General features: G+C 37.4%; 1 protein-coding gene across 1 annotated transcript; it reads right to left on the bottom strand.

The window, feature by feature from the left end:
- Positions 1-43,062: 43,062 nt before the first annotated feature.
- LOC145590913 (uncharacterized) lies at positions 43,063-46,824 on the bottom strand. The gene is made up of 4 exons (XM_081647303.1): positions 46,496-46,824; positions 46,222-46,311; positions 46,037-46,107; positions 43,063-43,559 (listed from the first exon to the last, which is right to left on the bottom strand). Exons 1-4 carry the CDS (start codon positions 46,790-46,792, stop codon positions 43,235-43,237), a joined length of 783 nt encoding a protein of 260 aa, XP_081503429.1. The 5' UTR covers positions 46,793-46,824; the 3' UTR covers positions 43,063-43,234.
- Positions 46,825-72,089: the final 25,265 nt, after the last annotated feature.

The raw sequence follows: 72,089 nt of genomic DNA, 5'->3' as shown, positions 1-72,089 counted from the left end.
AGCTTATTCTTTCGCCCTCTTTCTAAGCCTTGTTGTAGACACCTAAAAATGTCTCCCAAAAACCAAAACCGATGATGAACAACCTTTCACCGCCATTATTGGTCGGGTTGAGTATTTAACCTCTGGAGTGCTTAAATCCATATTCATTCCCAATACATTTCATAAACCAATCCAATTCTTAGCTCATTTCCCTAAACCATAACTTACTTTCCACTTTTCATGTCCACATCACAAAACCGATAGAAACTGATTTTTTTGGCCCTATAATTTTGATCCAATTATTATTTGGTTGGATAGGCCTTGAATTAATCTTTCCAACGATATATCGTAAGCCCAATTCCGATTTAAAACGAAGAAGATATGAGCAAAAAACTAAACTCGGCCCAAAACCGACACCCTTTAACTAAAACGACCATATCTTAAAATCTAAAAACGATTTTGACTTGATTCTAATTGGGTTGGAAAGTAGACTTGATAAGATTTCCAATTATATATTATATTCCTCATTCCGAGTTACGAATCAAAAGTTATCATAGTTTTAAAAACACGTAAAAAACTGGAATTACCGCGCAACAACTAAATTGCCGCGTTGCGGCAATTGCTGACGTGTCACGGTGCCTGGTACTATGACAAGGTATTCTGCACTGTGTCGCAGTACAGATACCGTGACACGGTGCTTTCCCGTGTCTATTCTGCGTTTTTTCTCACACGCTTATGAACCTGGACGCATTTTTAGGCAAGCTGTACATCGCGGCATGGTGTGCTGTACCGTGCCACGGTGGACTAGTACCGTGTCATGGTACACATACCGTTACACGGTGCTTTCACATGTCTTATCCGTGTTTTCTTTACGCGCTTTATGAATCTGGACGTTTTTTGGGCCGAATTGTGCACCGCGACATGGCGCTCTGTGCCGTGACACGGTGCCCAATTAGGGTTTTTTCTGCAGCTCTTATCTCTTCTAGGGTTCCGTGCACCCCCCTGCTCGTCTCCTCTATAAATACAAACCTCATTTCTGCAGTTTAGGAGGCAATTATCATTCTCTCTTCCTCTCTTCTACACCAAAAAAATCATTGTCTTTCTCCCTACACCAAAAATCATTCTCTTTCTCCCTACACCAAAATCAATCTCTTCTCCCTCTTTAAACCTAATTTCTAGCCTTTTGATCCCTATTCTTCAACCATACATCCCCTAAGCACTCCAAGGAGTCCATACTTGATCCGAGGTTCCGTCCTTAAACCAAGGTGTGGAAGGTATAATTAACTGAGGGTTTGGATCAAATCAACTCTACTTTTATTTAATTTAATTTCAATTTGATTAATATTTTTATTGAAGTTACTAACAATTTATTTATCATATAGCACTTTAAAGGAGCACGTGAAATGCGAGTAATTAATTAATTTAATTACTTATTTTATTTTAATATTGCTAGTATCATGATTAGGTTTATATTTGATTTGACTAACGTTATTATGGTTAAATTGCTTGCAATATTAATGTTTATTCTATTGTTATTATTGATCACCATATTGCATGTTTAAAGGGAATATGTAATTGAAAATCACGACTAATAAGATAATTTTGACAACCGGTTTAGGTTTCTTTTTAATCTTGTTATTTAATCAAGTGATCACAATATTTTAGAATTATATGTTACATTAATATTCGACGAATTTAGCATAATAATAGTTTGGAGCGAATTGAATCTTTATTTTCATGCCTTTGAGATCGCAGGAATACTTTTCACTATAAGAATCGAGTAGAGGCCAATACGGGCGAATGTGACTCCATGACTCACTTCGTACCATCATTCCCGATCCTCCTTTCATGGTTCCGAACCATATGGAGTTAGTAATCTCATGGATTATGAATGGGGTGTAACCTTCACGGGTCAATTGTTGTTGCCTTTCGTTGTCCCTTTATCGTGGTTGCCTTTTATGATCCGTGAACGGTTTACAAGTTCCTTAAAAACTTGTTGGTGGCTCCCTACTTTCCTTGTCCCTAATCGTATTATGTCAATTCCCACTTCCTATGAGTGTCAAGCATATTCACAACATGCTGACGTAGGCACGCTTCAAACGACGCTTACAATTTGGCGACTCCATTGGGGAGGATTCTTGGTTATTTAACGATTGAGTGATCGATATTTAATTAAGATGAGTGGATAAGACTTGAAAGATTCTTGAATCGTATTCCTGTGATTAAATTGGCATTTTTGCATTTTCATAGACGTTCTAACGTCGTTTTTAGGTTTGCCGGTAGGAAAAATTGAATAACCTGACTGCGAACGAAGAAAACAGAGGCACCAGTCAGATTTCCGGACAGCCGCGTCACGGCATGACTGCCGTGTCACGGTACAAAATGCCGTGACGCGGCATTCTGTATCGTGACATGAAAGGAATGATGTCCTTCGAACAAGTATATTATTCCGATAGAGGGTTCGGAATTATTAGAAAGCTAATTATTCAGTAAGGTCAAGTGATCGAAATGCCTGGGTGGAGGCCGCTTCTGATTAGTAATATTAATGAATAATTAATATTACAGCTTAATCTTGACTGAAGCCTTTGGGTCACACCCAAGAAACTAACGAACCGACGCGACGAATTAATTCGGAAGGAATTAATGAGTCGCCTGAGTAGTTAATATTTAGATGTCAGAAATTCGAGCTTGGAGCTTCGAAACCGAGCGTCGAAAGTCGAGTCGAAAATAATAAAAGACGAGACGAGAAAATTACTAATTAATCAACAAAATTACTAAAATACCCCTAGCATGGGAATGCCTCGAGAAAACCGAGTGATAGGGGCATATGGCCTAGCAAGGTGGCTAACAAGCGCACCAAGCCGAGCCTAGGCTGGCTGGTGCGTGCTAGTGCACCATGGATAGCTAGGCTGGGCGCAGCACGCTAGCACTAAGCGCGCATAGGCGTGCTTGCTAGTAGCCATGCCGCAGCAGCTAGCCACAAGGGCCAGTACGCATGGCGCGCCAACGCGCAACAGCATGGAGTGCTGTGCTGCGCCTTGCTAGCAGCAGGCCACGGCCAAGTAGCCAGCACATATGTGCGTGGCCTGCTAGGCCGATTGTGCGGCAGCAGCAAGCAGCCCACACTTGGGGTGCCTTGGTGCCCATGTGTGGGTGCCACGTGGCGTGCGTGGATTGGATGCTTGAGGCTTGAGGTGGCCGGCTATGGGAGAGGATTGGGGAGCAAGTTTGGTCCCCCCTTTTCCAAGTGGTCCTCACCTAACCTCTCTCATGAATATGCCGCTTGTTGATTTATTAGTAGCTTGATAATTAATTTTATTTTGATTTAAAAATAAAATGAAAAAAATCAATTCTCCCACATTGATGGAAGAGCAAATCTCACTCTTATTTTCCCTATAAATACCCAAGTTCAAGTATTGGGAAAATTGCTTGAGTTAGTGTTGAAAAAGGCATCACCATTGTGAAAACCTTTGAACACAATTAATTACTCGGGTTTTAGGTCGGGCTTAGCTAACTCCTAAGCATTGGACCATTTTCGATGCTCGGGTTGCGGGTGGACTTTGTTGGAGGTCCTCATGTGAGCGGGGATTAGAGCTTTCGAAGTAAGAGCTCTTTTAGTGAGCGAAGCACGCGCTAAAGGTATTAATCTCTTTCCTAATCTTGTTAATTAAGTTAATTATGCTTTATGGTTATAATTATTGTGAGTGTGGTCTTGGCTCGGGTTTTCTTCCGCGGTGAGTCGGACTCATCGAAACCCAACATGACGCGGTGCTTCCTGCTGTGTCGCGGCAGCCCTGAAATGTTTCCAGTGGCTTTATTTTCTTTATCACAGCCGGCTTCCTTCAATTTTTCTGAAAAACCGTATGTGTTTCCCTTTCCCCAATTCAAGTCTAGCATAGATTTCCCTTTCTGTAATTTGATAATTTTGTTAGCTTATTCACCATTTTCATCAATAAATTGAGAATTCTTTACATCTCGATCATTTTCACAAAAAAAAAAAAATAAATAAATCAATTTCCGAACCGAACACAAGGTACACCAATGATTTGAGGCACCTTTGCAATCCATTTTTTCCACTAACCATTCAAACATACACTCCATTTCTTCACAAACCATTTTAAGCCTCGTTTAACGTTTGACCTTCATTTCTTCAACCCACATTCACCTAACCCTGGAATGGGAAGGTGTGTATTCAGTATAACATTCAAAAAGCAAGTTAAAAAAAAGCAACAATAAAACAATGTCTAAGGGCAAGTGTTCCAATGTCTTTGATATGAACACGTCTCATATTGCGTCTCTCATCGAGTGCTTGGTACCGTGCCTGAGAAACATGAATCCTAAGTGAATTATGGACCGCATGATCCAAGATTGCCCACATTGATTGAAAATAATAAAAATTAAAAAAAAAAAAGCGAAAAAATAAAACTTGCAAAGTTCAAATTTAAAATACACAATTACACATCTTGGGGATTCTCTCGGGTCTTGAGCCTTTATCCTTTTCTTCTTTAAACCATCAGCTTAACCACATTACAACCCTAAAGACCTCTTAAGGTGTACAAACACTTGTGCAAAGTTCGGTTAGAGCTACGTTCGGCCTGATTCCTAACGGATACGTAGGCAACCTCACAATGAGGTGCAGCCACATTCATACTCACATTCATATCCACACATGATCGAGTCATTTCCAATGCTTATCCCTACCCATATAGAGCTAGATTTGGGGCTTGAACCCACGTCACTTAGCTTACCTAGTTTAAAGAGTCACCATCTCGACTCTTCTCACATCTCTTTCCATCACCATAGCCTTTGCAGCCTCACCTTAGTATCACTTTCACACACTTCTTTCACACATACATAGTCATATCATCCTTACCTTAGGAACCCTTTATCATGAAATCTTGTTCCCTACTGCGCATGCTTCATCATCTTTCAAGACAACATTCATCAGAGGAAACATTGTACACTTACATAGCTTCCTAACCTGAGCAATGTTCATTTCACGCATCACATAATGTGCTTAGAAACATTTATATATCAATGATTTGTAATCATACAAAGCATCTCGTGCTTAGCTCCTTGACCTAAGGAATGTTCATTATGCAATACTCAACAATCACTTCATCTATATACGTGCTTAGCTTCCAGACCTAAGTGGCGTTCAAGATCATTTCTTTACACCATATATGATTCTTAGCTCCATGACCTAAGTTCATTCATCTATTGTGTCACATGATGTAATTGTCCTTAGCCTCTTGGCCTACGAACATTCATCATGCATACATTATCTTCAAGATAAGCAATTCAATGCGACAAATAGAATATTCATGTGATTTACCTTACTCTTATCTATTTGCTCGACAAAGAAGTTTAAAACTTCTTCCCCTTTTTCATGTCTTTTCTTTTGGTGAAGTTCAAAAACTTTTGCAAAAATTTTCTCAACGAGGGAAGTTCGAAAACAAAACTTTTTCTTTCACGTCTTTCTTTTTCGGGAGAAAGTCAGTACCCTCCACTCACGACAAAAATGACGGAAATTTTTTGCTTTTGCATTTTCATTTCCTTGTGTCTGCACACATACTCAAATCATACACATACACACTAATAAGTCTATTTTATATAGTATTTTACCCCCGTCCCTTGGTCATAATTAGTAGTGCTTTTGGCTCTTTAGAGCCACTTTTATTACTAATATGTGTTTTCTAGTGTTTTCGTAGTTTTGGTTGAGTTTTATAGGGACTTGCACTCTTGGAGCATTTTCCCGGGATTTTATGAAGCGGCTACGAGCATTGGAGGAGCACGACCATCTTTCATAGCCCAAGATCGGTTAGAGTCATCGAACTGGTGATTAAGGGCTCAACTTATGAGAAGATGAGGCATTGGACCGAATGATTAAAGCTCCAAGGAGGATATTTGGTTTGGGCCGAGTTACAAGCCTAAACAAGGAGTCCAAGTAGCCCGAAGGGTCTCCGCCCGATGGCGCGCTCGATCGGGCGGTGTCTCGCCCGATCGGTCGCAAGAAGAGAAGCTTACGAAGGAAAAAAAGGCGGGCCCGATCGGGCGGTGCCTCGCCCGATCGAGCGCGTGTTTCTGAGGAGAAGTTTAAGCGTTGTTTAAGTTGTTTTAATTTAGGATTTTCAAGCTGAGTTTTAGATACGCTTTTGTTAAGCAAGTTTAGTATTCTTTTTTCTCCCTTCCCTTACTCTCTCTAACTTTTTTTTCTCTCTCTCTCTCTCCTCTTAAACTCTAGTATTACTAGAATGTGCACGTGCTAATGCACGTGTTATAATTAAAGATAGGATTAAAAATTGAGTATATAGATGCAGATAGTCTTTAATAAAACATAAAATAGTAACAACAATCAAAAAGAAAAAGCAAAAAAAAAAAGTGGTTAGTAGTGCTCCAATATTTTTTATAGAAGTGATTACCAAGTTATTAGTTACTAAAGAGTAATTTCCATGGATAATCTGAGAAGAGAACAAAATTCCATAAATATGCTACATGTTAATAAAATTATCGATGTATCTAGAGCTATCAAAGCTGACTCGACCCGAAAAACCGACCCGAACCCAGTCATTAAGCGATCCATTTGAACCCGAAAAAATGGTGACCGAACCTGATATGACCCGATCCAAAACCAACTCTAGCCCCTAGTAAATTCGAGAATTTGAGACCCGAACCAAACATCAACTGACACGACCTGAATATAACTCGTGAACCAAACCCGACCTGAGTCGAAATTGACCCAAACCCGTTTAAACCGTCAAACCCGAATGTAATCCAACCCATTACTAACCCACCTCGAATATAACCCGACTTGTTACAAAACCGTCCCGGATTTAAACATATGTGAGCATGTACTACTAACAGGCTACAACTCTAAAGAATAGCTAATGCAACATTATAACATACTTCGTATGAACTCCAACTGTCCAACATACATTCTGATTAAGGTACCGGTCAAACAAAATGGCACTTCAGTTAGGAGTATTATTTATAAAGAAAAGCCTCAGTAATATCTAATCTTCATTACCAACATGTAAAGATAGAGAAAAAGGATATACATATACTTTTTTTTCCATAATACTATCAACAGGGACCTACAATATCAACTTACAGACATCAAAAAATCAACCCATGATTAAGTTTTCTTGCATCAAACTTCATGCTATTTACACATGAAATACTAATAGCACTCCAATGGTGCAGGGGAATAAGAGATAGTCGCCAACTCGTCAATCTGAAGAGCAAGTAAATTGCATATCAGATCAATTCATATAATATGACCATACAACAGATACACACAATATAAATCAATTAGCATACAAACAAAGTTTTATAAATAAGTTGTTCAGTTCACATATCATATAGTTTATCTCTATGACCATCTGTCGTAGTACTATCATGCAGCATATTAATAGAAAACCAATTACAGTATTTATCTTTGCTTTTCCTTTTCTTATTGCCACCAAAAGTAGATTGCCTCTCCATCTCCATGAAAACTCTTCTGTTTCTCCAACAACCCACGAAAACTACTGTTTCTCTATTATACCGTGTTGAAACTCCCATTTTTCTCCATAGTTTTGCCGGAACTCTCAGGTTTCTCACCAACATGTCGAAAGCTTAACCCGTCTCAGATCATACTTGATTGTTTCTCCATTTTTTTAACTCCCAAATTCCCAACTTTCTCCATAATTAAGCTCCAATTTGTTCTTAAAAGACTCCCGTTTAATCTGCTAAAAAAACCCCAATTCTATTTTTAAGAATTTATCTCCTTTCAAATTGAAAAGTGCCCATTTCAAATATCAAATCATACTGAAATAAAACTGGCAATCAAATTTGCAGAAACTCAAATTCAATCACATCCCAGAAAAACCCACAAATTCAATAATCAATTACACAATTCAAATTACTGTATTAAGAGGAAAAATCTCAACTTTGAGCTCAAACTGTTGAAGAAAAAGAAATTACCAAACCCAGAATTTCAGTCATCTAATAGCGCAATCAGGCAGAGACAAAAATCATCATGTACAGTTAACATTTTGAGCAAAATTTGTTGGTTATCTGATTGAAACCCCAAACAATAATATACTCTATCAGATTTGTGATTTTTTTTAATGTGTGTGTGGGTGTGTGTGTGAAATGAGTATTGCAAAGTATCTAATATATAATCCATACTCTGTTGCAGTGTGTGCAGTTATGGAGTAGTGTGGTGGAGTGTAGGTAACTGCCTACCACGATTTTCTGGTTGTTTTTTTTTTTTTTTTTTTTTTTTTTTTTTTTTTTTTTGAAATTCAAATCTGTATGTTTAGAATAGGCTGTTTAGAGGAATTAAGGAAAAAAATAAGCGGGAGTGAATGAGAGCTTAGGATTGGGGATTTGGAGGCTTCTGGTGAAAAGTGACTCTACAATTATAATATAGATTTTCTCTCTCTGCAACTCTTTGTTTAATTCCATCTCTTGTTTCCTTCAACTTTGGTAACGATTTCTTCTCCTTTAATCTCAGCTATTTATTTTATTTCTTCCATCATGACTTGTTTAATTGCTTTGTTTAGTTTATGTTCGATTATGTCTGAGTAGTTTTCTTTCTAGGGTTTATGGGGATCCATAAATAATATGAAGGGGTAATTTATTGTTGTTGATTGTCAAAGCTTGATTAATTTCATATTGATTGATTTAATGCTCTGTGACTAGATTAGGCCTGATCTTTTATGCATGAGTTTGACAATATTGATTCGAGATTCGAGAGATGAGAATTGATGTTTAGGTCTAGTTTCAATAGGCAGGTTAATTTATAAATGGTTAAGTCGTGATTCGAGAGATGAGACTTAATACCGGTAGATTAATTCTGTGATTGTAATACGTAGCGAAAGCCCTTTATGATCTGATTAATTGATGCATTGATGATTGATTATTATGTTTTACCCTGGAATATTATTTATTGGTGAACCTATCCCCTAGGTCTTTAACACCTTCCTACATGAAGATAGATCTCCCTCTTAAAAAGAGGCAATTTCCATTAAAATTGGCCTTTGCCATGACAATAAATAAGAGCCAAGGACAGACGTTGAGCAAAGTTGGCATTTTTCTCCCTAGGCCCGTGTTTAGTCATGGCCAATTATATGTTGCAATGTCACGAGTTACATCTCCTTCCGGGCTAAAAATCTTAGTACAAAATAAGAAGGATATTTCTCACAGTGTGACTAAAAATATTGTGTATAAGGAAGTATTAAACAGTGTAAATTAGCTATGTATGTAATTTTGTTATAACATTTATTTAGTAACTCTTAGTAATGTTTGTTTTAGTGTAATTTTAGAGCTATACTATTTTATTTTTATATATTAGATTTTCTTTGTCATGTTAATGCTTATATTTTACTTTATTAATGATTTATTTCATTATCTATACTATTTATGTAACCTTTATACATGTGCGAGGTTGGATCAATAATGAAATATTATGTAAATTATTTTTTATGCCCACTTCAATGATGTTAAAGTGCAGGAAATGAACACAAGATACACACCATGTCGTTGTATTACCCTTACGACATTGAATGTGAATATGAGAGTGCGTTTATTATGGGTGGTCAATGAACAAAGTAGAGCTAGAGGTACAAATTACGTCCATCGTTCGTGGAGTATGGTATTCATTGACTCGGAGGTTTGAACTATATTTTTACTTAGTGCTTACTTTTTTTTTCAATATATTCATTTATTTGACACTTATGTATGTATGAAATTTTCAATTTCTAGGGGGACGAAGTTCAAATCACACTATTTAATGCTGACATTGATAAATATAAAGAGATCTTCAAACAAGGAAAGGTTTATTTAATTGCTCAGCTAGATCTTATGCCTCTAGATACATCTTACAAATATTCCAATAACCAAATGAGGTTAAAATTTGGCAATAAGACCATGATAACATAAATTCTTGATGATTGTGATGATATCCCAAGGTACAATTTCAAGTTTATTGAATTTTGCCACATTCCACAGTACCTTCACCTGCGCAATAGTCCTCTCATCGGTATGTGTCTTTTAGTAATTAAAATAAATAATACTAATTTCTTTGCATTTTTAAAATTATTTAGTTTTGAAGGTCATATCCGATCTTTTTTTCTTGATGATGAATGTACACAGATGTTATTGGATTGGTTATATATGTGTCTGAATCATATAGAGTCTCGGGTGGGAGACATCAATTCAAAAGAGATGTGTTACTCTGCAACACAAAGTAAGAGCATATTACAAAAGTTACAATATGTTTATGTAATTCTAACAACTTATGCAATGTTAAGTGAAAAAAAGAAAAAAAAAAAAATCTAATGACATATTTTGATTTACAGCATGGAAACAATGAGGCTAACTTTATGGGAAGGGTTTGCTCATGATCAAGGTCGTTTCTTATTCAATGAGCTTAATCAGGACCATGTGTTGGGTGCATCCATGGTATCAGTTGGCTCATATTATGGTAAAATAAGTTTTATAAAATTAGATAACCATGGAAAGACTATGGTGTCATTTTTATATTTTTATTATTATCATTGCTTTGAATATTTTTACTAACCTTCCAATAGGTGCATGTCTTTCGACTGTTGGACGTACCAGACTTTTTATTGATCCTGATATTGATGAAACTGATGATCTACATGGCTGGTAAGCCTAAAAACATCATAATATACAATGTAAGTTTTTATTGGATACTAATGTACTTATATAACTCATATAGGTATGCGGATGATGGATATGTCCAAAAACATATCAGCTGGAGTCAGATATTAGCCAATAGTATCTCTGAAATGGAAATGGTGTTTAATGCAAAAAGGATCAAATTAAATCAGTTTTCAACGGCTCATAATGTATGTATATCAACAATTATTGATTTCATTTTCTTATACATGAGGTATTAAATATTTGATGTGTGTTTTCAGGTAAAATACTTTCGAGTACTAGCAAAGGTGTTATCTATTGATTCTTCTATGCCTATTTGGTATGAATCATGTGCTCGACACTTAAGGAGAGCTGATATGTGTGAGGAGTGTGACCCCTCTTTTAGTAGGCCAAGGTATTTTCACTTTATTCTTTTATATAAAAAATATAATTATAACCTGCTTTATTATCACTATACCTAATTATATCATATCAATAATAACAGATATAGAATCAATGTAAAAATTGGTGACGCTACAAATACAATGTCTGTTACACTCTTTGGCCAATATGCTGAGATGATTATCGGTTGTCCAATATCAAGTATTCAAGCAATGACAGATAATGTGAGAATATCCTTTTATCAAATATATTAAGTAATTACTCACCAACATAATGGCTACATTTGTTATTTATGAACAGGAATTTGGAGACTACTTTCTAGAGGAGTATCTAAGTGAACGATTGATGAATACATTCACTTTCATACTACATGTTCCTGAGATAGGAAATGATGATATCATAGTTGCATGTGTTTTACAAGTAAAATGGGAGGAAGAATTCTATTATCTGAAACGAGAGATGCGTGGACAATCCAATTGAAGACTTAGATTCATTTAGCATAATATTTCAAGACTTTAATTTTTTTTAAATATGAATTCAACACTTGGTTTTTTTTTTTTTTTAATTTGTAATCAATTTGTTTTTTGTTTTTTCATTTTTTGGTTTTTGTTGTTATTATATTTGGTTTTATTAAATACCATTTACATCTCTATACTTTGTATTTTTTTTAATCCTATCCTTAATTATAACCCGTGCATTAGCACGGGAACATTCTAGTTAAGGAAAAAAAAAAGCGGGAGTGAATGAGAGCTTAGGATTGGGGATTTGGAGGCTTCTTGTGAAAAGTGACTCTAGAATTATAATATAGATTTTCTCTCTCTGCAACTCTTTGTTTAATTCCATCTCTTGTTTCCTTCAACTTTGGTAACGATTTCTTCTCCTTTAATCTCAGCTATTTATTTTATTTCTTCCATCATGACTTGTTTAATTGCTTTGTTTAGTTTATGTTCGATTATGTCTGAGTAGTTTTCTTTCTAGGGTTTATGGGGATCCATAAATAATATGAAGGGGTAATTTATTGTTGTTGATTGTCAAAGCTTGATTAATTTCCTATTGATTGATTTAATGCTCTGTGACTAGATTAGGCCTGATCTTTTATGCATGAGTTTGACAATATTGATTCGAGATTCGAGAGATGAGAATTGATGTTTAGGTCTAGTTTCAATAGGCAGGTTAATTTATAAATGGTTAAGTCGAGATTCGAGAGATGAGACTTAATACCGGTAGATTAATTCTGTGATTGTAATACGTAGCGAAAGCCCTTTATGATCTGATTAATTGATGCATTGATGATTGATTATTATGTTTTACCCTGGAATGTTATTTATTGGTGAACCTATCCCCAAGGTCTTTTATTCCTTGATTTTCCTCCTACTTTTATTCCTTTCCACTTTTACTCCTAGTAGTTTAGTTCTCCTTTATAATAACAAATTGGTTACTTGATAATCTAGATTATATAGATTTATTAGGAATAAATTGACTTGTTTCCCTGTGGTTCGACCCTTCTTCCCTTTCTACATAGTTAGTGGATTTAGGTATTATTTTTGATTAGGTGATTACGACTTTAGCCTATCAAAATTTGGCGCCGTTGCCGTGTTCGTATGGTACATCTTTCACTCTCTTTTTATGTTCTCTTTGTTGTTTATTAGCCACATTACAAGCCTATTTAGCCCCATTGGTTACTAGTTCCAAGCTTGGCTTGGGGGAGCTATTAGTTGGTGAGGTGAGGGAGTTGTGGTGTGTATATTATTAGCACAATGTGGGAATAAAAGAAGAGTGCTTGTTCTTTTGATTTTGTGATTGAAAAAATAAGAATTTGTGTTTCAAAGTTAAATTCCAATGTGAGATAAAAAGAAAAAAAAAGAGCAAAATAAAAAAATGTTTCAATGATCAAGTGTTCTATGTGAGGGTTACTCAAAAGAAAGGAAAGAAAAAAAAATTATCAAAATTGAGTTCAAAGTTTGTTTATTCACTCTAGTTCTATATCATCATATCTTTACGAGTGAAATTTGTAAGTGTTGGGATTGTGTGATATGTTTGGAGTTATATTCGGTGAACTTTTGATGGAGTTGAGTATGTTGGAATGATTTGGTCATTATTTATTTTTGACCTTGGTTTTATTAGGATTTGCTCCCTTAAGCATGGCTTTACTCTCGCATTTTCCCAAATGTTTCCTACCCTTTTATCCTAGCCTTACATTTCAAGCTTTAAAGACCTTTCGACCTTTGTGCGTAGAGTTGTGTGAATGTGAAAGTAGTTGTTTATCAATGCATGTTATGATTTGACATATTTCGAGTCGACTATTAGGTTGAGTGCTTGTCTTTTTAAACACACGAGAGTGTGAGTTTGAGAGGGCATTGTTCACATAAAGGGGTTGGGATGGAGAGCGATTGAGTACATCTTTTACTCGCCACATAAATGAGAGTTGAGTGTGTGAGCACTAGTCTTGAATTCTATATGCTCTTGTGGTTTGCTCTATTTGAAAATTGTTAGGGAGGACGAGTGATTGGATCGATGAGATTGGTTGATGTTGAAGCATGTTTATTAGATTTGCCTTGAATTGTTTGGTCTTGATTTTGACTATTTGGGGTGAGGCATGTATTTATTTATTCATTGATGAGATCTTTGCTTAGGGACAAGCTTTGCTTAGGGACAAGCAAAGGTTCGGCTTGGGGGAGTTTGATAAGTCTATTTTATATAGTATTTTACCCCCGTCCCTTGGTCATAATTAGTAGTGCTTTTGGCTCTTTAGAGCCACTTTTATTACTAATATGTGTTTTCTAGTGTTTTCGTAGTTTTGGTTGAGTTTTATAGGGAATTGCACTCTTGGAGCATTTTCCCGGGATTTTATGAAGCGGCTACGAGCATTGGAGGAGCACAACCATCTTTCATAGCAAAATTTGTTGGTTATCTGATTGAAACCCCAAACAATAATATACTCTATCAGATTTGTGATTTTTTTTTAATGTGTGTGTGGGTGTGTGTGTGAAATGAGTATTGCAAAGTATCTAATATATAATCCATACTCTGTTGCAGTGTGTGCAGTTATGGAGTAGTGTGGTGGAGTGTAGGTAACTGCCTACCAGGATTTTCTGGTTGTTTTTTTTTTTTTTTTTTTTTTTTTTTTTTTTTTTTTTTTGAAATTCAAATCTGTATGTTTAGAATAGGCTGTTTAGAGGAATTAAGGAAAAAAAAAAGCGGGAGTGAATGAGAGCTTAGGATTGGGGATTTAGAGGCTTCTGGTGAAAAGTGACTCTACAATTATAATATAGATTTTCTCTCTCTGCAACTCTTTGTTTAATTCCATCTCTTGTTTCCTTCAACTTTGGTAACGATTTCTTCTCCTTTAATCTCAGCTATTTATTTTATTTCTTCCATCATGACTTGTTTAATTGCTTTGTTTAGTTTATGTTCGATTATGTCTGAGTAGTTTTCTTTCTAGTCGTAAAAAAAAAGCTTACAACAGCTTAAAGCAGTCATAAATTACGATGGCCTGGGAAACTGTCGCAAAAATCAGTTTTGCGACGGCCAAAAGCTGTCGCAAAAAATTAAAAAAAATAAAAAAAAACCCTACACCCCAGCTGTATTTTGGAATTAAAAACCTCTACACCACGAAATTGAACTTCATAAACACGAATTTATCTAGGCCACCACCATTTTTGTAAACAAAGAGAGAGGATGAGAAAGAAAGAACGAGAAAGAGAGGACGAGAAAGAAAGAACGAGAAAGAGAGGAAAGAGTGAGGACGAAGACCAGAGAGGAGAAAAGGAGAAGAAGAAGAGGAAAGATAAGGAGAGGAGAAGAAGAAAGAGGAGATGAAACGGCGGAAATGAGTAGGGTTAGTTTTGGTATGGGCTTGCTAGGGATTTAAATACATGTAATTATTAAAAAAAAAAACAATTCTACGACAGTCATAATCCGTCGCAAATTGCGACAGTTTTTAAAACCATCGTAATTTGCGACAGTTTATGGCTGTCGCAAATATTAAAATTTTAATTAATTTTTTTTTAATGTCCGTTGCGATAGTTTTATTGTCCAAAAACCGTCGTAAATCAACGAAAGTTAACAAAAACTGTCGTAATATTACGACAGCTACTAAAACTGTCGTAGAATTAAAAAAATTACGCCAGTTTTGCTAGCTATCGTAGAAAAACTATCGTTATTTTCCCGGATTCTAGTAGTGATTAATTGTTTGATTTAATATTTTATTGAACTCACTAACGTGTGTATTGTTTTGATAGAAATAGATATAAGGCAACAAAGTAAGTAGTTTTATTGTGATATATCTTTAGAAAGCATGCTTAGAATATATTAATTCCTAGTATTATGTTAGGATTGTTATTTATTGCTTTCTAGTATCATGATTAGATTGCTTTTTATTTTCTTCTATCATGTTAGTATCATGTTAGGGTTAAAGCATTGATTTTTATTGTTTAGTGACATGATAGGATTTGTTATTAATCATGCTAGTATCATGCTTAGGATCTTACTAATATTATGCTTTGATGAGAATAATGTTATGATGATGAAGATTGCTGTGTCAAATTATATATATAATTTAACGTAATTTGTTAATTAATAAATTATTTCATGTTATTTGTTAATTTACGAATTATTATTACATTATTTGGTAATTTACGAATAGTTTATATATAATTTTTCAATGATATTATGTTGTTTATATATTATTGTTGTTGCTTGGTCACGCCCTCTCTTGCAGATTTAAAGGCTATTTATACTTGAAATCACACTTAATAAGATAATTAATAATTTTATTTAGGCTAATATGATTTTAATTCAAGTGATCACCAATAATAGGTTTATTTGTGCATTAATATTCAATCAACATAGATTAAACAGGTTTTTAGGATTAATATATTGATTGTATGTCAAATGAAAAGCTCACATGAATATGATAAGAACAAAGTAGAGGCTTATTTAGGGCAAGTTCAATCTCTTTTAGGCTAGATTTGTACATTTATCCCCGAATATCCAGTTATGGTTCCGGACCACTATGGAGTTAACGATCTTATGGATCGTGAAGGGGTATAACCTTCACCCTGTGAACGGTTTACCAGTTCTTAAAACTTGTTGGCAATTTTTTGCTCTAGCTTCCTTCCCTTTGGACGCCACCATACTTAAGTGTATGATCACAGTGGGGCTCAAGTGTGGGATGCTTGAAATTATTCCCTACAGTCGGTGTCACAATTTGGCCAACTACATATAAAAGTTTTTCATTAAATATATTATAAATGGACACTACTACAAAAAACCCCTATCGAGTTGCCAGTAGATGGCCTAATGAGTCGCCTCAAAGGCAACTCCATAGCCACCTCGATACTTTCCAACTTTAGGAGTCACCTCTGAGGCGACTCGATAGCTTTTATATAAGTCGCCTATTAGTTCTTGGGCGACTCTATATGTTAAGCTATTGTGTTGCTTGTGTTGAAAGAGGTGACTCCATAGGTTAATCTATTGTGTCGTTTGACTTGAAAGAGGAGACACGTAAAAAATCAACCTTTTTTCCAACTATTTTTATTTGCTCATATAATGTAAATGTTTATGCTACTTAGCATGCTTGATCTCTGGTTCTTTGTCTGGAAGGTTGAAGTTCTTGCCATTATGCCAAAGTTACTTTATATTTATATATGATATTGTAACTATTTTAGATATATTGTAAGAATCAACCTATCGAGTCACGTCTTACGTATTAGGTGATTTATTAGCTAGTTATTATATAATACAACACCTAACAAGTCAGACTTTTAGAGTCGCTTGTGTATAAGGTGCGACTTGTAAACATTTCGGGTCGCCTCATACTTATTAGGCAACTTGTTATGTTGGGGTTAAAATCAACAAAGCACCTAATATACATGAGGTGACTTAATAGGTTTACAAGTCGCACCACATATGCATGTGACTCTATAACTCGACTTATTCGATGGTTTAAATTAGATTTTCAAAGTCACCTGTATATAAGGTGTGACTCATTAACCTATCGAGTCGCCTTATACATATTAGGCGACTCATTAGGTGAGAGTCATACCTAACAAGACTTACCTATTGAGTCACCTAATATGTATAAGGCAACTCGATAGGTTTTTGAGTCGCACCTTATGTACAGGTGACTTTGAAAATCTAATTTAAACTACCAAATAAGTTCGGTTATTGAGTCTCATGCATATATGGGGCGACTTGTTAAGCTATCAAGTCACCTCATGTATATTAGGCGACTCGTTAGGTGCTTTAATTTGTTGATTTTAACCCCAACTTAACAAGTCGCCTAATAAGTATGAGGCGACTCAATAGGTTTATAAGTCGCACCTTAGATACAGGTGGCTCTAAAAGTCCGACTTATTAGGGTTTTCTTGTAGTAATGGGATTTTATTTTAAAGAACTTTTTAAAATGAATTTGATGATGGAAATAGAATTGCGTTATAGGATAGTTATTAAAAGTTATGATTAATTTTTTACATGTGAAATATTAGAATTTTATCGATAATAAAACTCTATGCAACAATTTTATATTAAAAATTTATCCAAAAATTGCTTACTTAGCATAATAAGTGTCACAATAATACCTAATTAAATCATATGTGGCGCGACACTTGGCGAAAAACTAAAATGCCAAGTGTCGTTGTCTCCTTATCTTTATCTCATCGACAATCAGTGCTATACCTCATATTTTTATACATATTTTATTTTAGATAAGTATTTAAATAATTCGAAATGAATTAGTTATGTCATTTTAATTATTTATTTTTAATAAGTTTGGAAATATTTTATAAAAGGATAGTTTTATTTAATTATTTATTTTAATAAGTTGGGAATATTTTAGGAAAGTTTTATAAAAGGAAAATTTTATAAAAGTTAAGTTTTATTAGGAAAGGGATTAGTAAGGATAGAAAGGAAATTTAAGGGTAGGAGGGTTTCTAGAGAAAAGGATAGAAAGGGAATTTAAGGGTAGGAGGGTTTCTAGAGAAAAAGGGGTATAAATATTCAACACATGGGCAAATTAAACTTTGCCAAGAGTGGAGAATACCCAAGGTAAATTTTCTCTCCTTTCTCTTTTATTTTCTTTTCTTTTTCTTTCTTTTCCCCTTTCCCCTTTTTTTCGGACCACCGCCGGCCACCACCATACCCGTCGGCGGGCCACCGTGCCACCAGCAAGCGCCGGCGGCAGCAGCGGCTATGGTGCCGTGGCAGCTGTCTGGCGGCTTTATTAAAAAAAAATTAATTCTTTTGCTTTAATCCTAAATCTAATTTTAATTATGGGTTTTGTGATGATTTTCATATTTTTTGATTTAAGGAAGTATGTAAATAAATTTTAAGATTTTGATTTTAATTAAAAAGCCCCAAATTTGAAACCCTAGAATTGTAAATAATTGAATATTGAAGGAATATGATTTAGTGAGGCTGTAGACACCCAAATGTGTCTCCCCAAAACCAAACCTAGTGATGAATACTTTTCACGTCATTTGATTATCGAACGAAGTGAAAGTGTGGAAAGTCTAGTGATGAGGATGTTTTTATTAAAATATTTTTCTTTCTGTTTTCCAAAATATTTCTTTTCTTACTCTATTAATATAAAAATAGCCAGTCTAATTTGGTTTAGTCCATGATAAGGGTCCAATAATGGTGTAGTTGGATGGGGCTTGAAAAGAGCTTTCCAATGATATATTATAAGCCCAATTCCGATGAATTATGAGGAAGTTATGGATTAAATTAAATTAGGCCCAATGATTTTAAATGTGGCCCAATGATCTAGAGGAGGGCCTATTAATTATTATTCCTAAAGTAATTAGGATTGATTTTGATCTTCTAGGAATATCTAGAAGGTTCTCTTTAATTATAATAAGATTAGGATTGATAATTATGTTTTTTAAAAAAGATGTTTTATTTTGAATAAAATATATTAAATCTGATTTTAAATCTGCTTGGACGCAGAATTACCTGTAACCGATTTTAAAAGTGATTCCGCGTGTAAAAGCGCGTTGTACTTTTGAACCAGCACGAGACGACAGAGTCGTCACCTGGCGCGGACTTTCGTCGCCTGGCGTTGACCTTCGTCGCCTGGCGACGAGCTTGTCGTCTGGCGCTAACTCCTGTCGTTGGCGACAGGAGGTATTTTATTCCGAATATGATTTTTTTTTATCCCGTGCTATTTTTCCTATAAATAGGGGACTAATTTCCCTGTTTTCAATGATCTACAATTCACAATCATCAATCTCTTTCTCTCTCTAAAAGTTAGAAGCTTCTCTATTCTTTTTCTAAACCTTCCCTCTCACAAAATTCCACATTCACAAGTTCTAAACACACTTAGCCAAGTTCGAAGTTGCCTTCGCCCTAGACGTGAAAAGTTGACAATTTATGAGGGTTTGGTCCCAAATCCCTATTCCAATTATTTGATTTAATTGTTTTGTTTTATTATTTTCCTTGAAGTTACTAACGCGTGTATTTTGTTATTACAGAGAGGTACGAGGCATCGAAGTAAGTAATTTAATTGCTTTATTGCTCTTTTGATATAGAAATAATGCTTAGGGTATTTTGTTGATTCCTAGTATCATGTTAGGATGTTATATTGCTTCCTAGTATCATGTTTAGGGTTAACTAATTTCATGTATTATTATTATGATGTTTCCTATTTCTTTCTTTATATCATGTTAGTGTCATGTTAGGGCTAAAGATTTGATCTTTAATGTTTAGTGACATGCTAGAGTTTGTTATTAATCTTGTTAGTATCATGCCTTGGATCTTTCTATTATTATTAAGCTTTGATTATGATGATTGTTGTTATGTTGCTTGATATTATTTATTTATTGTTATTGCTTGATCACGTCTTTTATGCATGTTTAAAGGGAATTTGTACTTGTAATCACTCTTAATAAGATAATTAATAATCTTGTTTAGGCTAATATGATTATAATTCAAGTGGTCGCCAATAATAGTTTTGTTTGTGCATTAAATACAACCAACATAGATTAAACAGGTTTAGGGTAAATCTATTGATTGTATGTTAGTCAGAAAGCGCACATGAATACGAGAAGAATAAAGTAGAGGCCTATTTTAGGGAAAGTTCAATCTCTTTTAGGTTGGATTTGTACCTTCATCCCCGAACTTCCAGTCATGGTTCCAGACCTATTGGAGTTAACGATCTCCTGGATCGTTAAGGGGTGTAACCTTCACCCTGTGAACGATTTACAAGTTCTTAAAACTTGTTGGCGACTCTTTTACTCTAGATTCCTTCCCTTTGGACGCCACCATGTTTAAGTGTGGGATGCTTGAAATATTCCCTACAGTGACTTAAATCTTTAATTTAAGGGTTTAAAAGCATATTTATAGCAAGTTTTAATGAATTAATATTGCTAGAAATTTTGTTAGTAAGCTAAAATTAAGTTCCTTGAAGGAAATTTTGACTACCCATTAATTGGGATTAAAGTAAGGGATTTTAAATTAATTTTCAGCTTGTTTTAATTAAATTATGAGTGATTTAATAAGAGTATATATTGCTGGAAATTTGTGTGGAGTAGATTTTAATGCCATGTTATAATTTTGGATTGTAAGAGACTTCCAAGTGAATGATTTCTTTTAGTCGTGGCGATTTTAAGATCGTATTCAAGGTACGTTCGCGTACTTGGTATTTATTTGGTGATGTAGGAACATGCTAGGCTTTGAATAATTGATTCCAAATAGTATCATGATAGATTTTGATTGAAATTTATTATTTGGTTGATGTTGGTGATTGAATTATGAGCATGGATTGTTTATGATGGATTATTGAAGGGAAATAATTATTTTGGCATGTTGTATATGAACCACACTTTTATTATTGGCATGATAGACAGGATGTTTAATTAAACTAAATGTTTAATTTGGTTTGAAATATTAAAAGGGAATTTTATTATGGTTCATATAATTTTTATTGATGCTATAAGCATGAGGAAAGAGCTAATTAAGTGCCTATGACACGAGGAATAAATTATGTATTGGTGCCTTAGTGCACTTAAGGTGTTTTTAACACCGAGGGATAGGAATTTTGGCGCATTATGCGTTTAAGGTGTCTTTGACACCGAGGTAGATTTAAAAAGGGATTCAACATTAAATATTATGTGGTTATTAATTATTCAAGAATTAAGTTGGTATGTTTAATTGTTTGAATAATTATAATGTTTGATTGTGTTATGGTTTGAGAGTCATCACCAAGTTTAATAATATGTAAATAACGTAAAGTGAAAGAGATTACACACCAAAACTCTTGGAATGTATATACCTTGAATATGAACATATGGGGGGAGTTATGGGGTTTTATATTGAACCATAACTTCTATTGGGAGTACAGGACGCTGTATATTCCATTTTATTATTATGCTCAGGAATTTTGCCACTTACGAGTGGTTCTTTTATATTAGTACGGTTAGCTCCCGTGTTACTACCCTTTATTGGGGCAGGTTAGGGGGGAACCCCGTTCGATGCGTAATCAATGCTAAATGAATCAATTAGTTATTTAATTGAGGGTCATGTTGTATGTTGTATGCTTTTAAACAGGTGCAACAAGGTAAGTTGTGTGTTGATAGGTGAAAGCATGTTAGTGTGTTTAATTACGGTTATGTACTCAGCATTGCTGATTGTGTGTTTGTATGTGTTGGGTAATTTTACCCCTGCCACGTGGTCTAACCAGGTGGTGACATGTGTCATACCTAGATTCATCCAAATTGGACCAATCTCCATTTGACACGTATCATTCCCAAAATCAGGGAGAAAAGGCGGTCTTTAGGGCCCAAATCCCGAGAAAGCCGTAATTCGGCGCAGCCCAATAGAATTAGGTTAGAGTGACCTAATCTAGGGCATATTTACCAATGACCCTATAAATAGGGAGATTTACCCCTTTTTTGGGGACACCTACAATTTATTACATCATACCCTACATTCTCTTACATCAGAGAAAACACTTGATCTCGGAATCCGAGAAGATCCCACCTTATTTTCCGCACCTTTTTCACATTCTCCAACGCGTTCTAACTTGATCGTCGGAGGCGGAGCTCCAACCCACCGGAGTCTCCGTTAATTTGTAGGTACAGGCATCACTAGACCAGTCTTCGAGCTGTAACTCTCCCGAGGGACAAAAACACCCAAAACATTTGGCGCCGTCTGCGGGGAGAGTACCTCAAAGATGGTTCAAGAGTCTGTACCACCGCCAGAACCCAGCCATCCTACGGTTGATGGGGAGGTCTTTACAGACCATGAAGACGACCACAATGTGGACGTCGAAACGTATGTGGCCTCTAACGGGTCACTCATTGCTAAGCACATTCGTTCCAAGGATAAGCTGGAGCGAGTAAACAATGAAGCTGGTACCAGCAAGTCTGCCAGACCACCGCCTGGTAATACCCAGGCGACAGGAGGTCAGGATCAAGTAACCCGAGACGAACTCATGAAATTCATGACGACTTTCAAGGGTGAGATCAAGGACCTGATCGAAAAGAGGACGCCTGGCTTTAGCAAGGGTCAGTCGGCCAAAAAATCTCCTTAAGTTGCGAGGAGGAAATCAGTCAGAGACAGGCAGCCTACTCCACATCCAAAGGAGAAGACTACACCTGCCCTCGACGGGACTAAGATCCTTTTACCCCAGACGGGCCCAAGGAAGGTCATCCGTGCTATTCAGCTGGATGGCAGCAAGAAAACCTTTACCAATGCTTGACATGTCATCGAGCAAAATCGGAATCAGCGGCTGTCTGAGTCAGCTTTTACGTCGAGCTTTCCAGACAGCTTCAAGAATACATCTGCAAGGAATACCCAGTCCTTGCATGAGAGCCATACAGGCCGCAAGTCTGTCCATTCTGGCCTTCAGATATTTGGGAATTCCCTGTATGTGCCTCAGATGGCATACGGGCCATACACCCCTCATTTCATGCAGCCGACCCTCTTAGGAGGACAAGCGACATATAACGTCTAACCCTTGGACTAGCAGCTCCGTCTGCTCAAACTTGGTGAACAAACTAATGCGACACAGCCGGCCAAGGTTAAGAATGTGTTAGTTGGTGCTTATGATGGCACCTCCAACCCTGAGGACCACCTTATGGCCTACTCCAACCTTATGCACATGCAGGGGTTGGAGGATGCTATGTGGTGCAGATGTTTTCGGGCTACCTTTAAGGGCATAGCCCAACAATGGTTCGGCAACCTGCCAGCCGGATGTATAGATAGCTTTAAGAGGCTTACCTTCTTGTTTGCTTCAAACTTCTCGATGAACATCCCTGCCAAGAAAACAAGTCTTGACTTAAGAACTATTAGGCAGGGGGAGAGAGAAGGGATCCGCTCCTACGTCAGGCGGTTCATCTGGTGAGAATCCAGATTCAAGGACTGTCTGACGAAGTTGCTTATACAGACTTCTGTAAGGGTCTGAAGGACGGGTCGAAGTTTGACCTTGTCAGAAAAAGGGTTTTCACCCTTCAAGAGGCGTTGATTGAGGCAGAGAGCTTCATACAAGCAACCGACCTTTGCACGTCTAGCCATCAGTCAGACTCCAAGAAGTCTGACAAACAAAAGGAGAGCCGGACTGCTCAGCCGGCTCCCAAAGCTGATCAGAGCAAAAAGAGAAAAGAAGTCTGGGCGGTTGAAAATTCTAATAAACTGTCCTAGAAGAAAAAGAAGGAATTCAAACCGTACTCCCCAAGGTACGAGTTTAATAAATACTGCTACTCCATCCTCATGGAGATACGGGACCGGGTGACTATTGAGAAGCCCGCGACCATGAAAGGTTCCACCTAGAACCGGAACAAGAATAAATACTGTAAATTCCATGAGGACATTAGCCATGACACCAATGATTGCTTCAGCCTCCAGCGGTTGTTGGACCGTCTGGCTGATCAAGGGGAGTTGAAGTCATACATCCTCAGGTCTAAGGCCACCTCGAAGACGAACAAGGGGCAGTCGTCCAAAAAGACCCCCCAGCTTACTAGTAGTTCGGATACCGACAAGGATCCGGTTTACACAATAGCAGGCGGTTTCGCTAATGGTGGCCCGTCCATTCGGGTTACCAAGGATCATCTGAAGAAGATTATCCACTCAATTGATGATGGACAGGCGTCAACCAGTGGTACATTCCCAGACGTCCTCATCACTGAGAAGGATCGGAGAAAAGTCTGCCGACCGCATGACGACCCAGTCGTCATTGAATGTAAGGTCGCCAACCAGCTGGTTGGTCGGATCCTTATTTGACACTGGTAGCTCCTCTGACCTTATCAGTTACAAGTGTCTTTCCAAGCTGAGCTACAAGCTGGACATCCTGAGCGACGTCTCCCATCCACTAGTTGGCTTTGGGGGAGGGGTCGTGCACCCAGTCGGACAAATTGATCTACCCATCCGGTTGGGGCAGAAGGGAAAAGGGCGACATATTATCGTCCGGTTTTTGTTGGTTAAAGAGCTAACCGCCTATAACATCATTCTTGGCCGACCCACTCTGAATGAGTGCAAGGCCGTCATCATCCCAACTCTCATGCTTCTTAAGTATGAAAAGGATGATGGCTCTGTTGGCTCCCTCAATGGGGATCAGAAGACGGCAAGGGAGTGTTACCTCTCAGACGTCAAACCAACGGCTGCTGCAGCTGGTCAGCCGAAGGAGCCAATAGACCTTGACGATGTCAAGGACCCTGACTCAGCCCCACCAGCAGCCGGAAAGAAAAGAAAAGCTGATCAACTAGTGGAGGTGAAGAAAAAGAAGAAATAGAAATCACTGACCGAGGAACGGTCGGATGATCTCCGTCCCTAGCTAGCTGGTGAGCACATTGATATTCCTCTAGATGACAGCCGTCCAGAGCGAACTATTAAGGTGGGGACTGCTGCTTTTGAAAGGTTGGGTGCAGACTTGCACCTCCTGCTGAAAGAATTCAAAGACATTTTTGCCTTTAAAGTGGAAGAGATGCCGGGCATAAGCCCTGATCTTGCTGTCCACAAACTCGCCGTGGATCCTAAAAAGAGCCCATCCAGCAAAAGAAACAAAATCACGGCGAGGAAAGAAGTCAGGCGGCAGCTGCCGAGGTCAAAAAGCTGTTAGACGCTGGGTTCATTCGTCCATGTAACTTCCCTGATTGGGTTGCGAATGTGGTGCTTGTGAAGAAGCCGAATGGTACCTGGCGCATGTGTGTAGATTACACTGACTTGAATAAGGCATGTCCAATGGATAGTTACCCGCTTCCAAAGATCGACAACCTGGTCCACTCTACAGCCGGGCATGCCTTGATGAGTTTTATGGATGCCTACTCAGGCTTTCACTAGATACCCATGTGGAAAAAAGATCAAGAGAAGACGGCCTTCGTCACTGATCAGGGGTTATTCTGTTATACGGTGATGCCGTTTGGCTTGAAGAATGCGCCGGCTACTTTCCAACGGATGATTAATACAGTCTTCATTAATCAGATTGGGAGGAATGTAGAGGCGTACATTGATGACATGATAGTCAAATCCAAGCTACAGACGGACCACCTTGCTGATCTCCGAGAAACCTTCACCACACTCAGGCGGCATAAGGTCATGTTAAATCCCAAAATGTGTGTTTTTGGTGTTGAGTCTGGGAAGTTTCTCGGTTTCCTGATTGATCAAAGGGGGATAGAGGCTAACCCTGAGAAGATACAGGTGGTGATTGACATAAAGTCACCCCGCACTGTCAAGGAAGTTTAGAAGCTCACCGGTTGCCTGGCGGCGTATGGGAGATTCCTTAGCCGGTTAGGTGACTAATGCCTTTACTTCTTCCAAGCAATCAGAAAGAAGACTAGATTTGAATGGGGAGATGATGCTGAGGCGGCCTTTCAAAAATTGAAAGAACATTTACACTCCTTGCCAAGGCTTGTTAGCCCTCTACCCAAGGAGACACTTTACATGTATTTAGCCGTCTCAGATCATGCCCTCAGTGTCGTTCTCCTTGCTGAAAGAGACGTCATTCAACTCCCGGTCTATTTTATTAGCCATGTGCTCAGAAATGCTGAACTACGGTACCCCATTTTTGAAAAGTTTGGCCTCTCCCTTTACATGGTTGTCAAGAAGTTAAAACCTTACTTCTTGGCACATCCGGTTGTGACCTCCACAGACCAACCTTTCAAGCGGCTAATGACAACCTTGGAGTCATCGGGTAGGATGCTCGAATGGGCTATTGAAATGAAAAGTCTTGAAATCACTTACGAACCAAGAGAGGTGGTGAAGGGCCAGGTGTTTGCTGACTTCATTGTCGAAATGACAAGGCCGGTTGCTCCGGACAATCTTGATCAGGTTAGGAAAGTGTATGTAGACGAGAGCTCTTCTATGAATGGCTGTGGTGCAGGCGTAATCTGTCAGTCTCCAGAGGGGGACAAATATGAGTATGCACTACGGTTCAAGTTTCAGGCCTTAAATAATGAGGCAAAATATGAAGCTCTACTAGCCGGCATCCGCATGTGCAAGGCGGAAGGAGCAACAAAAATTGACGCCTGCTCTGACTCTCAGTTGGTCGTTAGCCAATACCATGGTGACTATGAAGCCACCCATCCGGCAATGATCAAATATCTTCAGGCGGTGAAAGATGAGGCTAGGACACTTGAAGAATTTCATCTGAGTCAAGTGCCCAGGTCGGAAAACAATTAGGCGAATGCTCTGTCGAAATTGGCATCCTCTACCTGCCTCGGTCAGTCTTCTGGGAAGTTATGGAAAAACGGAGTATATTTGATGAAGAACCCAATGGAGTACTTGACCGAAGCTCTACCTGGATGGATGGAATCCGGACGTATTTAATAGACGGTACGCTTCCTGATTTACCCCAGGAGGCTACCGTACTAAAGAAACGTGCTGTAAACTTCGAGATGAGAAACGGAGAGCTCTTCAAGGCGAGTTTTCTAAAACCTTTGTTGAAGTGTGTTACCCTAGAAAAGGGGAAAGAAGTACTCGAAGAGTTGCACTGGGGATATTGCGCCTCTCATATAGGCGGTAGATCCCTGGCTATCAGGACCAGGCGGCAAGGTTACTTCTGGCCCACTCTTGAGGCAGACGCCATGGAAATGGTCAAAAAATGTGACAAGTGCCAGAAATTTGGCAAGCTCATCCATCAGCCGGCAACTGACCTGACAGCAATCCACAGCCCAGTTCCGTTTACTAAATGGGGCATGGACATTCTAGGTCCTTATACGCCTGTACTAGGCGAAAAGCGCTATATTCTGGTGGCTGTGGATTATTTCACCAAGTGGGTAGAAGTGGAGGCGATCAAAGGCATCAAGACAAAGGATGTCATCTCTTTCATTTGGAAGAACATCATCACCCGGTACAGGGTACCTATGTCTATGGTGTTCGATAATGGCCCTTAGTTTGAGACGCCACAACTCAAGACTTGGTTGGGAGACCAAGGGATCTCACATTGTTTTGCATCAGTCGGCCGACCCCAATAAAACGGCCAAGTTGAAGCCTTCAACAAGCTCATCTCAGACGGCATCAAAAAGAAAATAGAAAGAGCCGGTGGTTCATGGGCTGAAGAGCTAATTCATGTCCTATGGGCCATTCGGACAACTGAAAAAAGGGCAACTGGTTAAACCCCATTTCTCATGGTATACGGTGCTGAACCCGTCTTGCCCATCGAGCATTATGAGCCGACTCTACGAGTCATGCTATACGATGAAGAGGCAAACTGGGAGGCCATGCGGCTAGCATTGGACTCACTCCCGGAACGAAGGGGCAATGTCGCATTGTGTCATGAGATTTACCGTGTGAGAATGACCCGTGCCTACAACAAAAGAGTGCACAAACGGCCCTTGAAAGTTGGGTACTTTGTGTTACGAAAAATGGAGGCAACCGGTAGGGTCAATGAGCATGGAAAGCTAACTCCTAATTGGGAAGGCCCCTACCGGATCTATGAGGAAGTAAGAGACAGCACCTACCGCCTGGAAACTCCAGACGACAGGCGGCTGCCCAGAACTTGGAATGTAGACAACTTGAAAAATTACTACTTCTAGGATTTGTAAATTTTTGTAAATGAAAAGCCCATCAATGAAAGAGTTGCCTTTTATTTCCAATTCTGTTATTTAATTTTTATACATGCGCAATGATTAAGGTACCGCCTGTGCAATGCACATACGGTCAACTAAATAAAATAAACTAAGTTAAAAACTTAGTGGCTAAATTAAAGATCAAACTATGAGACCAATGGCCGGATGATATTTTATTTTATAAATTCGTTTGCTCCAACATGAGTAAGGCGTCCGGCGACGCCCATCCAGGTGGAATCATTGCAGACAGTATCTCCCATTCGGGTAACCAAGTGCTCTACCTACTCATACAGACGACAAAGATTGAACGACCTAATTGGTCAACTCATAGCCGTCTGACCAAAATAATCTAAAGAATGATTAAACTCAAAACCTGTATGTCTAGTAACATTAGCCGGTTGCCGACTAAAGTTCTAACTTAGATTATTCAACAAAATTATGCAAGTCCACCCAATGGGGCAAAGGGACATTGAGTATAATGGATTGCAGATACGCAAGCGGAGGAGATAAAGTGCAAATCAGCAGCTTCATCGCCTGGTCTGACGGCTGCCCGCTTGAGTATTTGGATGGCTGTGCGATTGGTTTGGGGCAATCACTACTGTGATTGATTGACCTAGGAACTTCCCATACTCTTTAAAGTATCACAAGTTCCTAAGCCAATCAATCGGCAAGGTACTGAAACCAACCACACAGCCGCCTAGGGGCAAGTAGAGCCGGGTTGATACCTGTCGCATGCTCTTATTGAGTTGGGAAAAAATTCAAGTACATATATATAAGCAAAATTAAAGTGCAAATTTAAATTCAAACCGACTCAGTCGGTATTTTCATAGATAGAACCAGGCCACAAAGAGCCGGGGGAAATTTTGAACCGGATCATCATCCGGAAGGGAAAAAACTTGAAAAAATTGTTGATTGAAACATTCAAATACACGGCTCACAGGCCAGAGGAAATGAATTGGCAAACTATCGCTGAAAACTACTTCTGCCTGGGGTGGTCCGCCTAGTTTTGCTCCGTTGGCTGCTGTAGACACCCAAATGTGTCTCCCCAAAACCAAACCCAGTGATGAGTACCTTTCATGTCATTTGATTATCGAACGAGGTGAAAGTGTGAAAAGTCTTGTGATGTGGTTGTTTTAATAAAATCTTTCTTTCTGTTTTTGAAATCTTCTCTATTTATGAAAATAGCTAGTCCAATAGCTTGGTCCATGACAAGGGTCCGATAATAGTGTAGTTGGGTCGAGCTCGCAAAGAGCTTTCCAGTGATATATTATAAGCCCAATTCCGATGAATAATGAGGAAATTATGGCCAAAGTACTGAATTGGTCTGAAATGGTTTTATGGCCCAATGATCTAGTGGAGGTCCCATTAATTAATATTCTTAAAATTATTACGATTGATTCTAATTTTCTAGAGTAGTCTAGAAGGTTATTGTGAGTTCTAATAGCGTTAGGATTAGTAATTATATCTTTTGAAAAATAATGAATTTGGTTTGAAATAAAACAAGTGTTTTATTTTGATAAAATTGATAAACACGGAGTTTAATTATTTAATTATATTAAGAATAGGATTCCGTACAAAAGCGCATTTTATCTTTTAACTAGCGCCAAACGACAAGTCTGTCGCTAAACGACAGAGCCTGTCGCCATCCGTGATGCTTGTCGTTTTGTGTTGGGCTTTGTCGCTAGCGACAGGGGTCAGTTTTATTCCGACTCAAATTCTGACTCTTTTCTATTGTTTTCAGACTATTTTCTCTATAAATAGGGTCGTATTTACCCGTTTTTTTATTCATTCAGAATCACCAACAATCATCAACAATCATCAATCATCCTTAATTCTCTCAAGCAATAGCTTATTCTTCTTCTTTTTCTAAACCTTTCTCAAATACAATATTCCGCATTCCCAAGTTCTAGACACACCTAGCGAAGCTCGAAGTTGCCTTCGCCCTAAACATGAAAGGTTGATAATTTCTGAGGGTTTGGTCCAAATCCCTATTTCAATTATTTTAAATTAATTGTTTGATTTAATATTTTCCTTGAAGTTACTAACATGTGTATTTTGTTATTAGAAAGAGATATGAGATATCAAAGTAAGTAATTCGATTAATTACTATTCTTTTGATATAGAAATCATGTTTATATTAATTCCTAGTATCATATTTAGGATGCCTCCTATTTCTTATATCATGTTAGTATCATGTTAGGGCTAAAGCTTTGATCTTTATTGCTTAGTGACATGCTAGGATTTGTTATTAATCTTGTTAGTATCATGCCTAGGATCTTGCTAATATTATTGTGCTTTGATGAGATTGAATATCATGATTATGATGATTTGTTGTATCAATATATTATTATGTTGCTTGATATATTGTTGTTGTTATTGCTTGATCACGCCCTTTCTTACAGGTTTAAAGGGAATTTGTACTTGTAATCACGCTTAATAAGATAATTAATAATCTTGTTTAGGCTAATATGACTATAATTCAAGTGATCGCCAATACTAGGTTTTGTTTGTGCATTAATATTCAACCAACATAAATAAACAGGTTTAGGATTAATATATTGATTGTATGTTAGTCAGAAAGCGCACATGAATATGAGAAGAATAAAGTACAGGCCTATTTTAGGGCAGGTTCAATCTCTTTTAGGTTGGATTTGTACCTTCATCCTCGAATATCCAGTCATGTTTCCAGACCACTATGGAGTTAGCGATCTCATGGATCGTGAAGGGGTGTAACCTTCACCCTGTGAACGGTTTACAAGTTCCTAAAACTTGTTGGCGACTCTTTTGCTCTAGCTTCCTTCCCTTTGGACGCCACCATGCTTAAGTGTATGATCACAGTGGGGCTCAAGTGTGGGATGCTTGAAATATTCCCTACAGCTGCTCTTCGTTCTCCTCTTTAGAATGGAGCTTAACCGCCTCACCGGGTCTAGGAAGCTTCTTAGCAGGCTCCTCAAGCTCAGCATTCGCCCAAGCTTCGAATGATTCAGGCTCTGGCAGTCCTTGGTCTCTCTTATACACTACATCCTCAACGTATTGGAAAGCCAGTTCCCAAATACCGTACTCCTTCCCCTGATAGAGCGCATCGCATGCAATCTTCATCTAGGTGTCTGAGTCGGTCTCATTCTATGCAATAAGGCGGTTTTGCTCCGCCTCAATGGTAGCCTTGATGTTCATCTAGACCTTCTTTGTATCCTTCTTCAGACGTTCAACGTCTGCCTTGAGATCAGTGTTCTCCTGGGCAACACCCTGTAAAGCCTTGAGGTCATTCTGAGCCTGCTTGTGGGAGGTTTCCGCATTACTGGCCTTCTTCTTGGAAGTCTCCAAAGCTTCAGACAGGCTCTTGATTTGCTTCGCCTATTTCAGTTCCACGACTTTAGATTCAAGTTCATTTATTGTACATTGATATTGTGCAACATCTTCAGAATCCCTAGCTGATTTACTACCTCTTTTTACCTCCTCTCTTTTCCAAGTGTATGGCCGCTTGAGCCGATTAACCCTTAGCATAGCCCGTAGACATAAACGATGTGAAAAATACAGGTGAGAGCATCCTTGCCATTTTTCGAAAGAAAGTCATACCTCAGACAGGAGGGTTAAGATGCGTTCCAAGTTGAACGTCTCTATGCCCGGAATGGCGTCCTTTTCCTTCTTGGAGACAGCTCCAAGCATGGCCTTGGCATGCGCATGTACGTCCGGCCATCGGGGGGTTGATCTGCACCATATGTAATAGTGGGTGAGTGAGCTATATATGCGGCACCAGCTTGTTGCCGCTATCCGACGAAGAGGTATGTTGAGAGTGAGATTTCACACGCAAGGGCCAGCCAAGCTCAGGCGGTGTTTCGAAAGAATTATATATACCTTCAGAAGCCTACAGGTTTGCATCACCTACAGGCATAGAGAGGCCGGATGGAGTCAGACCACCCCTGGCCAAGTCCAGGCCAAGTCCGAAGCCTCCAAGTGTAATGTTTTTCCCCCCGATGTGCAGACGGTTTTTTCCAGACGAAGCATCTGGAGCCGTCTGACCGGATGAAGTCTTGATAGACTTAGCAGGGGTGGAGGCGGTAGTGTCTCGTCCCCGCTTGAATAGCTTGCTGAGGGATTTGGGAACCTCCCCACCCTACAAATGAAATTGTTTATCAAACATACAACCGGAAAATCTTTTATATAGTGAATGTCCAAACAAAGAGCCGGACGAGTTCTTACCTTAGCCTTTACTTCAGCTGCTTTAGCCTCCGCCAGATCTTTGCGAATTTGGGCGGAGGACCGTTTGGGGGTCTTCTCTTCAGGAAGCATCCTCAAAGCCTCTTTTGCAAAAACAAACAAACAAACTCAATTCAATATCATAATAAATTGGCAGAGCAATAGTACAAACGTCATTTTGCCGGATGTGTAGTAAACATACGCTTTGTGAACATTGTGCTTAACCCGCAGGCAGACAAGAACACCTCGTCTCTCAGCCACGCACACATGGGTATCCAATTCTTTGGAACCTGTATTATGTCCCCGGTTGAGAGAGTCTTAGTGTCAAGTTCAAAAAACCCCGGTTCTATGATTTTCTCATAGTCGTCATCTGGAATCCGGGGGAGGGCACATTTCTGATCAAGAAGGTTAGACTTCTTATTATACCGGCGAAGTTTAAAATTTTCACACCTGGTGGGGGCAGACAGTAGATAAAACCGATGCCTCCAGTTGTCATACTTGGACACCTTGTCCAAGGTCATTTGATATTTGGGGTAAGTGGTCAGAGTGTACCACGCCCTCCAACCGCCTAGGCTGCGGCTAAGGTAGTGCATGTGTGCAAAAGCCTCCCAGCCGGGATCCAGACCCTGCATCTCGCAGGCAGCGACGTATCCAAGGATGTTAGCCCACGAGTTTGGGGTTAACTGCCAGACGCCTAGGCCATAGCCTCGCAGGATGGCTTTCACAGCATCATGGAGGGGGAACCGGAGGTAGCCAGAAATGTCGCCTCATAACAGCCAAAGTAGGCATTTGCGTTCTCCTGATCGTCTTTCCAAGAGACGGTGCCTAACTCAGGCGGCACCCAGATTGTATATCCTTCCCCTAGGGGCCGTTTGAGTTTAAAATTTTTAAGCCCCTTCACCATGCTCACTCTCTCTTTGGTAGAGACGTGGATTTCGGAGGGGTCTGCCTTCTTTTCCCATTTTTTCCTCTCCTCAGCTTCACTATCCTCAAGCGGGGATAGAGGAGTGATCCATGCCATTTATGTCACCTTTAGGCTATGTTTTCTTTATATTTCTATGCACCTTTGTAGTCATTTATGTCGTGTTTTTAGAGAATAATGTTCAATTCGCGTGTTTTTGTGTTAGTTTAGAGAAATGCATGCTTTTAATGGTTTTCTTATCATTTTATTCATTTCTCGGCTATTTCTCTTGCTTCTCCGTTTCTTTGTCTTGTTTTGTAGGTACGTCGCGGGCTATATGCATGGGAATTGAAAATAGCACCCACTAGGATCAATATGCACTTTTCGGAATTGAATTTGAGTTTGAAACGAAGGATTGCAAAGTATCAAATAGGACCTTTGTGCATTGTTTTAGTCATATCTCAAGTTCTACAGATAGGATTAGGGTGATTCAAGTGGGGTTGGAAACTAGACTTGAAGATCTTTCCAATGATAGGTCGCACGCCTTCATACGATTCTTAGATCGGAAGTTACATCCTTTTGAAGTTGGCCCAGGAAAACTGCCGCGGGCGCAGGCTACAGTACCCGCGGGCGCGGGGTTGCTGCTGCTCCAAAACTGCCGTATTTGGGCAGTAAGCACCCGCGGTTGTCCTGAGGGCTCCCCGAGGGCGCGGGCTTGGGCCGCGGGCGCGGCTATCGGGGTGTCCGTTCCCCTCCGCGGGCGCGGCCGATTTCTTCGCGGGCGCGGGTTTTCGGGTCTTTTACGATTTTAAGCTTCTTTTCTCCTTTTGTTTATATAGTTTTTGGTTTCCTTTATTCTTCATTCATGTAATTCTTTAGTTTTAGGATAGTTTTCTCTCTCTTAGGTTGAGAGCTTCTCTATCTAGATTAGGCTAGCTTAGAAGTAGTTTTAGAGAGAGAAAGTGAAGAATTTCAATGGTGATTGAGAGATTGAAGATGCAAGTGTGACAATTGTGTTGGAGATCTTCCTAATTATCAATGAGCATTTCTAAACTCTATCTCATTCAATTGCTTTGTTAAATTTGATGTTTGTTTGGTTTGATTTTGATATTTGATGTTTGATTAGAGTAATTGTTCTTGATATTTTGTTGATTCTTGTTCTCTATAGTAAATAGTAGTTTTGATCATGTTTCTTGAGTAGTTTACTTGCTAGGGTTTGGGTAAACATGTGTGATTGATGGATTGAGATTGATTTGGGAATTTGAGTAGTTCTTGTGTTGTGATTAAATTGATTCATAGAGGTTTGCATGTTGCATAAGTTTGATTGGAGTAGCTAACCATGATTGCTAGCATTGATTGCATGATTGAATTGATTGACATGACCACTTGATATCGATTTGATCATAATTAGTTGAGTATTTGATTATGTTTCTTCATATTGTTTAGCACTAGAGAAATCTATGTTAGAGAGTGTGAGGATGATTAGTTGAATACCCCTAATTGCTCCTACTACTTGTCTTTGCATTGCTTGGATTGCTTGACTCCCTAATTAGCTTGGTTATCATGAATGCATATTGATCCCCACTCCCTAGTGTTTCATTTGTTTGCTTCTTGATTTAGGAAGTAGAATAGTGTCACCTCTCACCTTAGACTTCGACCTAGCTTAGGCGTTAATTAGAAATACTTGAACATAACCGTTCCTAGTGGTTCGACCCTTGACTTACCTCTATACTTGTATTTAGGTAGTTGAGTGATTATAAATTTGTTTGACCGTAGGGAGGATTAGTTCAACGACCTAGTTTTCCCCACGTCAAGGAGCATCGCTACTATCCTTAGAGCTAGACCTAGAGACGGTGTTCCCCCCGTCTCTCTCGTGGGAGACTTTTTCGCCGTCTGACCCCAAGTCAGACGCAAATCCCTCCCGTCTCCGTATTCGGGGCCAACTTCCTCAAGTTCAACTTGGGAGACAGCTTCCTCGCCGTCTCTACCCTCAGTTTCACCTAATATTGTATCACTAGGGGTCTTAGGGATCCCAGACGAAGAGTACTCTCCCGAATCATCTTGCATCTCTTCCTCCTCAACCGGGGTCACTTCATCAGACGACACTTCCAATGTACCGTCTCTCCTTTGTCGTCTGGTGGCTGTTTGTTTGGTTCTAGCCATTGTGTCCTACACAGACACAGAGACGGTCGGTTGGGGGGATGTACAAAATTGCTCCATGCATCCAGAGCCGGCACTCCCAGTCCTAGACTCAGCCGTACTAGGAGACCGGCTGATTACTAACCTAGGCTGTGCCGTGTGTGTTGGTGATGAATCCATTTATTGAATGAAAGTATACAAACGAAAAGAATGAGCTGAAGGGGGTAGAGACGGTACCTTTAGAATCTGACTCTGGAAGGGGACAAGCATTGACCGGCTGCAGTAGGCTGGTTGAAGGTGATCTTGCTTATATAAGGCACAAGCGGTTGCTAAAGCGGCTGGGGCAGGCGGAAAAGAAATAAAATTTTTGTTTAACACGGACGGTAGTCAAACTCTCTCTCTAAGAATTTTTTGACTTTCTTTTTCTAAAAAGCTTTGAAAACGTCCAAAATAAGGAGGGTAAAACCTGTATTTATAGAGGAGTAAATACAGGGGCATTCTTGTAATTTCTCCGGAATGTGAAAGGTTAAAATTTCACAGTAAAAAAAATGGTGGCTGAGTGACACGTGTCACAGATGCCACGTGGCGTGCCACGTCACATCTATGAGGGGCAAATGTTTTGGGTAATTTTACCCATGTCACGTGGTCTAACCAGGTGGTGACACATGTCATACTTAGATTCATCCAAATTGAACAAATCTCCATTTGACACATGTCATTCCCAGAATCAGGGCGAAAAGGCGGCCTTCAGGGCCCAAATCCCGAGAAAGCCGTGATTCGGTGCAGCCCAACAAAATTAGGTCAGAGTGACCTAATCAAGGGCACATTTACCAATGACCCTATAAATAGGAAGATTTCCCCCTTTTTTGGGGACACCTACAATTTATTACATCATACCCTACATTCTCTTACATCAGAGAAAACACTTGATCTCGGAATCCGAGAAGATCCCACTTTACTTTACGCACCTTTTTCACATTCTCCAATACGTTCTAACTTGATCGTAGGAGGCGGAGCTCCAACCCACCAAAGTCTCCGTTATTTTGCAGGTACATGCGTCACCAGACCAGTCTTCGAGCTGTAACTCTCCCGAGGGACAAAAACACCCAAAACAAAGAGCGAATCATGCTAGTTTCCATAAGTTTATGATTTATTAGTTGCTTCAATTATTTTTTATATTATGCTTGTGAGACTAACGCAAAGGTTTTGAGTTGGTTCGGTTTTGTTAAGGGCCTACAATGGTTTCAAGTTGTAGGTTGATTTCATTTTACTTTGGTTTGACTTTACTTTCATTTGGTTTACTTTTTAAGTTGAATTGTTTGAATGTTTTTTTTAAAGATAGTCTTCCACTGTGTGTCTTTGATAGTTGCCTTAGCCGTTTTCACGGTGGCGGTAATGTCTTAGATTTTCCTATTTTGAATTTTAAAAATAGCAAAACTAGTATTTTAAAAGAAAGGAATTTTTAGGGTGTTACAATCAGCTTTGTGGAAATCGCAGTAGGGAGATCACTCCTCTGCTTGGCTTCGAGCAGTACCTATTTCGGGGTTGGGTCAAACGATGAACGCAAAGACTTACCAATGTGTGTTGTGCTACCGGTTGGGTGTTCCATTGTTCTCTGTACCAACGTCGTGCTCAGCTTGTTCAAGGGTTTTTTCTGAGGATATTTTTGGTGATCCCACGGTGTCGTGTGCTAGTATGGTGGGTATTAAATATCGGCATAATGTTTTTCGGGATACCCTTGTTGATGTTTGCTATCGATCTAGGATTTCAACGAGAAAATAGGTTAACATTGGGTTGTCTAGAGGGAATGACGGGGCTCTCAGACCTGCAGATGTGTTACTTTATTCCTGGGATCGTGGTCGCGCTGATGTCTGTGTTGACTTGACAGGGTCTTCTCCTTTGACACGGTCTGGGCTATCTGACTTTGTTCCTGGACTGGTTGTGGCTGATGCGACTCATCGGAAGTGGGTGAAGTACGAATCTAGTTGTTAGGCGATTGGATATGATTTCATTCTCTTCTCCTTTTCTTCACTTAGGAAATTAGAGAAGGAGGTTTTTGCATTGCTTAAGCAGGTTCCGAAATTCTCAACAATGCAAGACATTGGGGCACGTGCTGCTGCACATATATTTACTAGGGTAGGATTTGCAATAGCTAGAAGAGTGGGGGCCCACATTGTACCTCGACTTCCCACTAATTTTTTATAGGTTGTATGACTTCGTTTGTTTTTGAGATAATAATAATAATAATAATAATAATAATAATAATAATAATAATAGTAATAATAATAATAAAAGCACTTATGTGATATGCGCTTCCTCTGGGAACAAAAAAGGTTTAAATGTCGTCATTTGCTAACTTTTATATCAATAGGTTGCAAGGGTGCTAACTTTTATACCAATTTATTGCTTGTGTTAACTTTTATAACAATATGTAACAAGAATGTTAATTTTTAAGTTTGTATATTCACTTTATATTTGTTACAAAAGGAAGCATGGAAGGGTAAGGTAAATTCATTTAAATAATAGCAATCTCAATCTACTATAGTAATATGTCTATTATTATTATTATTATTATTATTATTATTATGAACAAAAACCTACAAAGTCAATAGATTTACAAGAAATTAGTGGGGAGCCGAGATACAATCTGGGCCCCCACTCCTCTAGCTATAGCGAACCCGATCCTGCTAAAGATGTGAGCAGCTGCACGAGCACTTATATCCTGAGTCCTTGCGAATGCCTAAACCTGTTTCAGCAACAAAACAACATCCTTTTCTAATTTCCCCAAAGAAAAAAAGGAGAAGGGAAGAAAACCATAACCAATAGCCCTGCAACGCGCCCCATACTTGTCTCGTTTCCGCCTCATACAAATTCTTATATTATTATTATTATTATTATTATTATTATTATTATTATTATTATTATTATTATTATTATTATTATTATTATTATTATTATTATTATATCTCAAAAACAAAAGTCAGACAACCTACAATAAATTAGTGGGAAGCCGAGATGCAATATGGGCCCCCACTCCTCTAGCTATAGCAAAGCCTACCCTAATGAAGATATGAGCTGCAGCACGAGCCCCAATGTCTTGCGTCGTCGAGAACCTCTTAATCCGCTTCAGCAACGCAACAGCTTCCTTCTCTAATTCCCCAAGCGAAGAAAAGGAGAAGGGAATGAAACCATAGCCAATCGCCTGACAACGAGCTTCATACTTAACCCGCTTCCGATGAGCCGCATCAGCCACAACCCGTCCAGGAAAAAAGTCAGATAGCCCTGTCTGTGTCAAAGGAGAAGACCCAGTGAAGTCGATACATACATCACGACCACGATCCCATGGATAAAGTAACACATCAGCAGGTCTGAGGGCCCCGTCATTCCCTCCAGACAACCCTATGTCAACCTCCTTCCTTGCTGAAATCCCAGATCTGTAGCAAATATCAACAACTGTGTCTCGAACAACATTATGCCGATGTTTAATACCTACAATACCAGCACACGACACCGCGTGGTCGCCGAAAATATCCCCAGTAAAAACCCGAGAGCAAGCAGAGCACGACATCGAGACAGAGAACAATGGAATACCCAGCTGGTATCACAACACACATCGGTATATCTTTGCGTTCATCGTCTGACTCAACCCAGAAATAGGGACTGCGCGAAGCCAAGCAGAGGTGTGGTCCCCCTGCTGCGACTTCCACAATGCCGACTGACGAGGAGACAAAGAAAAGGCGGATTCTGCAGAAGCGGTAACCTTTGTGAAATATATATCTACCAATTTCTTCATGAGTTTAGGGGCAGCGACCTCACAAGGATTACCTAATATATCAGACTCCACCATTCCATTAAACAGACTCAACGCATCCTCAAAAGCGTAACCAAGACCGACAATACCAGTACGACGCAAAAGCTTCGTCTGCAACCGAGAAGCAAGAAAGGCATAATGACGAACATCACCTGCGGAATAAACTCCAAGTCCGCCAAACGCAAATGGTATGGTGGCAAGTCACCATTACCAATCGCCAAACCCAGGCCCCGAAGCAGTAACGATACGCTCCAATGAAGATCGAAGAGCCTCGTCAAAAGTGCGCTGAGCCACCTCAAAAGTACTAGGAGGACAAGTACGCAAGGCAAAGTAGAGTTTAGAAACTCCGGTACATGCCCTAAGCAACAACAACTCACACTGGGGATTATCGAGCTTAGCAACCCTATCCATTAGAGCAATGGTCTTGGTCACCTTCTGCATCACAAGGTCACCTCCAGAACCAGGATCGGAACTAGCGGGTCCACCAAGCAACTTAACACCATGTGAAGGTCGAGCAATGTTAAGCGGAAAGACACCCACAAGCCTGCTTCGAGGGTCCTCCAAAGGCCAGAAAACTTCAGTTTTTTTCCAAATTAAGATGTAACCCAAAACTAGGCCCTTCCTCCATGATCAACTCTAGAACCTTCCCCACCACCAAAGTGTCTCCAATAATAGTGCCGTCATCTAAATACCACGCCTGAAGACATAAGTCAAAACCATCTCTGATTTTACAAACCAGGGGCTATAAAACAAAAGCAAAAAGTAGAGGACCAAGGGGATCACCCTGCTGCACTCCCTGACACGACCATAAGGATTGATCCCCATAATACAATTTGGCTGGATTAGAGTAGCAGAATTCAACCCATCGCGAAATGCCCGAACAACGACGACGAACTTCACGCAACATGACCGTACGATCAACAAGATTGAAGGCATTTTGAAAATCCACCAACAACATAGAAAGACCCACATCAGAACCATGGAGCACAAAACGAACAATATCATCTCCTTCATTTGGGGGAGACACAAACTCAGTCGGACTATGACGACACTTAGTACGATGCGTATGCGTTTTGTAGCAAACCCCACATAACCAAATCCCCATACGTGAAAAAGTTACTTCAGCCTCAGTATAAACAGCCAAATTAGAAGTAAGAGCCAAAAAGTTATTATTATTATTATTATTATTATTATTATTATTATTATTATTATTATTATTATTATTATTATTATTATTATTATTATTATTATTATTATTATTATTATTATTATTATTATTATTATTATTATTATTATTATTATTATTATTATTATTATTATTATTATTATCAAAGTGTGCCATTTTTTCTAAAATAGAGGAATATCAAATTTGGTTTTAAAAAAAAGGAATATCAAATCACAATAATTGAAATAGCGGGAATATCATTCTTACAAAAATAATAAAAAAAATAGAGATAATCAATAATAACTTAATACTAAAACAGACACCGGGAGTGACGCGTGTCACATCCTGGTGTTGTTTTTTCCCTCCAAAACTCCCCTTTCCTTTTTAACCGTTTTTTTTTGTTAATATTTGATTCTACAATAATATCATTTCAAATATTTTATATTATCTTTATGACAAATATATATTCCTTTTTATTCGGTGTTCATAATTATTCTATATACATTTACCTAAATAACTATTTCAACTTCTTTACAAAAAAAAAAAAAAAAAAAAAAAAAAAAAAATCAACTCTTTTTCAACTATTTTATAAATGGAGTATTATTAGATTTTGCCAAAAAAAAGTTATAATAAATTGACTCATATAATAGATAATAAAGAAATTACTTTAAAACATCACTTTATTTTTTTTTTTCAAATACCTCTAGCTAATATTTTATTTCAATTTCAATACAATATAACTATATATTCAAGTTAATTACAATTTTACTACTATACGTACATATTATCACAAATTGATTTATAGAGTATAGTATAGCTATAAAATAAATGTTGTGTTTAACAAATGATTTTTTTAGATATAAAGGTGATATATTATTTGTAATTCTGTGTATGTTTCACTTTTACTAATAATTTTAGTGGAGATTTTAGTTTGTTGTTCGATTGGTTTTTGATATTTATTAAAAACACATTTATAAATAAGTATTCACTAACATGGCCACTAGATCGGATCAAGCCCCACCTGAAAAATTCTCGAGTTTGGACAGACAAAAAAAATTCATTTTTTAGATAATTTGTTGCTTTGCCTATTAATATAGATTATGACATTATAATTTTTATATATTTGATTTGTATGCTTTATCAAATTTTATTTGTTGGATATAATTAATTTTCTTAAAAAAATTAGACTTACCGTGCATGGCACGGGCCTTAAGCTAGTATCTAGTCAAAATTAACACAAATTCTTATTAAGGCGTGTAAGACAAGTTAAAGCTATCTTAAAAATATTTAAAGTTACTCTTCATACTACAAAAGTTACCATTTTTATAACAAAAAATTTACCCTTAAAAAAATATTTATAATGTATTAGATTAATCATATTAGCTTCCAAAGCATGTATTTAACAAATTACACGTTAATATACAAACAAACTTATAAAAGTTAAAAGTTACCTGGGTTAAAGTTACCATAAAAATTATTAAAGTTACACTTAAATTAACCATTTTATAATAAATTAACGTAAGCTTGCATTACATAATACTTATTGCACAATTAATAATACTAAGTATTTCATTGAAACATGGATATGATGAGCTTTAAGTAGAATGTTGTTTTAGTGAATACAAATTCTTATTTAGACCTTATTCACACTAATTTATTGTGAATCACCAACATTAAAGACGAAATGGTTGTTTTATTAATAAAAAAAAAAGTCACTATATTAAAATAAAGGTTATTATGTTGAAGTAAAAGTCATTGTGACATTATAAAAGCTATAATAGATTAATTTTTTAAATGAAATTTTTAATATAATGGTTAATATGAATAATAAAGATCACTATGTTAAAATTAGATCACTATCGTACTTTAAATTAAGTTCACAATAACATGAAAAGTCACACAAGTTTTAAGAAAGGTTACCACCTTAAAAAAGGTAATAAGGTAACTATGTTAAAATTAGGGGTCACTTTGTTCAATACAACGTCAGCTGTGTGTATATAAATCTTAGATCTACAATAATATTATTGTGAAGTAAGTCCAAACAAGATTTTTTGTTTGGTGAATGAGAGGGATTGTGATGAGGATCAAACTTATCATGCATATTAAAGTAGGGCAACATTGTATATGCATCACGATTTACATTACCGAGACCTAAAGGGATAAAGAAATTAAAGAATAGGGTTACACTTTTATGGGTATTGTCGGCACTACTTAACAAAAAAAATGTGAGTGTTTGGCAAAATAGTGGTTAGGATAGCTTTTAGTGGTGGAGGTAGGTTTTATGAAAAATTGGAAACATTAGCCTTTGAAGTTAAAGGTAGATTTTGAGGTATCAGTTGAATATTTAATCTATAGTTTTAAAATAAAACATTAATTTTTATAGGTAACAGCTAATCAACCGCTAATTTACCGAACACCCATACCTAAATTATCTATCTTCACAGCTAACAACTTGTTGACAGGTATGACAGCTAACAACTACCTACACAACTAACATCTAACTTCACAGCTATATTTTGCCAAATACGCCCTAAGTCGCATTATTAACATTTTTGAATAATTAACTCTAGTTTTATTAGGATCATTCAATTATGTTTGAAATAATCTGTACTTATCAGAGCTAAATCAGTTTTAAAAAAAACTGTACTCCATTTATATATGCGAAAAATGGATTTTTTTTTTTTTCTTTTTTGTCTGTTTTTGTTTTTTTTTTTTTTTTTTGTTTTTTTTGCTATTTGCTATAGCAAAACTATGTGAGTACTATTATACAAAAACGAGATATAATGGAGTATAAATTGAAACAATCAGGCCAATGGAATTTCAGAGCTTTTCTAAAACACATTCACTGATGAGATCTAATGTTGGTTACAAATCATACAGTACAATGTACTGCAGGACAGATCAATACAATTCTGGGTAGCTATCAAATTTTTAATTTCTAAAATTCATTACACAACTTGAATTCCCTACAATTTCACTGATTTCATTCCTTAATTGACTCTAGCCTTTTTTACCTTCTTTGACAGAACATAATCATCTTCTGAATCTTCCTCAGAAGTTGGATCTTCTTCAGAGCTTGGAGCCTTGCGCTTCTTCGAATGTTTTGTCACAGTTGTGGTAGCAATTTTCTTCTTTTTGTCCGACGAATTTGGGGTGGAAGGAGCTACTTTCTTTTTAACAGTCACAGATTTGGTTTCTTTGACTGTCTTCGTAGGTTTTGATGGTGAAGTAACTCTTTGGCTCTTACTCTTCTTCATTTTCTTCTCATATACCTGCATTGCATCCTTCAATGGAAGCAAACCAGATTCCATCATCCTGTAAATTTTATACACCAAGGTGAAACGTTCAAAGGGTGCTACTTCCAATCATAGAAAATATAACTAAGGATACAACTACAGACATATACAATATTAAAAAAAAAAAAAAAAAAAACAAAAGATCACACAACCAGATCTATAAGAGCAGGAGACCAGGACAGAAGTGAAAACTTTGAAAGGTGCTATAAAAGGCTGACAGATGCTTCTGTACAACCTAGCAAGTTGCGACCAACTTACCTTCCATTTCCAAATACTAACATCACTAAGATGTTTTATCCATAAAAATTACTTTAAAGCATCCTTGGTCCTCAGAAGCTTCAATATACACTGACAAGTATATCATATCCATAAAAGAGAGTATGCTTTACAGGAATTGAAAGGGTTCTTGAATGCCGACACTCAATAGTCAACAGATGGTTGGCAAAGTACTCTGAGAACATAAATTATAGCTTTAGTGAACTGCAAAAGAACGCAGTCCCCTTCCGTGATTCTTTAGGAGTTCAAGAGAATTAAACAAATGGAGTACAAATAATGATGTCAGGAGCAATTCACATGACATCATAAAATCCTACAAGTCTAGGGTAAGAATCTACAATGCATCTTATATTCTAACAGCATCTAGGGACAGCATTCAGAAATCTCTTCAAAAGTTTAACTGTGTGTTTGAGAAGAGTTTTTCTTATATCAATTAGCAATTTGACTCCATTACTAAATGTTAAAAATACTGTGCAATGAAAGAGAGTTTAATAAATACAGGTTGAGTGTTTTTCAAAGATAAAGAAACTAGGTTCTTGTTTTGTTTTAAGAAAATTATCCCTAAATACATTTTACACTAAATTAATCATTATATCTGTCCTTCAACATAAACTTATGCATAACAGCTAGCTCAGCCATGGATTTTGCATTTTTGTGGAACAATACGCACAAATACCAAGTTACCAACTACTAACAATGATAGACAAGTGAACCAACAGGTTATAAAACAGCCTACTTATAAGTGTATAACTACTCTTTTCAGACTACGAACCTTTGCATATAATATAGAGGTATAGCCAGCCTCATGTTCATGAATTCTGTGTATCACATAACAAAATCTTTGACAAATGGTTTAAAAACCCTGAAGTGCAGTAAGGAAATGCAGGGAATTGGAGCTTTGGCATGAGAGGAGATGTGAAGGTTCTCACTAGGTAGAGTGAGGAACATGATTACACAGTGGAACATAGGATTTATAAATTGAAAATAACTCAAAATTTTGCATAATGAATATGAGCTACAAGCAATAAAGATCACACAAAAGAATGAAATTGTAATCCTTTGTAAGATAATTTATTTAGACAAATCAGAGATATTTACACAAAATTAGGAAATCATAAAACTTTTGCTTCAATTCAACAGCAACTCCAATGTTTTCATAACTTAAATTAAGCTGCAAACACATATACCCATAGAGTGATTAAAGGGATATGAAGTAAAAAATTAATGCTTTGGCTATGTGCCAAGGCAGAGGGTGTAGATTGAGGGAATCAAGTGTAGACATGGTCAACAGGTACCCAGGAAGTTGAACTTCGTATGTACCAATGAATTACAATGAGATGATTAAATAAATATAAAGCTCATCTCAACATGAGCAGGAGTTTTCAATAAAAAGGATCCTCCATGACAAAAATTCTGTGTTGACCAGAAGATTTGATGTATCACCCAAAATACGCACAACCCACTGGACAAGAGCTAGTTCCATATATTGTGCAGAATAACATAAGTTCAGAACACTAAAAAAACATGGATTTAGCTAACAACATTCAATTAGAAATTTGAACACCATGAGAAGATTCAGAATACAAATGTAGAAGGGGAAATTCAGCAACATTAGGATACCACAAGATAGATCTGTTTCTGAACAAATTAGAGCCATCATTCTATTGAACACTAACAACTTAACAAGCTTGAAGTTTGAACGCATGGAAACCACTACAATACTTTTTCCTAGACATTGGTGTCAACTTAGAGACACTGGCAAGAACCTAACAAATATCATAAATTCTAAAATTACAAAATCCAAGATCTACAAAAGCAGAGTAATTATGTGCAAGGATAATTACAACCGCCTACATTTTACCTATCACTACACTGTCTAATTTTAAAGAGTATCCTTGCTTATTCACCATTCAATTCATCCTCGAGTAAATTTGAACCTTTCCATTATAGACAATCCCATGACAAAGATACAGCAACACATTAAACATTTTCTCAAATGATCATCTTTCGCCACAACTTTTTCCAAACAAGAACACCCATAATTTAATGAGCAAGGTAACACTTGTTCTAGATTGAAAAAGTGCATTCCATTCATGTAATTACCTACTTTTCAAATTTCATACGAATAGATAAGAATTCATAACAATTCAATTTCCAACCATCAATTGAAAAGGATAATGAAAACACAAATCCCTTCAATATAAATGAATAAATTCTCACCAAATTGCAGCCAATTCACTGGTAGGTATTTGCTGATACAATGTCTCATAAAATATCCTCAAAGGATCTCTCTGAAAATAACAAAATCACCACATACTAATCACACAATGCTCCCATTATATTTTATAAAATCATTCTAAATAATAAAAACAATAATTCAATAAATTGTAAAAAATAAAACATACTTCTTCAGGAGGGTCGCGTTTTTGCCCAGGCAATTCATACACTTTTCTCTCTCTCTTCTTCACCTCCTCCATTTTCTTCTTTATTTTTTTCTACAAACCAGTAAAAAAAAAAAAAATCAAAATTATAACAAACCCAGAAAAAAAAAAATCCAACAAACCCAGAAATTAAAAAATAAAAACAAAATTTAAACAAACACAGAAAAAATTCACAATCATCACAAACCCAGGAAAAAAAATGAAAATGCAGCTAAGAAATTGAAGAGGAGAGAGAAACCTTGTCATCTTTAGCAACAACCTTCTTAGAAACAACAAAATCATCTTCCTCTTTTTTGGGTTTGGTAGATTTAGGGGTTGGTTTAGTGGGTTTCTTTAAAGGAGCATTATCGTCGCTTGAATCATCATCAACCTGTTCTTTTTTCGTCACTTTAGGTTTCTGCTTAAGAGTCGCAGTTGCAGGAGAATTACTGGGTTTTTTGTTCTTATTGCGAACAGCAGAAATAGGCTTTTCATCATCGTCTTCTTCATCTTCAATCTGCTCCTTTTTCAATGGTTTTGCGTCTTCTGAAGGCATTTTTGTTCTAATCAAACCCAATTTGAGGAGTGAGAATTTGGGAATGGTGAACAAGTGTTTAAGTTTTTAAGGCTCTAATAAATGGTGAAATTTTTCAAAGGATTTGAGAAAATACAGGTGCCAAAAAATGTTACCAGTTTAGAAGTTCTGGGTTTGGGTTTACAAGATAATGTTGATTATATAAGCCCATTGGACTGGTTGTGTATTTATTATCTGGGCTTCTTGGCCATGTAAAGTACAATTTTTACACTACCCCCTATGTAGCTTCCTCCATTTTTTTTTTTTTTTTCCTTTTTTTCTTTTCCGCCATTTTTGGTTAGGGTTTTTTTTTTTTTTTTAATTTTTTATTTTTTTTTATTTTTAATGTCTTACTTTTTATTCAAGCTATGTATATACTACCTCCGTTAAATATTACGTGCAACTTTGGGGTATCATTCAAAGTTGCACATAACATTTAACGGAGGTAGTATATCATTTTTAAACTTTTATTTTCTCTCTCTTCAATTGATTTTGTTTTTATTTTTTCTCTCTCTTCTTGTTTTCTCATCATTGATTTGATTTCATCTAATTTCTTCCTTTGATTTTGAGATTTGCGTTTTCTTCTAATGGATGATTCTTCTATTGTTGATTTTGATCGTGATTGCGAAGCTGTTCTTCCATCTGGTGTTTCATTGGTTGATTCATTTATTCATCAATGTGAGCTATAATGATCCTAATTTAATTATTTTTTTTACTAATTATTGTGTTTATGTTATGATATGTTTATATTTAAAATTTCTGGATTTCTTTGTATTTTGATGATCTGTATTTCGCTAATTGATTTATGTTTTCTGTAATTTTGATTTTGTATATCGATTTGTTGTTCTGCATGTTTATTGTGATTTTGATGATTTGTATAATGAAAATGTTTAGTGTATTTTGATGCTTTGTATTTTGCTAATTATTTTGATTTTGTATATCGATTTGATGTTCTGCATGTTCGGGAAAATTGCAAAAATCGCAGTACATTTTAGTACATTTTGTTTTGCTAGATCTTAATTTAAATTGTTTATATGTTGTAATGTGTTTTAATTTGTTTTGTTTATTTGGTTAAACATTTTTAATTTTTTTGATCAAATGTAGTATGCTAAATAATCATTTATATTATCATATGTTTTATTGTTTGTTACTAAATTACTGACATATTTTTGAATATTGTTCATTGTAAAGTGATAAATGATCATTTGTGTACAAATGATCATTTTTAATTACATTAGATTTTAAATTTTTTTTATAGTTGATTATTTGTTTTTCTGTTATTGTACATTTTATGCATTGATATTGATCATAATTTTACTTTATATATTTATGGAGTGGGAAAAAAGGATGGTATTGTTTATCAAGAAGCAAGTAAGTCTGAATTATTGCATAAAGGATTTAAATCTGAAGACGAAGCTTATGAAATGTATAATGAGTATGCTTTTAGGAAGGGTTTTGGAGTCCGAGTTGGCTCATTATTGAAGAACGATTTGTTTGTTCTAATGAGGGTTATAAGGATGACAAGTGTAGGAATCGTAGGGCTTATGAGAAGCTTGATGTTCGAACTGGTTGTACAACTTTTATACAGTTTTTTGTTGATCATGATGGTGTTTGGACATGTTCAAGACATGAAATGGTTTATAATCATGATATGATTCCAGTTGAAAAGAGGCATTTAATAAGGTCTCAAAGGAGTGTTAATAGAGAACAACTTAGATTTATTTCTACATTGAAAATGAGTGGAGTCAAAGTTTTTTATTCTTTGAGGGCTTTAAAAAAGGAAGTTGGTGGTTCTCCTAACCTTACTTCTACAGCTTCGGATGTGTATAATGCATTATCATGTGATAAAGCTGCCAAACTTGATGAATGTGATAGCAATCAGTTGATAAAGTATTTTGCAAAGAGACATGTAGATGAGGCAAATTTTTATTATGATTTTGAGCAAGATGAGAATGGTGCATTAGTTAGTTTTTTTTGGCGTGATGGAAGAATGCTAAGAGATTATCATTACTTTGGAGATCTATTGGTGTTTGATACAACATATAGAACTAATAAATATGGAATGATTTGTCTCCCTTTCTAGGGATGAATCATCATGGTAACAATGTGATGTTTGGTATTGGTTTTATTCTTAATGAGTGCACTGATTCTTTTGATTGGTTATTCGATACATTTCTTTATTCTATGGGAAAGAAAAGTCCCATCACTATTATGACTGACCAAGCACAAGCAATTGCAGCGGGTATAAGAAATATTTTCCCTTCAACTGTCCATCATCGATTATGTGTATGGCATCTTGAACAAAATTGAAACAGGCATATTGCAGCGTTGAGAGCTGTGGATGGTTTAATAGATTTGTTTAGCTATTTATTGAAATATTGTGAAACCCCTGCTGAGTTTGAGCATTTCTAGAAAAGGTAATATCATTATATTTTATACTTTTTGTCTATTTGATTATGCTGAAAATATGATCATTTTATGATTTATATATGTACATTACGTGTTTACATTTGATCATTTAGCATAGTATTATTATTTGGAATCTGTATATTTTATGGTTATATAAGTGATCATATTTTAATTTATGTTTAAATATGAACATTTATGTTTATATAAATGTTCATACAAGTACTAGCTGTATGTTCATTTTTGCTTCACAGAATGTTGGTGAAATATAATTGTGCAAATGATGATTGGTTGTGTGATTTGTACAAAATAAAGGAGATGTGGTGTCCAGCTTATTCTAAGAATTTTTGGTCTAGTGGTATTCTATCTTCTCAACGTAGTGAAACTACTAATAAGACAGTTTCTCAAAGACTTAATAAGACACAAGGTCTATGTGACTTTTACCATGTTTTTCTTGATGTTTTTTTTGAGTGGAGAAACAAAGAAGGTGGCTGAGATTTCAATAATTTGAGGGGAAATAGACATTTAGCTTTTGCTAACATCGCGATCTTAGTTCATACAAGATCTTTGTATACTATTCAAGCTTATGTGCTTTTTGAAGAGCAGTTCATCAAAGGTACTGCATATGATCATCAAGATTCTGGTTTGCATTTTCCTGAATATTTGTATCATCTTTGGCATCCTGGAAAGGACATGATTAACATGAAGTTGTTTTTAATAAAGAAACACATGCAATCTTTTGCACTTGCATGTTCTTTAGTGAAACTAGTTTTCTTTGCTCTCATTCTCTACGAGTATATCATTTGCATTGTGTACGCAATATTCTGCAAGAGTAAATAATGAAATGCTGGACAAAGGCTGCTATGTGTAGTCATGGTATTGAAGAACCAACTTTGAGAACTAATGTTGTGTCTACTAGTGTGTGGAGGTCACAAACACTAAGGAAATTTGTAAAGTTGGTAACAAGTTGTCAGAACTCATTGAACGCAAGGGCAGAGGTTGATTGTTATTTTAACCTTCTAAAGGAAAAGGTTGAGAGTGTTTCTAGTGCTATAGATTTTAGTGAGCCTGCTGAAGGTATTGAAATTGTTGATCATGAACTCAAGAATCCACCAAAATCAAGGGCTGCTGGTGAGAGGAATTTTAGGCCAAAGAGTGCCTTAGAGAAGGCATGCAACAAAGCAAAGGGTAATTGGAGGAAGAGAAAGGCAATATATACTCCATATATACGAGCTAAAGGTCAAGCTGTTGTACATGTAATTATGATTATTTATCTTATCATATATGTTCATTTACTTGTCATATATGTACATATTATTTCATGACATATAGTTATATGTTTCAGGAATGAACATTTATATACTATATTTGATTATGTATCTGATTATCTGAAATATACTATTATTTGTTTTTCTACCAGGAATTTGATGAGAATGGATATGCAGTTAGTTATGCCAATTCTATAAATGATCCTACTGACTTGATTGTGCTAAAAAACCCATTACATTAGGTTAATTTATTAATTTTCTTTATTTTATCTTTATTTTATAAATGATTAATTTATAATAATAAATTTTAGATTGGTAAGAATTTAGTTGTAGAAGATATGCCTTTTATCTCAAAGGAATCTGATTAGAGTGTTCTTAATGAGGTTGATCAGGTATCTACAAATTGTTTAATAGTTGAATTTTGTACTTTCCATTTTATATGTACATTATTAACATTTTTTAAATTTATTATTTCAAAGGCTATTGGTGAAAGCTATCTTTAATCCAATATATCTGTTGATCTAGATATTTCTGCTATTGCTAAGGTTATATCATCTTATTTGTTTATTTTTGTTTTAGAAATTGAACATTTAATTGTCTTATAATGATTAATTTTCTTGTGTAGGAAAAGGATTCACATATATCTACAAATGTTCAGAAAATGGTCCATTTTGGTTCTGTGAATGATAATGTTGTTGGTAGTGCTCCAAGAGTTCCAATAAGTTCTACTGTTCTTCCTTCTATTCAAAAGAAACAAGCCAGTGCTAGTGCACATATATCTACAAATGTTCCGAAAAGGATCCATTTTGGTTCTGTGAATGATAATGTTGCTGTTAAGGCTCCAAAAGTTCCAATACGTTCTATGTTCTTCCTTCTATTCAAAAGAATGTTCAGGCCGGTGCTAGTGCTTCAAGGGCTAATAATGAAAGTGTTTCAAATGTTACAAGAAATGATCATGTTGGTTCTGGACAGTTTTCTACCAAGTATGATAGATTTTTAGCTTTTTTGATACTAATGTAGCTAAGAGATTAGCTAATAGTGGTAAATAAGAGAGCTCATTAGTATTTCGTACTTGTAGAAAGAATTTTATTGTCAAATTATATATTTTTTTCACCATTAATGATATTATAATATGTTTCTACAAAATATTATTGTTAATACAATTCATTGATTAAGAAAGAATATTATCAACACTTGCAATTTTTAATATATATGCTGAAATATTTGATTATTTTGTGATTTATATATGTACATTACGTGTTTACATTTGATCATTTAGCTTATTATTATGGTCATATATAAGTGATCATATTTTAATTTATGGAATCTTTACAATTTATGGTCATATATAAGTGATCATATTTTAATTTATGTTTAAATATGAACATTTATGTTTATATAAATACTCATACAAGTACTTGATGTATGTTCATTTTTGAAATGATAAATGTTCATTTTAGAAAGAATATTATCAACACTTGCAATTTTTAAATATGTATGTAATATTGTGTATACATAAAATTGATTAAAAAGAAATATCCAAATACAAAACATTGTAAAATAATAACTACTAGTTTATATATGAAATATGACTATATTGCTATTTATAAATGAACATTTTATATGTAATATTGTTTACACATAAAATTGATTAAAGAAATATCCAAATACAAAACTTTGTGTAAAAAAAAACTACCAGTCTATACATGAAATATGACTATATTGCTATTTATAAATGAAAATTTTATACTACGGTTTTGCCAACTTTCTTGCTTTTCTTATATTAATCCTAGACTTAGTGTTTTCTTCAAAAAGCATCAGTTCAACTGTGTATTGCATCCTCAGTTTCCTTATTTGGTCCGGCTGTAAATGAGAATGAATTATAAGTTAAGAACAATTCTATGTTATATAAATGAACATTATGTCTTAGGTAATTGAACATTTGATAAACTTACATTGTTTGCTTTCAGGTCACAAATCTGTTGTTTATTAGGATCAGTAGTGAAAGTTTCCATATGCTTCATGATGTAAACTCCACAGTTTGTGTAGTCTGCATTGCTACGCCATTTCATTTTTTCCAATACAATTTCATAATGTTCAATAGAACTTGCATCTTCATACCCAATGTGTTTCATGTATGCATCCAATCTTTTTGACTGATTTGAACATGTATCAATCAATAAATGATTATTTATCAATCAGCAAATGAACATTTATATTAAACAATTGTCAAAATAGATTTTAACATTTATCAACCAAAAACTAAACATTTGTATTACATATAATAAACAATTAGTCAATTATCAAATTGTTATAAAATTTTAACTTACAATCATTTTTGGTTGGTCAAGATACTTTTGAGGTTCTGACACATGTTGTGGTAGCTTTCTATTGTCGATGATATGGATTGTATCCTTCATATGATTGATGCACAATACGAAAAAATGATTGGCAGTTGCTACTGGAAAAAATCTGAACAAATAATAAATTGTTAGTGAGCATTTAATTCATTATAATTGAACAAATTATAATAAAGGTATTGATGTTACCTGTTTGTATCCAACAATGCTTTTGATTTTGTAAAGCTGCAACTTATTGTCTATTCTTTCTATGAATTCTTTAAATCTTTTTTTCCATAGTTGACCCTTCCTTGAAGACTCTATTTGTACACATAATTTGCTGCATTTTTGTACATATAAACAATGTTATTAAAATCGCGATTCGGATCGTAGAATCGTACGATTCTACGATCCTAATCTACCTAAACGATGTAAATCGCTGGTAGAATCGTTATGCTGTAGAATCGCTCATAGAATCGGTAGAATCGGTTAGAATCGGTGGAATCGGTACCGATTCTACGATTCTATACCGATTCTACTCCTGCAAAAAATCTGATTTTTCGAAACCCATAACTTTTGATTCTGAAGTCGGAATTATGCTTATAATATGTCATTGGAAAGCTCTTGAAGTCTACTTTCTAATAGAATTAATTTCGTACCTATATAATTTATATATTTTATGTTATAGACTAAAGAGTTTAAGGGTTTCATAATTGAACCTAACTTTAGGCAATGACTTGCATATTATTCAATCTAAATCATAATAAAGCTTATGAAACATCGATTTAAATAACTTTTAAGATTCTATCCAACCATTTAAATTTTGTGCGCATAAGAATGTATTCATGAGTCTCATGCACTCAACTTTGGGCATATAACAAACACTTTTATAACATGAGTTTGTTGTAGTTGTCATTCTTTAGCTATCTCGTTAAATGAACTAACTTGACACTTAGTTTTCTATCATTATTGGATTTTTTTTTTAATTATGCATGGGTCTAGGGAAAACAACTTTACGAGTCAACAACGTTATTTTTTTTTCATAATTTAACAACAACTGTCGTGTTACTCTCATGGTTAAGAATGTGTACCAATAATCCGACTTTATAGTTTATATTGTATTGTTTGAGTTATGCGCGTGCGAATTACTTGAAAAACTATTTTATGTCTGTATGTCAATATTATGTTACTAACAATATATATTATTATCATTCTCATTGCTATAAAATTATGTATGTAGTCATTTGTTACATTTTGAAGCCCAATTATACATTTTGGTAGAATCGTACGATTCTACGATTCGATTTTACCGATTTGATTCTACCCCACTCACCGATTCAAAGTAGAATCCCGATTCTGATAATTTGCATAAAAACATTAATTAATAAATCCTTTGTTGAGTAATATATATAAAATATAATTGATGTAAACTTACATGTGGCATTGTTGAGAAATATATCTTGTTTTTTGTGTTCTTATGATTTAGGATTGTTGCCCATGAATCTATGACACAATTCATAACTTGTACATCATCTCCAAGTGTTTTCATTTCTGCTCTATTTATGAGATTGAGTCCATCATGATATAAAAGTGCACTGCAAATGAACATTAAGCAATGTATAAATGAGTAATTACCCAAGAAACTTATAAAACATTAATGCATTTGAATATGAATAAATTACCTTTAATCTTCTCCACTATAAGCAAAGTCACATACAAGTTGATTAATTGTTTTCTCATCTTTAAAAAGATCTTTGTATTTGACCATGTATGGAGATCTAAAAGCAAGAGGAAGAGTTTGGGATTGACGCTATGGCCTCTTTGATGAACTGAACATATAATGAATTAAATATGATCATATATGTATATACAAATGAACATTTAATACAATTAGAAAATAAAGAATTGTAATTTATACCTCTCATCTATGTTCTTTGCAAATTGTTTGCTCTTCTTCGGTTGTGTTTCTTTTGTATTCTCTTTAATTTTTTTTTCATATTTTCTTCCCTGAGCAAAAAGTAATTTATATATGAACATATTGGTTCCCACAAATGTTCATTTATTTATTGAGGAAGATATGTTTTTCATTGTCAGAATTTTCTTCTCTATCTCCATTGTTAGAATTTTCTTTTGTTTTCTGAAAAATCAAATCAAGTTAGTAACATAATGTTATGTTTATATTTTAGAAACCAAACAATTAATAGAAATCATTTAAAATTAGTTTATATTACATAAAAACTAATTAATATTACAATAACACATTAAAATTCATAAATTACATAAACCATAATTGTTCTTGATTAAACAAAACATTCTTCAGAGTTACATAAACCTTAATTGTTTTTTATTTAACGAAATAAACTACATTATTACTACTAATACATAGATCATCACTAATGGCTGGGGTTTTGTTTTTACCCCTGTTCCTATTTACTCTCCTTGTTCTTCATAACATCACTAATTATTGGGTTTTTGTTTTTTGAAATCTCGAATAGGCTCATTTTCAACTTCTACAGAAGCAGAGGCTTGCTTATCAATACTTTTTGGATTTGTCAATCCTGCAGTTTTTAAAATGAACATTATTAAATATAAATATGAACATTATCAAATATAAATATGAAAATTATAAATAATAATATTGAACATACTATTTTCATTTTAATTTACCCGTAGGAGAAGATTTTTCACTAGCCTTTTCAACTGCTACAGAAGCAGAGGCTTCGGTTTGATCAATAACACCCATTGTTGTAGATGTTGGATGACTTGGATCTGATTTTGTTTTCTCATAAAATTTTTTTAGTTAAACGCATCATAAGATATATTGAGCATAAAAATTTAAACATTTATAATTTGCTCTTACCAATTTGTGGAGATGGAAGAGTAAGTCCAAAGCTGAATGCTTTGTTGATATTATACTCCTCCTATTTCTGTTTTCCTTTTTTGTTTTTTTCCATTTCAGCTGCTTTAAAAAACTCCCTTTCAGCTTCTGCAATGGCATTCAAGAAATCTTCCGAGCTATAGATCTCTTCATCTTGGCTTAGGATGATGGTTCTCTTGCCATTTTCCCCATAACCTCAACAACTTTTTTTACCAAGTCATTTTCGGGGAATATTTCCTTTGCTTTCAACGACTTGTTTGATAGTTTTGACAAGCGACGACCAATTTCAATCACCACATCAATGAAATCATTCATGAAAATCTAGATTATAAAGAAATAATTATATTTTAAACAATACATATCATATTAAAGAAATGAGCATTTATGTATTTAAAACTGTTCATTTTACATACCTAAGGATTGATTTAAGCTTTTTCAACAATTCTAGGAAGTATTTTCCCTTTACCAAGTCCCAATTCCAATTCATTTTTTATTCTTTCAAGAACCATGTCCCGTTTCCATACAACAATAATAGGGATTGTTCTTGGTGGCTTTTTATCCAATCTCTAAACTCTATCAAAATAGAACAGCTACAAAAGAAATAATAACGAACATTTATCAGATTATATATGATCAATTACCAAACAAACTTGAACAATTATCAATCAACAAATGAACATTATTATATATGATCAATTATCAAATAGATTTGAACAATTATTAACAAATGAACATTATTATTCATACCATCAGAAATTGTAGGGGGCCTTTGTAGAATCCCTTGCTCGAGTGTTTTCTCCAATCAACATGGTTCTTCATCAGTGAATCAAAAACATATTGACACCAATTCAAGTTTTTAATTCTTTCCTTGTGCATCATCGAATAAAGAAACTTGTACTGGCACCGATTGTTTTGTATGCACTTTATCAATGCATTCACTGCTACCACCAAAAAGTTTGTAATGAAATCTTCATTGTCAGGTCTGTTTTTCTCAAACTTTTTGTCAATGCATTTTGCCACAATTTGCTTACAGAAGGAATTTTTCCATTCCATTTCCCCTTCCACTTCTTCATAAAACTTTCAAACTCCTCACTTGCTTTTTTTTATTTTGCTTCAACAATGGGAATTTCCCCCATTGGTAGTCCATATACTACTCTAACATCCTCTACTTCCACTTTAATTGATTGATTTTTTAAAGTTTGACTATTTTCATCAAAACTGTTCAAAATCCAAAAACAGAAACTTTAGTCCAACTAAGGTAACTGGATATGAAGTAGGGGCCCTAATCCAATCTCCTCTATCTCTAAATTCTGTGTATCACTCATTTTTTTTATCCAGTGCATCAACTTCACATGCCCCCCTCTGGTTGATGCTTTCTCTTCCTCAAACTCCTCTTCCTTAATTTCCTCAACTTCCTTCACCTTAACTATTTCTGTTTTCTGTTTCCTTCTTCCCCTACCCTCACCTTCTTGTTTATACACAACCAACTTCTGCTCCCCCTTCTCAGCCTTTGCCTTCACTAACTTCTGCTCCTTCTCCTTCTTTGCCTTTTTCTTCTTTGGCTTTATTTCAACCTTCTCCTCCAATTCATCTTTCTTCCTCACTGACAGGCTCTTTTTCAGCTTTATAAACATATTCTTCGCTATCATCACCATTGTCAGTGGAATTTTCATCAGAAGGATCCTGAGATGGTTCATCATATGGTACTTCTTGTATTTTTTTTCCTCTTCCCAACATTCTTCTTGGCAGGGCTGACAACTGAAAATTGAAATAAATATAAAAGTCATCACATATGATCGTTTAATGTATTGAAAATGAACATTAATCAAATGATAAAATGAATAAAAATGTTATTATATATGATCATTCTATATATTGAAATTGAACATTTATAATATATCATTATGTACCTGCTTTTCTTTTGCCAACAACCTTAGAAGTTTTCTTCAGTTCTCCTGCAGATCTCTTTTTTCCACCTACATAAATGATAAACTTTTGTATATTACACACAAATTTTAGATTTTATAATACCTAACAAACTTTTATTATATTGAACATTGACCCTTTTTGCCTTGTTCTTCTACAACTTTTTTAGTAGAAGCACCTAGCATTTTTTTAATAGGTTCGGCAACATATTCAGAAGGGGCACCTGCCATTTTTTTGATTGGAGTAGGTGCTGCAACATTTTCCGCTCTCTTTTTAATAGGAGAAGTCCTTTAAGAAATTCTTTTTTTCAGACCTTTTTTTGCAGATTTTTCAGCAGACTCAGCAGTTGCCTCATTCTGGCCTCCCTTAGTAGATTCATCTAACAGAACATCTATTGTGTTTTTAAAACCTTATGTTAGTAAAGTTAAATATGTCCTATTTAACATTAAATACAAAAGTATTATCTTTACCTTGACTTCTTGTAACTCTTCCACTTTGCACTACAGGGCTTTTATTTTTATTTTTATTTTTTCTTGCAACCATTTTGTATCTTAATTTCCTTTGGCTTGATTGTTCACTCTTTTGAAATGAGGTAGCTGGCTCCTCACTTATTTTTGTCAATACATCAGCTGTATTCATATCTTCATCTGTAAAATTAGTCTCATCCCTAATTCGAAAAAACTCAAATGCCATTTCTGCTGCATATTAAATGATCAAATATAAAACATTAAATAAACATTTATGTAAATAGAATGACAAATGTTTATTATATATAATATAAATGAACATTTTATATAACGAATATTACCCTTCTTATTTCCAGTAGCATCTTTCATCTATGTAGGCTTTGGCATATCTTCCTTTTGACCTTCTATGTAAATTTAATTAGTGAAATTTATTAATCTTCTTCAACATTAAATATTACAATTAAATATTATACATAACCAAAATGAACATTTTATGTAATAAATAAGTACATTTTTCATTTTTTACCTTTCAACTCTATTGTCTTTGGAAAGACATTTTCCACAGTTTTCTTTTTAGGGTTTTTCTCCTTTTCAAGCCCTTTTTCCTCTTGTCCTTCTATGAAAATTTAATCAGTGAAAATTGAAATTGATTAATCTTCTTGAACATTACAATAAAAATTATACATATCCAAAATAAACATTTTATGTAACTAGGATGGCCTATGCGCGCGATGTGCGCAAAGGGCTAGCTCTTGCAGAGAAGTTGTATTGGCGTGTATTTACACCTTTGATTTGGGTGCTAAAGCTAGTAGTTTTAATACGTACTATTTGGTATATGTGCCTAGTGGTGGCTTTGTAGAAGTATAAGAAAGCTACCAAAATCTTTTATGACAATTATTTTGTAAAACCTCAAAAGTTTGATAGTGTTATTTCAAAATTATTTTAAAATAATATTTAATTGATTTACATCCCTTCATAACTTAAGCGACAATTGTTAGTTTAGAACTCTTAATTGATTTGCATGTTTCAATAATACCTAGTGTGTTTTTCTTCAAATGAATTTTTTGTGAGCTTTATTCATACGAAGTAATAATATATTTAATGTTCATTGCAGCTAAAAGCTTAATAATGTAAGTTCTTTAATGTTCTATGACCATCTAATAACTATATTTATATCTAATACTAAAGCAATAACCACTTAGTTATATTTTCCTCTTAAATTCTCTCCATAATTAATACCAATTTCTTTTCTATCATCGATTTTCCTTGATTTTAGGATTTTTAAGTTCTAAATACCTCTTGAAACATCTGTTCAAAGTTTTTTATACCTCTTGATAACATTTGCTCAAAGTTCTTTATACCTCTTGATACATCTACTCAAAGTTCTTTATATCTCTTGATACATCTACTCAAAGTTCTTTATATCTCTTGATAATATCTGCTCAATTTCCATAACGTTGTTTATGTGCCATCAAACCTTAACAATAGTTGCAATTAAAGGATGATAAGATTGCAAATAAAAAGAGCAACCACAAAGGAGTTAAAATAAACAGTCTCTTCGTACATATATACAATTTTTTTAAAATAATAATGTTAACATAAGAAGTATAAATCATAAGGATTTTTTTAATTAAAAAAAAGCATTACATTTGTCAAAAAAAAACTTTTAATTAATTGATGATATGTTTAATGAAAAAAACATTAAATATATTAATGAGAGTAAACATATGAATTAGGGTAAAAAAGTAATACACAATTTTTGTACAAAATTTTGAGGGTATAGTTGGTAGCACACTATTCCTAAGAGTTATCTTCTACTTTTTATAAGGTAGGGGAAAAAAAGCATTACTAATTTTTTGTTAAAAAAAACTTTGAATTAATTGATGATATGTTTAATGACAAAAAAAAAATTAAATATATTAATGCGAGTAAACATATTAATTAGGGTAAAAAAGTAAATGCACATTTGTGTACATATTTTTGAGGGCATAATTGATGGTATCACACTATTCCTAAGAGTTATCTTCTACTTTTTATAAGGTAGGGGAAAAAAAAACTTTGAATTAATTGATGATATGTATAATGACAAATATATATATATATATATATATATATATATATATATATATATATATATATATATTAATAAGAGTAAACATATTAATTTTAAGGTAAAAAAGTAAATACACATTTTTGTACATATTTGTGTACGTATTTTTGAAAGTATAATTAGTAGCACACTATTCCTAAGAGTTATCTTCTATTTTTTATAAGACTAGGGTAGCTAACGCGCGCGATGCGCGCACATAGCTAGTCAAATCTAGAGACTCTTTCGGCTTGGTCTTAAAATCATAAATTTAGTTGTTGACAGATTTAATGACAAAAAAAAAATATGTAAACAACTATGTTTATGAGTATATAAATGTCCAAGACAACTAACATTAAAGCATGAGAGCAAATAAGTACATAATTAAATTTTAGAGGGTATAATTGTCCAAACACTATTCATTTAAAAAACTTGTATACATTAATGAGGGTATATATGTAAATACACATTTTAAAGGGTATACTTGGCATTACACTATTCATAAGAGTAACTTTCTACTTTTTATAAGGTAGGGATAGAGATAGAGATAAATATGTACATTTTTATTTTTTACCTTTTATCTGTGTTGTCTTTGGAAAATCATCTTCCACATTTTTCTTTTCATGGCTTCTTTCCTTTTCAGGACTTTTCTCCTTTACAGGCCCTTTTTCCTTCTGTTTTTCTTCACCTGCTAAATTAATAGTATTATTATAATTGATATTTATAAACATTAAACATAAATATTCAATATATGTGAACATTTACCTTTCTTTAACTTCTTGCTTGTTTTTTTTCCACTTTTTTGATTTCCTTGCTTGCCTTTTCCATTATTTTGAGATTTTTCATAATTCTGATTGTTGATTTTTTGTACTTCCTGTAAATGTGAGATAGTATTATGAAATTTTCATATATATACATTATTTATTTTATTTAATTTAGTTATTCAAATTTGAACATACTTTGGGTTTTCCTCTATGTCTAAATGTATTTGTTGCATCTTCTCCTTTAAAGTGGTTATTGCTAGCTTCTGTTGATCATCATCTTTAGGTTTTCTAATAATTCATTAAAAATGTTTCGGGTGATTTTTGGATCTCCCCGGATACTGGTCGCGCTCTTCAGGCAATGAGACTCGGACACCTGCAAAATGAACGAATATTCCTTTACCGGAATATTCGCCTCCGACAATCAATTTAGAGATCTGAAACGGAAAGGCTAAAGAGAGAAAGTAAAGAGAAGTTGGAGCTATTTTATGCTCTTTTTATGTAATGTCGTAATCCACCCCTCCCTTCATAAATGATTGGGGTATTTATAGGGGTGGGAGTTTGTGCCCCTTAAGGGTTTGTAATCTAAAATTCCGTGACATGATTGGCTGCGCAGTCAGGAGGTGCCATGCGTAATACTGGAGCGCCGTTTTACGACTTTCAAGAATATTTCTCGGGATTTGGGCTATGATGCAATAAGGCCTTTTTATGTTGATTTTAGGTGCTCTTTTGAGCCTTGGACACGCGTCATCTTCCCATAGGGACACGTGTCGACCTTTAACTTGGCCACGTGTCGCTACGGGATTGGACCACGTATATGGGGTATTTTTACCCTAAACATTTGCCCCTCAGAGGGGGTGGCTCGTACGCTACAGGTCGCCTCCTCTGATATTTCACCCATCTTGAGGCGTACGAGTACATGGAGATTGGGCATGTTGCTGAGAAGGCGAGCAGATCTGTCCGCCCTCATAAAGTTGGTCGTCGTGCGCTGGTTGACTGTCTTCATCCGCCTAAAAACATTTCTCGGGGACGCTCGAGTCCGGTAGTTAGACGGACGAACTATGCCACCTGGATTCTCGGAGGTGAGCTCGGACGCCCGGATTTTTAGGACGAATCCCTTAATTCCGTTTACTTGACTGTCTATTTGGATGTGTCGTTACTCGTCCGTCTCTTTCTCCGTCCAAATTAACAGGACTATCTTTTCACCCTTTTGAATTCTAGGTTACATTTTCAAATTATAACCGTTCGAATTCTAAAGGCGGGAAAGATTAATTTACTAATATGCCCCCATAAATTTTGCCTATATATACAGAGGGTTTGACCTCACTTTTGCACTTTGGAACTTTGCGAATTTTAGAGAGAGATCAGAGCTTTTTAGAGAGAGAAAGGGATTTCCTTTGAATCTTCAAGAGCTCCGCCGTGTGATTGAGTTTTCCGGGCATATTTTTGAGTTTTCCGGTCAACTTTCAGGACTTCTCAAGAACTCTTCGAGTAATCTACACGGACAGAGGTAGGCCGCCTGTTTTCTTGACCTTCACCTTTATTTGTATTATTATTTTTCCTTTTGTTATTTATTTTTTCAAATCTGGCTCAACACTCGGCTTCGTCCGTTTATCCTCATGAGGCCGGCCGTTCGCTTGGGACTGAGGAGTCTAGAGTGGACGGAGACGAGTTGTCTCCTTCATGGAGTGGGTCCATTTCTAGTGCGTACCTACTCACCTCCACCTATTCTTCTCTGTCCCTGCAGTCGGACATGGCAAGGACAAGGCAAACGCATGATCTTCATGCGGCCAGAAATCCAGACGGTAGTCTGGCTAATCCTAGGAATCCTTATGACCCAAATAACACGACGTAGAAACCGGGTCTACTACCCATACGACCGCTTCCACGGGTACTCATTTCTCGTCCGTGGAAGTAACTTCTTCTTTTGAAGAGCGCCAACATGCACAGGGCGTCTCTTCTTCTACGGGAGTGTCCGGGCCAACCCCGGAACTCAAGTCCTCACAACATGCCAACTCGGCCATGCAAGCGGCCGAGTTGCTATCTCGTGAGAGGCCTCCTTCCCTTTTTCGGGTGGCCATTGCTGGCTCGTCCGTCTTAGTTCCTGCACTATCCCATCTCTAACATAGCAGGCCGGATAGGCCTAGGACTGGGGTTATCATTAATGAGCCGTCCGACCTGCCACCTCGCAGCAACCCTTCTTCGACAAATCAGGCAGCCGCTGCAAGGGACAAGGGCAAGGGTCCGTTAGTTCCTGAAGAGGTAGCTATCTCTAGGGGCGGCCACGGCTCCAGAAGTAAGAGCTCGGCCGATGCTGCTGATTTGGACATAGTTTTGTCTACAGAGTTTGGATCTGCTCCTCACCCTGGAGAAGAGGAGGTAGTGGATATGGCCGAAGGCGGGAATGCGACCGAGGGTGAGGCAACGGCCGAGGAGGTCGTTGCCAATGTAGATACCTTTAAGGACCCGTACGCCTGTACGGTGGGTAGCACGGCCTTAGCCTACTTGAATGAGGGCTTTGACGAGTACAAGGCGTTTCTCGAGCTGGGAGAAGGATTTGAACTTAAGGCCCCGAAAAGGTCTCTTTCGGTGGCCGTCTGGGAGGATGAGAGGCCGTGCTGCAGATCATTCAGCGTTTACCGAGCTGCCTTAGATGTTGGACTTCGTTTCCCCCTTCACCCTTCATTCGTACAGTATTAGACGAGTACGATATTGCCCTCTATCAGCTGGTGCCAAAAAGTTGGGTGAACATATTTGGGTACTTGGTGACGTGCATCCGTAAGGGCTTCAAGCCGGATTTCCCGGTTTTCTGCGAGATGCACGCAATGATCCGCCTCGAGAAGCACACGGACGGATGGTTCATACTTAGCACCACAAAGGATTATATGGTGGTGATGGACCGTGTGTCGAAGTGGCATGATTGGAAGAACCGGTTCTACCGCATTAAAACAAAGGATACAGAGTTCAATTTGTGGATGAATCGATTTAATGCCAAGCCGATCCAACTCAGCCGAGGGGATCATAGACCATACAAACCACCCGTCTACCCAGACCAGGCTCACCAACTTGAATATTTTAAAGTCAGGAAGGTTAGACGGGATGAAAAGTTGGTGGCCATGCCCCAGAACTGGATTCCCTTGGCCGGCTGGCTCCGGGACCCAATTTTTATGTCCGCGTATGGCCTGTACACGAACATTCCCCAAGGTGGGACTTTAGCTCTTTCTAGCGTCCGAACTCATTTCGTGTTGGGAATTATTCTAACTGTTGGTTAAATTTTGTTTTTGCAGAGGAAGCGTACGCCATGTTGGACGAGGAGCAGAAGGGGGAGGCTGACATGTCCGAGATTGATCTTGCTCGGTACAAGGCTCGGCAGCGAATGTACGAGCAGACCAAGGAGGTACGAGCTGCCCTATTTTATGTCCTTTGCCGTATTGGTACATCGGGGAGAAGCTTCCTCCCTTTTTGGCGCGGATAATTTCTTCTATCCGTGCTGCTACTATGGGGGGAGTCACCTTTTTTGCGCGAACTTTTCTTCATGTCCGTGCTGCTATGCTTGGAGGGGTCTCCTTCCCTTTTTTAGCACGGACGCTTACTTGCCTTAATCATTCCTGCGCTAACCTCCTCCTTCCTTTGCAGCTGGCCACCCCTACCCCAAGGGAAAAACGAAAGGCACCGACCACCTCTTCCAAGGACAAGGAGAAGGCGTCCAAACAAAGGAAGTCGGTCTCTGCTAGGACCCTTTCAGCTTCTGCGGCCAAGACGACGCCGTGGGTTGCTTCAAAGCAATCCAAAGGAGACCAACCCCAGCTGGCAACGAGTGGGGACTCAATGTCCGTGGACCCGCCAACAAGGTCGGTCCACGACCTGTCCTTCGGAGAGGACGGGTGCCCTGTTCAAAGGATTGAGAAGTCGGACTGGCAAGCGGCTGCCAGTCACTCGACTGAAGATTTAACCGGCCGTAGAGGTGAAGAGGAGGACGAACCTCAACCTCCTCCTCCCTTCACCTTCAACTTCCCATCTCCTCCCAGCTTCTCAACTGGTTAGAGAGGAATTCCATACTTGTGTTTTTCCCCTCTTTTTTTTTTTTTTTTTTTTTTTGCAATCTTTTTCCTAACTAAACAGCTTTTTGTGATCGTGTACAGATATTGGGGAGGAGATGAATATGAGGCTGCCCGGCCAGTCACTGACTGGTGCGGACAGAAAAGCGATGAGGGAGGCCATGGTTAGGGCCGTCCCATGGCCGTCCCTCAGGAGCAGAGGGACAAGCTCCGGGGAATTAACGAGGGATTCCTCGGCCCCATGATAAATTGCAGCGCTGAGGTAACTGTCTGCGTCCACTTGCTATTTTAGCTTCTAAACCTGAATAATTTTTCTTACTTACGAATCTCCGTCCGTGCGCAGCTCTTTCTCAGGCTCACTGCCTTCCTAGAGTGGAAGGAGAAGGAGAATGAACGGTTGAAAGAGGCCTGGGTCGTTGTCAAAAAGGCCCAGGATAAAGTGACGGGGACGGCCGCCATCCAAAGGGTTCACTTAGAGACCCAGATTAACGCGCTGTTCGACAAGGCGGCGCGGCAAGGTGAGGATCTGGTGAAGCTGGGGAAGGCTCTTGAAAAGGAGACCTTAGCCAGGGACACCTTTCGGGAGGAGAGGGACGAGGCTATCCTTAACGCCTAACAATGGAAGGAGGGCTTTGAGGCGTCCCAAAAGCTGAAGGGGGACCTGGCCCTTGCCCAACGAAACCTGGAGACGGCCCTCCAAGAGGCGGAGGCCCTCAAGGCGGAGGTGGAGACGCTGAAGAATAATGTCTCAGACTTGACTGAGCAGCTTAAGGCACCTCGGCCGCCCAGCCCCACCGAGATTGTTCGTATTGAACACAACGCCGAGGAGAGGTTGGAAAGCCACTTCTTCGAGGCGTTCGAGCTGATGGTGGAGGAAGGGGAGGTCGCCTATTATTAGGAGCGCTTCGCTAAGCGTCTCAACTTCATCTACCTTAGAGAGGAGGCCAAGAAGGCCGGACAGCCTTCTCCCGAACTAGTCGTTACACCGGCCACTTCGGACGAGGAGGAAGATGAGGAGGGTGAGGCGGACGAGGCGGAAGGCTAAGAGGGAGAAGAGACATATCCTGCTGATAATGCATCCATTCTTGCCTCTGAGAAGCCTGCCCAAGACAAAGACTAGGCTAAATAGAGCCTAGGTCCTCCTCCGGCCGTCCCTCAATTCAAGCCTTTCAGTCTTTAACTTCTGTTTTTGTTGAACGAAATTTTTTTTTATTTGGTGCCGCCTGTTTTGAGCGGCTTTGTAAGATATTTTGCCGCCTTTTGAGCGGTTTTTATTAATGCAAATTTTGCCGCCTTCTGAGCGGTTTTCATTTTGTCTGTTCTATACTTAGCAAATTTTTGCGCATTTTTACGCTTTTATGCTTTCGTACAAACCTGTACGAACCTGGGGGGGTATGCCCTTTATTCGGCATTCGCCTAATCCATATTCTGAGTGGTTTGATTGACCTGGTAGTTTTTATACCTTAAAGGGTATAATAACTAGCGAGTTAATCAAATCATAGTAATGATTGCCCTTGGATTAGGTGAAACGCCGAATCAACAGCTTATGCGGCCGCTTGATGTGCCTCATGTGAGCCCTTGACAGATTTAGGGTACCTGATGCCTTTATCGTCCGCCCTGATGGGGGTTTACCTTGTGACTTTCCAGTCATTATTCATATGTATACTTTTATATATATATATATATATATATATATATATTTTTTTTTTTTTTTTGTGATCCCTTGTGACCATCCTGCTATGTCATAAACAATTTTATTCAGCTTTTATAGGCCGTGTTGCTATGTTGCAAGCAACATAGTTATGATTTTCACTCGGCCTTTCAAAAAGCATATGCAAAAGAAATCAGATAACTCAATAAGATAACAATGCCTGACTTTTTCATTATTGTGTCAAGATTACATTGTTGGGGCCGTACGACTCTAATTACATTGCTCGGTCATTAAGACCTAGCTGTATATACAGCTTTTTGGCTAAGTACAAAAGACTTTAAACATAATATTTTTTGAGATTGTCCGTGTTCTATGTTCGTGGAATTGGACGGCCATCTAGGGCTTCAAGACGGAAAGTACCATCTCGAACTTCTATGCTGATTCGATACGGCCCTTCCCAGTTTGGGGTTAACTTACTATCCTCATTTTCTCGGCCTACAGCTTCCATTTTTCTTAGCACCAGGTCTCCCATCTTTAGCGGACACTTAGACACTTGGCGATTATATGCCCTTGTCATCCTCAAGCGATAGATTTCGTGTCTGAGCCCTGCATTGCCCCTGGCTTCTGGAAGAAAGTCCAGGGCGGTCTTCATGGCCTTCCAATTGGTTGATTCATCATATAACATCACCTAGAGGGTAGGCTCGTACATCTCTATTGGGAGAACGGCCTCAGCACCATAGACCAAAAAGAATGGAGTCTTCCATGTTGAACTTTTTTGCTGTTGTTCGTATGGACCATAACACATTAACAAACTCATCGGCCCATAGGCCGCCTGCTTTTTCAAGCTTGCGCTTGATACCATTGGAGATCAACTTGTTGTAGGCCTCTACTTGGCCGTTGGCTTGTGGTCGGCCGACTAAGGCAAAGAAATGAGTTATGCCCTGGTCTCCCAACCATTCTTTGAGTTGGCGTGTTTCAAACTGGGGCCCATTATCGAACACCATTGACTGAGGTACTCAATAGCGGGTAATTATGTTCTTCCATATGAAAGTTGACACATCCGTCCACTTAATGCCCCGGAAGGCCTCGGCCTCGACCCACTTCGTGAAGTAGTCTACTACTACCAACACATATCGCCTTTGACTAGACGCTGGTGTATACGGACCTAAGATGTCCATGCCCCATTTTACAAAGGGGAACGGACTACTTATGGCCGACAAACTGTTGGTTGGGCGATGAATTAGGGTTGCGAACCTCTAGCACTTGTCACATTTCTTTACCATTTTCATGGCGTCTGATTTCAGGCTCGGCTAGTAGTGTGGGTGACCTTTTCAGCCAAAGCTCGTCCTCCAATGTGGGAACCGCAATGCCCCTAGTGGAGGTCGTCCAGCACATCATGCCCCCTCTCAGGGGTAATACACTTCAGATAAGGCTTCACAAAAGCTTTCTTAAATAACTCCCCCTTCTTCATCTCGAACCATGCCGCTCTCTTTTTCATCAGCCAGCTCTCTTTCGGATCGGCTGGTTGCAATCCATCCCTAAGGAAGGAAATGATTCCATCCATCCAAGTTGAGCTTCTATCAATGATCTATATTGGCTCGGCATCAATACTCCTCTTTTCCTTTACTTCCCAAAACACTGATCTGGGAGTATCACATGATGCCAAGGATGCTAATTTAGAGAGGGCGTCCGCTTGATGATTGGACGAACGGGGGACTTGCTGCAGGGTAAAGTGCTCTAAACCCTTGGCTTCTTCTTTTACCATTTGCAAGTATTTCATCATGGTCGGCTCCTTGGCTTCAAATTTACCATTAACTTGGTTGACTATAAGCTGGGAATCCGAGCTCACATCAACTTTAGTTGCCCCTGCCGCCTTACACATTCTAAGGCCGGCCAGCAATGCTTCATACTTGGCCTCATTATTGGAGGCTTGGAACTGAAATCTCATTGCATATTCAAACTTATCTCCCTCTGGAGATTGACAGATAATCCCGGCACCGCACCCAGCCGCCGTTGCACTACCATCTACATATACTCTCTAGATCTGGTCTCCAGCCGGTTGTAAGTCTGCCCGTGTCATCTCAGCCAAAAAATCAGCAAAGCCTGGCCCTTTATAGCTTTCCTGGGCTCAAACATGATGTCAAAGCCTCTCAGCTCTAAAACCCATTTAAGCATGCAGCCACTAGCTTCTAAAGTTGCAAACGGCTTCTTGAGTGGTTGATCTGTGTAGACCACAATTGAATGTGCCAGGAAGTACGGCCGCAGCTTCTTTGATTCCATGTACAATGCTAGACCAAACTTTTCAACAGGGGGATACCTAAGCTCGGCGTTGTGTAGCACATGACTGATAAAATAGACTGGGATCTGGTGGTCGTCCCTTTCAGCAAGCAGGATGACACTTAAAGAGTGTTCTGAGATGGCGAGATAAATGTACAACTTCTCATTCTTGAGTGGACTGACGAGCCGAGGCAATGTGTGCAGATGACTCTTTAACTGTACGAATGCTTCCTCAGCTTCTTCCGTCCACTCAAACATGGCTTTCTTTTTTATAGTTTGAAAAAAGTATCGGCATTTTTCCCCTGATCTTGACAGAAATCGACCGAGTGCTGCTAAACAGCCGATCAATCTTTGCACCTCTTTAATTGTTCTTGGGGACTTCATGTCCAAGACGGCTTGAATTTTTTCAAGGTTAGCCTCGATTCCACGTTAATCAATAAAAAAATCCGAGAAATTTACCAGACTCAACGCCAAAGACACATTTCTTCGGGTTTAACATCATCTTATACCGCCTGAGTTCGGTAAATGTTTCTCGAAGATCATTTAAATGGTCAGTCGGCTCCTTTGACTTGACAATCATGTCATCAATGTACGCCTCCATATTCCGGCCGAGTTGATCTCTAAAGACTGTATTGACCAGCCGCTGAAATGTAGCAGGGGCATTCTTGAGGCCGAATGGCATAACTCTGTAACAGTACAACCCCTGCTCGGTCACAAATGCAGTCTTCTCTTGATCTTCTTCCCATAGGGGAATTTGATGGAATCCGAAGTATGCGTCCATGAAGCTCATTAGGGCATGCCCGGCCGTGGAATCAACTAGGCGGTCGATTTCAGGCAAGGGAAAGCTATCCTTAGGGCATGCCTTGTTAAATCTGTATAGTCCACGCACATCCTCCAAGTCCCATTTGGCTTTTTCACAAGAACTACGTTAGCTACCCAATCTGGGTAGTAGCATTGCCGAATGAAACCAGCGTCCAACAACTTTTTCACTTCAGCTGCGGCCGCCTGATTCCTCTCTTCTCCATGATTTCTTTTCTTCTGGCGGATAGGTTTAATGACTGGGTTCACAGCCAACTTGTGCACGGCCAGGTTAGGGCTTATGCCTGGCATTTCACTAACTTCGAATGCAAACACATCTTTAAACTCTCTCAACAGCTGAACTACCTCATCTCCAAGCAGACCCATAGCTATAGTGCCTACACTGACCGTCCGACCTGGTTTATTGGGGTCGAGCACTACATCTTTGTGATCGCCGGCCGGTTGGGGTCTCAGCTCTTCAGGCCGGCCGAAGGTCATTAACTGCTATGCCTGGTCAGCCACGGCCTGCTTTCGCTTTTGGCCGACCTGGTATGCTTGGAGTGGGGGTTCTTCCCCTTTTGACTCGGACGGTGTTCCATGTCCACGAATCGTTGGCTTAACAACTAGCTGATTACATTCTTTTGCCATCTTCTAACTTCTTTGAATCGAACCAATTTTCCCGTCCGATCGCTCAAACTTTAACAGCATCAAATGGGGGACGATCAAAGCCTTTGAAGCATTTAGGGTGGGATGGTCGAGTATGACATTATAGCCAGTCAATTCTTTCACCACTAAGAATCGGACGACCATATCCCTTCCTTCCCTTTTCTGCCCAAATCGGACTGGCAAATCTATCTGTCCGACTGGGTGAAAGATGCTTCCTCCAAACCCCGCCAAGGGATGAGTAATGTCTTTCAAAGCATCTTCTGGGAACTTTAAATTCTTCAGGGCGGCCAGGCTGATAATATCGGACGAGCTGCCCGTATTTATCAGTATTCGGTCCACTTTCAAGTTGGCTATCTTCATGATGAACACCATAGGATCGTTGTGCAGGGCTTTGACCTCCCCCTGATCGGCCTCACTAACGGTTACTTCGGGGAAGGGTTCTACCTTCACCGCGTCCGCCTGCATCACCTTTCTCAAGTTCCAAGTGTTCTGCTTGATTTCCTTCATGGTGGGGCCGCCTAAGGCGAATCCCCCCGATATTACAGCCACAAAGCCTGAATCGGTACTATTCCCATCATCTTCCTTGTCATTTTTCTTTTTCCTTTCGGACGTATTGTCTGTCCGTGTATAAGTGAATTTGGACTTCATCACATAAGAGTTCAGCATGCCTTTTTCGGCTAGCTTGTCCAACAGTCTCTTCAGATTGATACAATCGTTTGTATCATGCCCCACATCTTTGTGGTAGTGGCAGTACTTGTTTTTGTTCCTGTACTAGGCCGAGCCTCTTAACGACTGGGGCTTTTTAAACTCGAACTTATCCTTGATTTCCATCAAGATAGAGTAACAATCCTTGTTGAACTCGTACTGGGGCTCGTACGTCTTGACTTTCTTTGATTTTGGTTGTTGGCCGTCAGCCACCCAAACTTCTTTCCTTTTGCTTCCTTCCTTCTTTTTACCGGCCGAGTCTTGCTGAGTAGATTGTTTCTTCTCAGCCCCCTTGGCCGGCGCCTCTGCTTTTATAAGCGAACAAAAGTCGGCTGCTTCAATGTAGGCCTCGGCTTCCCGCGGAACGCCTGCGTATGTCCGAACCTTTTTTCCTTACCAAATCAAACTTAAAACCATTATGCCTTAACCCCCGGAGAAATTCAGAGTAAGCCATTTCATCCGGCAGATTATGAATCTGGGCTTTTTCTTGGTTAAATCTTTAGACGTACGAATGTAGGCCCTCATTTTTCCTTGCAAAATTGTTGCCAAATTGAGACTTATCTTTCGAGGTGGTATATTGTAAGAGAAATTCCCCACGAACAACAAACTGAGTGTGGTAAAGCAATTGATACACCCGGCCGGAAGCTTGAACCAATCCTGCGCCACACCCTTCAAAGTGGCCGGGAAGCATTTGCACCAAGTAGCGTCATCTACGCTTTGTAAGTACATCAGGTTTCTGTACGAAGTGATGTGTTCCTCGGGGTTACCCATACCATCATAGGCGCCCACAAGTACACTCTTTACCTTCGGCGGCTGAGGAGCGCTTAAAATTTCTTGCGAAAACGGAGGCGGCTTATTTCCAAGAGTCAGCAAACGCATCTGCCAATCAATTGGCTGGGGTTGCATGGACTGTCCGGTCAAATAGGGAGTCTGGCCGAACGTCTGGCCAAATGGCCCATATTGTCCGAAGACCCGAGGACTCGGCTGTAGAGT

The sequence above is a fragment of the Chenopodium album genome, chromosome 18 (genome assembly GCF_948465745.1).
Source record: "Chenopodium album chromosome 18, dcCheAlbu1.1, whole genome shotgun sequence".
Lineage (NCBI taxonomy): Eukaryota > Viridiplantae > Streptophyta > Magnoliopsida > Caryophyllales > Amaranthaceae > Chenopodium > Chenopodium album.
Note: the sequence above shows the minus strand (reverse complement) of the source record. Positions and strands in the feature narration are given on the sequence as shown.

Excerpts from the sequence above, each read along its gene's own strand:
- LOC145590913 (XM_081647303.1), bottom strand. The coding sequence starts at position 46,792 with ATGCCTTCAGAAGACGCAAAACCATTGAAAAAGGAGCAGATTGAAGAT. Across the intron at positions 46,108-46,221 it reads AACGCGACCCTCCTGAAGAA|AGAGATCCTTTGAGGATATT; the intron begins GTATGTTTTATT and ends TGTTATTTTCAG. Across the intron at positions 43,560-46,036 it reads AGTGAATTGGCTGCAATTTG|GATGATGGAATCTGGTTTGC; the intron begins GTGAGAATTTAT and ends TAAAATTTACAG.